General features: G+C 45.3%; 2 protein-coding genes across 2 annotated transcripts in view; both read left to right on the forward strand.

The window, feature by feature from the left end:
• Positions 1–20,123: 20,123 nt before the first annotated feature.
• On the forward strand, positions 20,124–51,016 carry zmp:0000001267 (b(0,+)-type amino acid transporter 1). The gene is made up of 6 exons (XM_057344039.1): positions 20,124–20,834; positions 21,059–21,192; positions 21,323–21,452; positions 35,536–35,660; positions 36,997–37,084; positions 50,786–51,016. The coding sequence occupies exons 1-6, from the start codon at positions 20,124–20,126 to the stop codon at positions 51,014–51,016; spliced, it is 1,419 nt and encodes a 472-aa protein (XP_057200022.1).
• A 14,502-nt stretch (positions 51,017–65,518) lies between these two features.
• LOC130559898 (syndecan-1-like) overlaps positions 65,519–72,089 on the forward strand; it is a 9,459-nt gene continuing 2,888 nt past the window's right edge. The window contains exons 1-4 of the mRNA XM_057343234.1: positions 65,519–65,705; positions 69,573–69,648; positions 69,773–70,221; positions 70,377–70,503. Coding sequence (XP_057199217.1) covers positions 65,640–65,705; positions 69,573–69,648; positions 69,773–70,221; positions 70,377–70,503 — 718 coding nt within the window. The 5' untranslated portion in view covers positions 65,519–65,639. The remainder of the gene's footprint in view (positions 65,706–69,572; positions 69,649–69,772; positions 70,222–70,376; positions 70,504–72,089) is intronic.

Below are 72,089 nucleotides of genomic sequence, written 5' to 3' on the forward strand. Positions count from 1 at the left end.
TTGATTGGCTGTTCGGCTTAGTGACCAGTGTTGGGAGCAATGCGTTACAAAAGTAATGCATTACAGTAACATATTACTTTTTGCTGTGCAGTAGTGTAAGGCATGACTAATCAATTTTCAGTAATATTTTACTCTGTACATTATCGAAGTAAAAAAGAGACAAATGTGTTTGAAGCAAAAAGACGTGCTGAATAGCACTAACTGAAAAGCCCTCTAGAGCCCTGGCTGTAGTTAATCACGTTGGCTTGGTGTGTACCGAGCTTTAAGTGACTGGTCGCATCATGCCATTAGCTTACGTTATGAAACGGAATTGGCTGTCCTGCTCCGATTGCGTCAGGGGGAGATCCCACCTTGCCCATGCTGCCTGGGGTTCCTAGCTCCACAACCTTTGCCTTCCTCCCCTCTTCATTAAGATTCCTTATTTCTGCCTGGACCATGGCTCTTCTCTCCACAGGGTTGGCTTTCCCCACCTTTTGAAGCGGGCCATTCCCAGGCCTTGCCTTCCCGTGCATGGTGCTCCAATAATGTCTTTGAGTTTTAAGTTCCATTCTGGTTATGGTCCCTTAAAGACTCGTCATACCACTTTCAGAGATATTTGATGGGATTATGCTTGATTGAAGGGATGATCTTGCCTTGTATGACCAGATTGTAATTGAAGGAGATGTTACTCTTCCTAATGACCAAGCTTGGGAGGCCACGGAGGTGCAGGCAGTTCGGGTGGCCATGGGGGTGCTGCCCGCACCGGGAGCGGCCGCCGTGGCCGTGATGCTGGGGCAAGGAGCCGGGAGCTGTGACGTTTAGGCGAGGAGCCAGGAGCCGTGACGCTGGGGCGAGGAGCCGTGGGGGCCATGACGCTGGAGCCGGGATCACTGGGGGTGATGGCCGCCGCTGTCATGGCGAGGAGGATGGTGAGTGTTAACACGACCGCGGCATACTGAGGCCGCTTTCGGTTGCCGGTCCTCCAGGCCGTGTTGGGGGAAGCCGGGACGGCCACCTTGTCCCGACACTTACTTTCCCCAAATAAATTTTGGGGGGGCAAAGGATGTGGTGGCCACCCAGGCGGTAGGAGGAGGAGCCAGGTGAAGCCTCGGAGGAGGAGCCGGGGGAAGTCTCGCAGGCAGAGCCGGGGGAAACCTTGCAGGCGGAGTCAGGGGATGGCTCTGGAAAAGGCTCAGGGAGCGCTGGAGAGGGCTTGGGGTCTGTGGCCACCTGATGTTGGCCGAATGGATTTAAGTCTACTAACAGCCAGTCCACCAGGGGGAGTTCGGGTGCGGAGAAGCCGATGAGCTCGTAAACGGAGGGGCTGTGAAGCTTGGGGTCGAAGAAATCCATGAGCTCGTGGGAGCAGCGAAGGGCTGGCTTGGGAGAATGGCGAAGTGCTGGCTCGGGACTGGAGCGTCAGGTTGTGGAGGAATCTGGCATGGATTTGAGATGAGCCGGAGCTGAGGTGCCAACGGATTGCAAGATGGGACCGGATGGATTTTATCAATTTCGTCCTCAATGGCCTCATCCACATACTGACTAGAGCCATTCTGATCGAGGACAAATTTAATTAAGTCCTCCAAGGGCACGGGACAGGGTTCAGGAGACAGAATAACTAATCATCCAGTCCCGTCCTAAAACACATGTTGAGCATTCTATCACTCCAACTCACCTGATGAGCAAAGCGCAGAAATTCCTCCACATTCCTCTCCAGAGGACGGTCGTCTTGCTGCCATAATTAAATTGTTTAAAGAGCTTACAAAATGACATTCTACAAGGCAAAACAAATAGATTGTTTTAAGGTGTCATATTATGACCTTTTACAAAGTCCTGATTCTTTATTTTGGGTGTACTATAACAGGTTTTCATCCTCGATTGTTAAAAAAAACACAATTTTTCACATATTCTTTTATTATTGCAGCATCTGTCTTTACTGTTTCTACTTGATTTAGTTCAAGTCTCTTTTCATTCTAAAAGCTGCTTTGATCTTTTGGGGCCAGTTGTTCAGTAATCTGGTTAGATTTTGGCTACCGGATTGGTTCAAATCTTAAAAATGGGTTGTTCAAAAGCAAAAAGGATTGTGAATTTGGATTGGATCACAAAATCTAGTCTATGTTTTGACCTGGATCAAATAGTCAGTTTGTGTTGTTCAAACCAGTCAAAAGTAGTTCTTTGTGGCCGACCGCAAAGTTTCTCAGACTTCAACTGTACTGTAACAAACTGTGCATAAATATATAAACACAAACAGTACTTCTTGGTGCTTCATCTTCAGTAAACTATGTTTGTGTTGTTCAAAACGTTTTAGTAAGACGTTTGAGCCAAAAAACGTCTTGGTTACGGATGTAACCTCAGTTCCCTGATGGAGGGAACGAGACGTTGTGTCGAGCCGACAGATGGGGTTTGCTCTTGAGAACCTATCAACTTCTGACTGCGGCGAGTGGCCAGCGTTGTGGCAAGAAGGACACAACGTCTCATTCCCTCCATCAGGGATTGTAGGCTGCCGGTCCTACATCTCAACTCAACTTTATTTATATAGCGCTTTTACAATTTTCATTGTTACAAAGCAGCTGTACATGAGACACATTGACTACAAGCAAAACAATCAAAGTTGTACCTGCAAAAACAAGAAAAGGTTGAAAACACAGAAGACAGACACACCCACACACAAAACACTCCACACACACAACACGCACACGCACCAACACACACAGACACAGAGACACACACACACACACGTACGTACACAGACAAGTACGCACACACACACACGCTCAGTGAGAGCACACATTTAGGATAAAGGAGAGAGAAGCACAGGTCAAATATAACAGATAATAAATTCCTATATGCAATATTAATTAAGTAAAACTTTAAGATTCTAAAGCAGCCCCCCCGGTCAGGCAGATAGTGCAAAAACAGTATGCAAACGGTGGCGAGGAACCCAAAACTCTAATCGAGAAAAAAAACCTCAGGAGAACCCAGGCCCAACCAGGGGATTCCAGTTCCCCTCTGGCAAAAGCTGCTGCCTCTGCACAAGCTCCAGAGAACTTGCACAACAAGGCTAAATAAAATAAATAAACTTAATAATAAAATAAATTGTAGTTTAAGATTATCATTAATAATCTAATAGCATGTTGCCCTGCAGGACGCGGGCTGATACCTGTTCCACGCGGAGGTTGTAGAACCTCGCGAAGGTGTTGGGCATAGCCCAACCCGCAGCTCTGCAGATGTCTGCCAGAGAGGTGCCCTGAGCCAGTGCCTATGAGGAGGCTACACCCCAAGTGGAGTGTGCCCTTCCTCCTAACGGGCAGGGGCGATGTTGAGATCGGTATGCCGTAGCGACGGCATCCACGATCCAGTGCACCAGCCTCTGTTTCGAGACAGCCCTCCCCTTCTGCTGACCTCCAAAACAGACAAAGAGCTGCTCAGAGCTTCTGAAGCTCTCCGTGTGGTCCAAGTAGAGGCGCAGTGCGCGTACTGGACACAACACTGATGGGGTTGGGTCTTCCTCCCCAGTAAGGAGTGCCTGCAGGTTTACCACCTGGTCTCTAGGGGGAGTGGTGGGAACTTTGGGCACGTAGCCGGGCCGGGGTCTCGGGATAATGTGAGAATCATCGGGCCCTAGTTCTAGGCAATCTGTAGACATGAAGAATGCTTGTAGGTCCCCTACGCTCTTGGAGGTGAGCGCCATCAGGAGAGCCGTCTTTATTGTGAGGTGAGAAAGAGCGGCATCTCCAAGGGGCTCGAAGGGAGGGCCTCTTGAGGACCGCCACCTAGGTCGCAATAGGGTACGGAGCGCGGATGAGGCGGTAGACTACTCGCGCTCCTTAGGAACATAATGACCAGGTCGTGCTGTCCCAGAGGCTTCCCAGCAACTGGGTCGTGATGAACTTGAGTGGGCGTCTGGCGAGTTGGATCGCGTAGCCGAGACAGATCGTATCCCGTAGCCACCGTGACGGTTTGGGGGCTCTAGTCAGGCTCCCAGGGACCGAGACAGGGGCTAGGGGTACGATCTGCTTCATCGACGTCCCAGGGGGTGGTTCGATGGCGAGCAGTGCGGATCCCTTGCCGTGGGGAGCCCCCGGGGAGGAGATCGGGTCTGCTGCTTACCTGCCTGGCAATGATGTAGCACAACGCACTGTCTGAGTGCTGAGGGCTGCTGATTATCCTTGACATTGGGTCTCTCTGTGACGCAACGTTGAGTTGCCGACCACCATCGTGTAGAGGGTGAGAGCGGCTGTGATAAACACCCAGAGAGAGAGGAAACTCTTAAGAGAGTGGGCTGTTGGGACTGGGCAGGAACCGTCCCGGATCGACCACCCAGCGATGGAATGGCTGGGGTCGGGCCCGATGGTATTCTCGATCTCCCTGGGGTCTTCCCATGAGGGCCGCTTCTGCTTTCGTCGCGGCTGCTGACAGGGCGATGGTCTCCTCTTCGATGTCTCTTCCGGGGGGCCACCTGAGTGGGGGGCGCCAGAGCCGGAGGGCGTCGAAGAGGACCAGGGCTGCTGGGAAGTAGACGGTGCACGGCACTCGACGGCCGAGGGCGGCCGAGTCGCGATGGGGGAGGATATGCTTGATATCCTCTGTCTGCTTCTGTACTGCTGAGAACTGCGGCTCGACAGTATCACCAAACAGCCCCCCCCCATACGAGATGGGTGCGTCAAGAAAGCGGACCTTCTCGCCGTTACTCATCTGTGCAAGTTTCGGCCAGAGGTGTCTCTCATGGACCACAAGTGTGGACATCGCCCGACCCAGGGCCTGCGCGGTCACCTTGGTCACCCGTAGAGTGAGGTCGGTGGCAGCGCAGAGTTCCTGCATAAGCGCTGGGTCAGTCTTACCCTCGTGGAGCTCTCTCAGATGGGGTTCGTCCCTGAGAACCAATCGCTTCCGACTTCTTAGAAAGGCCAATGAAATTGGCGAATAAAATTTGCATGCCGGACTCCGCCCCCAGATATCCGGGTATAAAAGGGAGACGGCGTGAATTTAACTCATTCACCTTAGTTCTGAGGAGCCTGAGACCTCTCACGACTGCTGCAGTGGGCAGCACGTGTTGTGACAAGAAGGACACAATATCTCGTTCCCTCCATCAGGGAACTGTGGTTACATCCGTAACCAAGACGTTTCCTTTCTGTCGGTCTCTGGACGTTGTGTCGAGCCGGCAGATGGGGTTCCTATGGAAAATGCCACAACACTGTGCCCTGTCACAATCTCTAGCGAAGCGATGGTGACTGGCCTGGGCGTGTCAGCCGTGAGCGCTACCGCAAAATTGTAACCTACCAGTGTGTAGGTAGGGGGTCCCAGAGCTTTACTTGAAAGGTGGGAAGGCCCCTGCCTTCAGCCTCACAGTACCGTACCATAAGGCCACTGGGTAAGCGCTACTTCCTCAAGCGGGGGATGCGCTACAGAGACCACTTCCTACCAGAGGGAGGAGTTTAGTGGAGATACCAACATGGTCTCACCGATGGGGGAGAACTCATGGGAAGAATGTGTGGACTGAAGGAGTTAACAGCGAGGTGGAGGTCCACCTAAGGAAGGTCATGGGTTACCAAGGTGGGAACCAATCATGAGGATAAATCAGACGGAACCGCCCTGCTGGGGGGTTACAACGTCCGGTAGCACTAGGTCCGGTTAGAGCTATGTTGTGGATAACTCAGTTGGTACCCGGCCTAAGGGGCAGGGCTGCTCTGCCCAGCCCGCCCCCAGGAGGTGCTTGCTTAGTGAAGGATGGAGTGCCTGTTCTTCACCCAGTGGGGGAAGAAGGGAGGCTAGTTTAGTATGCTGACCCCCTTAGGAGAAAGGGGGGGAAGGTACTGTCATAGGCGTACACCCTACCGACCGCCAGTCTTGCCTGATGCCTGCAAGACTCGAGCTGATACCGGTTTTACGCGGAGGCAGTAGGACCTCGCGAAGGTGATGGGTGTAGCCCAACCCGCAGCTCTGCAGATGTCTGCCAGAGAGGCGCCTCGAGCCAGTGCCCACGAGGAGGCTGTACTCCGTGTGGAGAGAGCTCTCACCCAGTGGGCGAGGGCGATCTTAGGACAGGTACGCCATAGTGACGGCATCCATGATCCAGTGCGCCAGTCTCTGTTTGAGACAGCCCTCCCTGCTGATCTCCAAAACAGACAAAGAGCTGCTCAAAGCTCCTGTGGCACTACGTGCGGTCCAAGCAGAGGCGCAATGCGCGTACTGGACACAGCTCGGATGGGGTTGGGTTTTCCTCCCCGGTGGGGAGCGCCTGTAAGTTCACCACCTGGTGTAGGGGGAGTGGTGGGAACTTTGGGCACGTAGCCGGGCCGGGGTCTCTGTTTGAGACAGCCCTCCCTGCTGATCTCCAAAACAGACAAAGAGCTGCTCAGAGCTCCTGTGGCTCTGCGTGCGGTCCAAGCAGAGGCGCAATGCGCGTACTGGACACAACTCGGACGGGGTTGGGTCTTCCTCCCCAGTGGGGAGTGCCTGTAAGTTCACCACCTGGTGTAGGGGGAGTGGTGGGAACTTTGGGCACGTAGCCGGGCCGGGGTCTCCGGATAGCTTGAGAATCACCGGGCCCGAGGTCTAGGCAATCTGTGGACACAGAGAATGCTTTTAGGTCCGCTACCCCCTTGAGCACCATCCGGAGAGCCGTCTTCATCATGAGGTGAGAAAGAGCGGAATCTCCGAGGGGCTCCAGGATCGCATCAAGGTCGCAAGAGGGTACGGAGCGCGGGTGAGGCAGTGCCTTCCCGCACCCCTAGGAACCATTTGATCAGGTTGTGCTGTCCTAGAGACTTACCAGCAACTGGGTCGTGATGAGCGGCAATAGCGGCTACATACACGTTCAGTGTGGAAGGGGAGAGATTACTCTCGAGTCTCTGGAAGGACAGCACGCTCCCAATCGAGAAACTCCGCGGGTCTTCTCCTCGAGAAGAGCACCAGGATGAGAAGAGGCACCACTTACAGGCGTATAGCCGCCTAGTGGCCAGGGCCATAGCCTGAGTGATGGTCTTAACCGCCGCAGGGGGTAGGCCACTCAGGACCTCCTCATCTCATCCAGGGGCCAGACATGGAGGTTCCAGAGGTCTGGCCTGGGATGCCATAACGTTCCCTTCCCCTGGGAAAGCACGTCCTTCGTCAGGGGAATCGGCCGGGGGAAGCTGTCGTCAAGAGCATTAGCTCCGAGAACCAAGTCCGGTTGGGCCAGTATGGCGCAACTAGTACACTTGATGCTCCTCTTCCCTGACATTGCACAGAGTCTGTGCAATGAGGCTCACTGGGGGGAAGGCGTACTTCCACTTGTCCCACGGCCAGCTGTGCGCTAGAGCATCCGTGCCGGGGGGGGCTCGGACGGGAGTACCCTAGCGGGCAATGGGTGGTGTCCAGGGAGGCGAACAGGTCTACCTGAGCCCGCCCGAACTGTACCCAATGAGCTGGACTGCGCGGGGGTGGAGTTGCCACTCTCCGCGAGGCGTCAACTGATGAGAGAGCGCATCGGCTGTCTGGTTCAGGTCGCCTGGGATATGTGTGGCTCGCAGGGATCTGCTCACATGCAGACTCCACAGGAGGAGGCGTCGAGCTAGTCGTGTTAGCTGCCGTGAGCGAACGCGGGTGGCGTTGATATACGCTATGGCAGTTGTGCTGTCCGCCGGACCAGCAGGTGCTTGGCCTGCACAAGAGTTTGTAGCCCCTTCAGTGCAAGTAGCACATCCAACAACTCTAGGCAGTTGATATGCCTGCGCAAGCGGGGGCCCGTCCATCGCCCCGACACTGCGTGCCCGTTGCACACGGCACCCCAACCCTGCAGGGAGGCATCTGTCATCACCACGACGCACCTCATGACCTGCCCGAGAGGGACCCTCATCCGTAGAAAGGTCATTGAAGACCAGGGGTTAGGGTGCGTCGGCAGAGAGGCGTAATCACCATCCGCCTGCTGCCCGTGTGCCACTCTCTCCAGGGAACTCGACTTTGTAGCCAGTGTTGGAGCGGTCTCATGTGCATCAACCCGAGGGGGATCACCACCGCCAAGGATGCCATGTGCCCAGGAGCCTCTGAATTTCAGGGGGACCGCTGACTGCTTGAAATATTCCAGGCAGTTCAACACTGACTGAGCGCTTTCTGAGTCAGTCGCACTGTAATGGAATATTATTGTTTATATGCAAAAGATTTTCCTTCTAACATCTTATCACTTTAAACTTTTTTTTATTTTGGAGTGAGAGATACGAGGGGGGTGGCTTCACTGCATCAGATATATGTCACTTTCTCACAGCTGATTGGTCCAGTTTTGGTTTGCGATCTCTAACCCAGAATAAAACCTGCTCCAGAGCAGGTTAGCCGTGTAGCCTTAGTTACCATGGTGACGATACCCGCTCAAAACCAATCCACTTTCTTGAGGCCAAAAACTCTCGAGTACGCTCAAATTAAACGTGAACTTACCTGGGTGAAAACCGAAACCGTCTTCGTGACACAGGCCACTGCACTTTTAATTCTGAAGACCTTGAGGCAGATTTCTTTGACCCTGGCAGCACGTGCTAAAATATGATTGGATAAAAGCTGTAACATAAATATACACTTCTGGAAACAGAATAGAAAATCTATCAAATGAAGAGAATATACTATTGGGAATGTTTTAATACACATCCATGGAAAAAAAACATATTAAGAGGGTCAGTAAATCTGCAGAGAAGGCCTTGATGGCCCTGACAGCCCACCAATGGCAAAATAAATACAACAGAATAAAACTTTACCGTATCCCGTAGTCATGTGACGGTTTGGGAAGCTCTTTGCAGGCTCCCAGGGACCGAGACAGGGAGGCTAGGGGGTACGTTCTGCTTCATCGACCTCCCGGGGGGTGGTTCGATGGCTGGCAGTGTGGATCCCTCGCTGTGGGGGGGCCCCCGGAGAGGAGATCGGCTCTGCTGTTTTACCTGCCTGGCGATGATGTAGCACAACGCACCATCGTTTGAGAGTGCTTAGGCTGCTGATTATCCACAACATTGGGTCTCGCCGTGACGCAACGTCGAGTTGCCGAACACCGTAGTCTAGAGGGTGAGAGCGGCTGTGATAAACACCCAGAGATAGAGAAAACTCTTAGAAGTGGGCTGTTGGGACGGGGCAGGAACCGTCCCGGATCGACCAACCAGCGATGGAATGGCTGGGGTCGGGCCCGAAGGTATTCTCGATCTCCCTGGGGTCTTCCCATGAGGGCCGCTTCGGCTTTCGCCGCGGTTGCTGACGGGGTGGGGGTCTCCTCTTCGATGTCTTCTTCCGGGGGGACACCTGAGTGGGGGGCACCGGAGCCGGAGGGTGTCGAAGAGGACCAGGGCTGCTGGGAAGCAGACGGTGCACGGGATCTCGACGGCCAGAGGGCGGCCGAATCGCAGCGGGGGAGGATATGCTTGATATCCTCTGTCGTCTTCTTTACTGTCGAGAACTGCGGCTCGACAGTATCACCAAACAGCCCTCCCTTGCGAGATGGGTGCGTTGAGAAAGCGGACTTTCTCTGCATTACTCATCTGTGCAAGGTTCAGCAGAGGTGTCTCTCCTGGACGACAAGTGTGGACATTGCCCGACCCAGGGCCCATGCGGTCACCTTGGTTGCCCGTAGAGCGAGGTCGGTGGTGGCGCGGAGTTCCTGCATAAGCGCTGGGTTGGTCTTACCCTCGTGGAGCTCTCTCAATGCCTTGGCCTGATGGACCTGCAGGATGGCCATAGCGTGGAGAGAGGAGGCAGTTTGGCCCGCAGCAGTGTAAGTTCTCGACACCAAAGATGCCGAAAACCTACATGCTTTGGATGGGAGTCTAGGTCGAGCCCCCCAGGTGGCCGCCGTCTGCGGGCACAAGAGCACTGCGACGGCACACTCCACCTGGGGGACATCGACGTATCCTCTAGCTGCCCCACCATCGAGTGAAGAAAGGGCAATGGAACTAGTTTGACGTGCACATGCCGAAAGGGGGGCGTTCCAGGTCGTACTAAGTTCCTCATGTACTTCCGGGAAAACACAGCACTGGGGGCGAGCATGGCTTGGAGCCATGTATCCAGCCGCGAGCGTTGGGAGAGGCAGTGCGGTGCACTGCAACCCAATGCCGGCGGCCCGGGAGAGCATAGCTGACATTTCGACATCCACTTCTTCCTGGGCTCGACCCTCCAAGGGAGGGAGCTCCGAGGAATCGTCGGAGTCAGATGCCAGTAAGTCACCCTCCGATGCTGCAAGGGACATCTCATCATCACGCACCATTTCCGAATACGTGGTTGAGGAACAAGACGGTGGGACCGTCTCATGGGAAACGGTCAGACGAGCGAGACGAGGTGTGAACGGTCCACGAGCCGGTGGCTGATGGATTAGCGCTCACAGTAATCCTCATATCACCCTTGCTGCTCGCCGTAGCCACTGCCGCCCCCCTCCTCGATGAGTGTGTGGCACCCACGAGAACAGCGGGACATGCCACGCTGGAGAAATTAGCTCTTTTAGAGAAAAAAACTCAAACACTTCTGGAACTGCCGAGACGCCCAGGGGAAGTCGCTGCAGGAAGGGACAGTCCGCTGCACCACGTCGTAAGATTCCAGCAGTAATTCGGCGTAGAGTTTGAAGTCTCGAAGTCGATCATGTGTGAAGGATCCGAAGAACAAAAGGTGAATGAATGCAGCACGCCGTCTCCCTTTTATACCCGGATATCCGGGGGCGGAGTCCGGCATGAAAACTTCATTCGCCAATTTCATTGGCCTTTTCTAAACTAGTCAGAAGTTGATAGGATAACGTTGAGAGACCGACAGAAAGGGAACCGCGACTCTGGCAACACTGGCGCTAGGGGCTAATAGCCTCGGACCTCGAGCTCAGAGGCTGAAATCATGCCGCGTTACAATACAAAATACAAAGTTCCACCAGCCAGAGGGAGATGAATGACACCACTCGCGTCCATTCACAAACAGGAAATCGAACTTACTTGCGGGATTTTTGATTTGTTAATCTCTCGCGGACAAAAGGTTTGTTGTAACGCAAGTGTTACTGAACATGTACAGAGTAAAATATTACTGAAAAATGATTAGTAATGCCTTACACTACTGCGTTACAGCAAAAAGTAATACATTACTGTAATACATTTCTTTTGTAATGCATTACTCCCAACACTGCCTAGGAACATAAAAAAACGCTGCACGCTGCTCTTTTGGTTGACTTTTTGAGTAGCGCGCAGCATTTTTTCCCCATGTTTCTAGGTAACCACCAAAACAGTTGTCCTGTCAGTCAAGGATTATAGCGCGAGCGCTCTAGTTGCTGTTAACTGTCATAATGATGCCCCAGAATTATCAGTTGCTAACATTCTTTCAAATATCGTTCTTTGTGTTCAAACAAATAAATCAATTTATACAGATTTGGAACAACATGAGGATGAGTAATTCTTGACAGAATTTTCATTTTTGGATGAAGTATCCCTTTAAATAAGTTTTATTAGAACACTCAACTCTCTGGCACAAGACGGAGAACACAGGACTAAATAGGAGAGCTAACAAAGAGAAAGAACAAGGTGCAGGTGCAGAGAATTGAAACAATAACAGAAAAATAAGTAGCATAACAAGAGGGCAGGATCATACACCATGCTGACAAAAGAACACTTGGCCAGCTGTCAAAACAGCAGCCATGTGCTCAACACAAAACAAACACCAACGCTTGCACCTGAACATACGATTTACAGTGAATCAGACCCCATTGACAGGCTTTCTTTCTTCATTTGAACTGATTTTCAATTGTTTGTTTCTGCAAGAGCTAGCATCTAATAAAACGTAGAACAGGGGCCTGTACCATGAAGCTGGTTTAGGTGGCTAGCCAGGTAAGTTTAGGATTAGTTTGTGCCAACCCTGAGTTTTAAGTACCATGAAAATAACTCTGCTTTAATCTGTGTTCATCGCCATGGTAACTTACACTGCAGAGCTAACCTGCTCCAGAGCAGGTTATGATCTAGATTAGCGATATTACACCGAAACTGAACCAATCAGCTGCGAGCAAATGTACATGTATCACATTCATGTTTGTCACCTATTCAGTTTTCCTCGTTTTTACTCAAGGACTTGATTTTCTCCATGCTCCCTCACCTGTTGCTCGTTTATTTCAATCGCACCTGTTTGTCATCATGATCATCACGTGGACATTATTTATATCCTGCCTTTTCCTTTGGTCTTTGTCGTTTCTCACCTTGCTTTCTACATTGTGTTGTAACTGCTTTATCGTTTGTTTGCCTGTAGTCTGTTTCCTTTATTAAATTATATTTGCATTGTGGATACCTCCTCTCTTTCATCTACCGCAACCCTAACAGAAGAAACAACCTCCAGAAATGGAATATATCTGCTCTTCAGAGGCTTCCCTGCTGGATCTAAGGCAGGATGGCCGGCCGCTGGAGAGCTACGTGGAGGAGTTCGCGGATTTGTGCTATCGGGTGAGTTGGAGTGATTCATTTTTAAACCGCTTATTTCTGACTGGCCTGGATGATGATCTGCTTGTCCTTATTCTGCTTCCCGATGCAGATGACTTTCCGCTGGAGGACTTCATTAATCGAGTCCTCCAAGCCATGGGCTCTGCATTCTGCTTCGGGAGAGCTGATGAGGACTTGAGCGATCGTCATTCAGAACCAGTCAATAGCGGGGAATTAGCTCCGGCTCGCCCCATATCCATTCCGCACTCCTCCACAACGCCCCAGCCGCCAGAGCCCGCTGCCCAGCCACCAGAATCCACCACCCAACACTCCTCCACAACCCAACGCCCTCCCGGATATATGGAAGGCCAAACGGGACAAAATTTAATAGACTTTATGGACTATTCCACGCCCGGCTTACCCGGCCCACCAGTTCACGAGTCCTCCAGTGGCTCAAACCCCGAGCTCAGCCTGGTGTGGACCAGCTGCTGCTGCTGGACTTTTCCGAGCTTGTTGCCCAGCCGCCAGAGCCTGCTTTCCAGCCGGTCCCGTCCGGCCTTCCGATGTCCTTCCAGCCGGTCCCATCTGGCCTTCCGATGTCCTTCCAGCCGGACCCGTCCGACAAAGAAACTCCATGAGCTGCTTCATGGTACCAACAAAGCTTGATCACGTTGGTTTGGTTTTGTCAACCCAGAACTAATCCTGTAACCCTGAGTTTGTTCAGCTACATTCATGGTACAGGCCCCAGGTCACGTCTCACGTGGCGAATCTTCATAATCACTGGCAAACAAATTCGCCTCAGACAATTCTGTTCATACACTGATTCGCAAGCTAATTCAGAATTGTCAATTGTTCAATCAATGCTTAAAAAAATCGACTCCTTTTTACTGAATGCTCCAGTAAAAAGAGACAAGATACCTTGTAATAAACTACGCATTTCATGATGCATTTAAATAATGTAATGATAGAAATACTGCATAGTGTACCAAAGCAAAAGCACAGTTCCCTTTCTGTCGGTCTTTCGATGTTGTGTCGAACCGACAGAATGGGGTTTGGAGAACCTATCATCTCTGATTGTACTTTTAAAAGGCCACTGAACTTGGCGAATGGTATGGCATGCCAGTCTCCGCCCCTTACATACGGGTATAAAAAGGAAGATGGCGTGCCCATTCATTCACCTTTTGTTCTTTGGAACCTGCTAAGCTTAAATGCTGAGCACATTATCTCTTGTTTATCTACTGGATTCTACGATGCAGATCAGTGGATTCGTCCTGGTGTGTGCGATTTCCCCTGGGAGTTTCGATAGCGAGCCGAGGGTGTCTACTAAAGCAAATTTGCCTAAAAGAGCTAAAGTTCTCACAGCGTGCACTTGCCGCCAGGCATGTCTCGCCACTGTAATCTTGGATGTGGCCGGCTCATCCTCGAGCCTGACAGGCACGATACCTGCATCACATGTCTGGGTCTCCAACATGCTGAAGTAGCATTCGTGGATACGGCATGTCCGCACTGTGAGCACATGTCAATCAAGGTATTGCGATCACGGTTGGCTGTGTTCTTTTTGGACCCAGCCACAACATCGTCTGCTTCCCGTTCTGCGGCGGCTGCCAAGCCGTCTGCCACGGCGAGCGGCGGTGGTGATATGGGGGTTCCCATGGACATGCAGAAAATGCTACGGACCGTCCAGGCCCCGTCACGCTCACCTAACCTGTCTCTGATGGGCGGCAGTAGACCGTCCCATAGTGGATCAACGCATCAGCGTACAGAGGACGAGGTGTCTGTCATGGCATCGGATGGCAACTTTCTGGCATCAGACGCTGAGGATTCCCTGGAGCTCCTGGCTACGCCCGGTCCGCCTCGAGCCTTGGGTTGCAGTGCACTGCACTGCCTTCCCCGCAGCGCTCACGGTTGGATTCTTGGTACCTAGATACGGAGGGCGGTGGCAAGCCGCGTTCCGCCCCAGTTCCACTCTGGCGCAGCCCCAGCCACACCACCACTGTCGAGCTGCACTGGGACGGTCCCTGCCACGTCCCACCTCAAGCCGGGTTACGTCATGCCAATCCCGGAGCCCTCAGCACTCTCCACTCGATGGTGCGTCGTGCAGTGAAGACTTAAGGCAGGTAAATCAGCAGACCCGCTCGTCTCCCCAGGGCTCTGTCCCTGGCGAGACAGCCGTGCTGCAAGCCACAGAACCTCCCCTCACAGGGACGATGTTGCAGATCTCCCCACTAGTTCCTCTGTCACGATATCTGGGGGCCTGGTCACAGCTCCCCAACGCGTCACAGTGGCTAGTGAGGACGATCCGTCTTGGCTACACGATCCAGTTCGCCTGGCCCCCGCCCAAGTTTCGGGGCATTCTGTTTACCTCTGTGCAAAGCCAGAATGCTCCCGTGCTTCGGGCCGAGGTTGCCACCTGCTACCCTTCTGGCGAAGGGGGCAATCGAGCCTGTCCCTCTAGCCTAGATGTCTTCGGGGTTTTTCGGGGTCTGGCATTGGCTTCAGAGTCGAGTTTCTTGGAGAGCGTGACACACCGGCACAAGGTGTATTCCCATCACGTCTCACTGCCATCGCACCCTAGCCTCTTGGACAGACATGTCCTTTTCCAGGCTGGAGTCCCGATCGGGCAGGTCTCGAGGCGTGTCGTGGTGATGACAGACGCCTCCCTGCTCGGCTGGGCATGCAGTGTCGGGGCGCTGGACAGGACCCGTCTGCAGTGGCATATCAATTGCCAGGAGTTGCTTGGAAGGTGGCGGCTGCTCCATCCCCATGCCGTCCAGCTCATTTGGGAGCAGTTTGGGCTGGACATCTCCCATTGTCCGCTTTGGTACTCCCTGACCGAGGCCCCCCTCGGCACGGATGCCTTTGCGCACAGCTGGCCGCGGAACAAGCGTAAGTACGCCTTCCCTCCAGTGAGCCTCCTTGCACAGGTCAGGGAAGAGAAGCATCAAGTCCTGTTGGTTGCGCCCTACTGGCCCAACCAGACTTGGATCTCAGAGCTAATGCTTCTGACGACAACTCCCCCCTGGCCGATTCCCCTGATGAAGGACCTCCTTTCTCAGGGGAAGGGCACGGTCTGGCACCCGAGACCAGACCTCTGGAACCTCCACTTCTGGCTCCTGGATGGGACGAGGAGATCCTGATTGACCTGCCTCCCACAGTTGTGAGTACGATCACTCAGGCAAGAGCCCTAGCCACTAGGTGACTGTACACCTACAAGTGGCGCCTCTTCTTGTCTTGGTGTTCTTCCCATGGGGAACCTCTCTCCCTCCACGCTCAAGGTATATGTCACCGCCATTGTTGCACATCGCACTCTTGTGGCAGGTAAGTCTCTCGGGCAGCACGACCTGGTCATCAGATTCCTGAGGGGCGCGAGGAGGGTGAATCCTCCCCGACCGTGCTCCGTACCCTCTTGGAACCTTAATGTGGTTCTTGTGGGCCTGGGAAGGGCCCCGTTTGAGCCCCTAGGGGAAGCCACTCTACCTCATCTCATGATGAAGACGGTTCTCCTAGTGGCGCTCACTTCCGTCAAGAGGGTAGGGGATCTGCATGCACTCTCTGTGTCCAAGGAGTGCCTAGAGTTTGGGCCGGGCAACTCCCACGTGGTGCTGAGACCCCGGCCTGACTACGTGCCCAAAGTTCCCACCACTCCCTTCAGGGACCAGGTGGTGAACTTGCAGGCGCTCCCCTCTGGGAAGGAAGCCCCAACCCCTTCTGTGTTGTGCCCAGTACACGCCCTGCGCCTCTACTTGGACCGCAAGCAGAGCTTCAGAAGCTCTGAGCAGCTCTTTGTCTGTTTTGGAGGACAGCAGAAGGGGAGAGCTGTCTCCAAACAGAGATTGGCGCACTAGATCGTGGATGCCATCTCATTGACGTACCGATCCCAAGATCTCCCGTGCCCACTGGCAGTGAGAGCTCACTCCACCCAGGGTGTAGCCTCCTCGTGGGCACTGGCTCAGGGCGCCTCTCTGGCAGACATCTGCAGAGCTGTGGGTTGGGCTACGCCCAATACATTCGCAAGGTTCTACAAACTTTGTGTAGAACCGGTGTCTGCCCACGTCTTGCACACCAGGTAAGTACGTATGTAACCTTAGTTAACTGATGGAGGGAACGAGACGTTGTGGCATGGAGGACACAACGTCTGGTTCCCTCCATCAGGGAACTGTGGTTACATACGTACTTACCTGGTGTGCAAGACGGGGGGAAGTAAAAAACTGTGCATGTACTAAAGCGCTCTTTTGGCTCCCGCGGGGTATACTACTGGGCTATACTAAACACTCAAACTAGATTTTGAGGTAGCAGCTGGTTGTTAGCCATTCGCGCATAGCGTGCTAGCCACATAGCAGCTAACGTGCTAATGTTAGCTACATATTACATTTGCAGTCACCCAGAACACAACACATGGACGTGAATGTGTTTAGTAACCAACAAAAATAATTTTCTGTTATATATTCGGAAACACACTCGCATCCAGGCGTTGTGCTTTGTGTAATAGGTGCAATCACTAACTTACACTCAACTCGCTATGGGAATAATGCCTAGCATAGTAACTATAGATACCGATAACATTAGTCTACGTGCATGAACTGAGGAATCAGCAACTTTTGACCAAAAATATTTATTGTGGTTTGGTAGTCATCGTTTACAAGCATAACACTAAATTTGTGACGAGGCACAATCATGCTAGATAAGCTATTGAGACCTGGCAACATTACATTATCTCTAGGCTACCTTAGAGTTATAAATTGTGAGCCAGTAACGATAGTGCGCCAATAAACAACCTGAGCACAGCAGGAAGGCTAACGTTAGGTCTCCATCCATTTTGCAACACGTTGCCTCTTGCAGATCGCGCCACCGAGTGTAAGTCTGTCAGATATTGATTTGTTTTCAGGGTTGTGTCCAATCACTCACTCTCTCTCTTTTCCTCTTTGTTTTTTTTGCTGGCTCTGCCATGGTGATGGTTTGGAGACTTGCGTTGAACTAGATCGTTTCGTCTTATTGTTAGCTGTTGGCTAACTTCACACAGGCTACGAGTAAAACGTGATGTATGCCATAAAGCAGGTGATGGGCGCGGCTGGTAAACCTACCCGCACACCAAAGTTACAAGTGTGATTTCAGTCGATAGAGGGCTGCTTAGGTAGCAGAGGCAGTAAAATTTGTGCAGTTAAGAGCTGTCTTACCACTAAAATAATTTTAGAGAGATTATTTTAAGGTCGAAAAACTCTCTAGTGTTGCTTTAAGGTTTCAGGAAACACAGCCAAGGAGATGGGCTGGACTTTACCAAGGACTTAACTGTTCACAGAATCCACAAATTCTTGTGCAGCACTTTTCTATAAAACTAGCTTTCATCGCCAATTCTACTTATCTGTTTCTTCTAACCACAGTGTGTGGTCACAATGTGTTTGTGTTTTATTATAGAGAAATGTTTATTTGGAGTTCCTTAAACATATTTTTTTATTTCATTTGCTTAGTTGTTATTATTTGCTGTTCTATTAGTATCCATGATGCATTTTACAAAATCTAAACACCTTGTCAATATTTGTAAAAATATATATATTATGAAGAAACTGTACATCACCCACCCCCCCACCCCCTACTGAAACATGAATTTCAAGTCATGTGGTTTGTTATGTTTTGCCTCTTTCGCAAAGCTATGTGATTTTCTCACAGCAGAAGTTAGACACATTCCGTGATTACCAGTCTTTAGCTGGTAAAATGAGGTAGGGCACTTCATATTACCTTTTTTATTCAGATTTACAATGTAAATTATCATTGTGGATTTGTTTTTATTGAACTCATACCATTTCACTTGATTACCAGACCTTGGAAACTCATCATCATATAGAAACTTTGTCAGACTCACTCGTTTCCATCTTATCTGAGCAAAAGATCTTCATCTATTTCCAAAAAGTCTTTACATGTCTTCACATGTCACTTTGTAAGGAAATACTATGGACCTGCACCTAAAACAGTCCTGTAAGCCACCATTGTTGTTTTGAGTACACCCAAGCATGCCTAAATACTGTGATCACCTTGGTAGTGACGGCCCAGTCTTGTCTAGTCTTTGTCACGTCTCTTCCTTGCTCCCTTGACTGTCTCATTCCTGACATTAAATGGAAAATAAAAGATTACTTAGTCGTTTTCTTGATCTAACGTTAAAGTTTAATCCTAAATCAGTATACAATATTTAATGTGAGAGTCCAAAGATTCATCAAAAAGATTGACTTCTTGTCTAATGTGTGAAGCTCAGTGCAAATACATGCACGCACACAATCAAACCCATGACAATTGGTCACCACTACAGGTCATAAAAATAAACACATTAACAACAATGTAGTTTAAGTTGTATCAGACTTCAGCATCTGTATCAGATTTATGTATTGTATCACTTAAAAACTTGAAAACTACTGCAGAATGTGTTGCAATCATAGAGTAATGATTACAGAGACATGATACTCTGTGAATATTTTATAGACACAACTGTCCTACAATAAAATGTATCGTTATATGTTGTCTTGTTGTTAAGAGTATGTCTTGCTGATTAAAGAGGTTACACGTTACAATATTATTTATCACACCACATGTGCAAGAATATAATATTTTTTTTGTTAAAGGTATTGTTCAGCCATAGAAACGTCTATGTCAGGAGTCTTCAACTAAAATTGCTTGAGGTCCAGTAAACGAACCCTCCTTACCAGCCGAGGTCCGGACAATTAAATACCTAAAAATATGAATAGATGGTTTTTCATATCTGTACGATGGCATAACAATGTCTGACAACAATATAATGAAGGAAAATGTGCAAAATGCCCTAATCTCTAAACCTGCACTGAACATACATTAATTTCATCATTAACAACTTTAAAAGAAAACTAAAGTGTTGTTTTCTGCTAAACTGAGATTAACAAATAAATTAGCAGCATCAAGTTGTGACTGATCATCCTCTGATAACATTTCAGCTCTTCTTGTGGCTGCTGCAGCTGAAAGGGGGGGTTGTTTAATATTTTCTTTTAGTTCATGTCTTTATTTTCCTTTTAAAAGTGTTTCACACGAAGCCTCCATGCACTCTTTTACTATTTTCCCATCAGTAAAGGGCTTGTTCTGTTTTCCTAAGATCAACTGTATTCTTAGGGAACATTTATATGCTCGTTGTTGGGCGGTAAGTGAGGGAGGAAGGACCCGTGTAGATCGCTACTACTGAACTTTGAGCTAATATATTTTCCGTGTCCTTACCTCGGACTGCTGCGGGTAAGTTTCTTCAAAGTGTCTATGTCTAGTTTCATAATGCTGTTTAAGGTTTCCAATTTTGACAACCGCAACAGACTCCGAGCAAATGAGACAAACAGGTTTCGTGCATGTCGATGCAGGAAGAATAAATGCAAATCTCTCTACCCCATTCATCTCGGAAAACATGGTTTTCAGCGTCAACTTTTCTAACTTTTAAAAAGAACAGTGCGCTTATGTTAACTGTCCGTGGCGATGTAGGACCCAAACTGCTACTGAGCGGACCTTGATGTGTCTGGTATAAATTTGATTGCATTAGAATATAACGTTAGGCATTCATTTATTTATTATGTCAAAAGGCTTTGAGATCCGCATTCGGACCGGAGTCCGCTAGTTGGTGACCCCTGGTCTATGTCATAAGACCTTTTCTTGTGAGGAAAGTTAATATTAAACAAGAACTTTGAACTCAAAGAATTTCCGTTTCTTCATTTCATCTTCTTTTAAATGAAAGATCTCAGACACAACAGTTTTCTCCAACGCTTCGACACCATGAAATTAGCAGGAACTGAAAAGCTGAATCTGAGGCGTGAGCTGGGGCTTTTCAGCGCCGTATCTATGGTTGCAGGCATTATGATAGGTTCAGGAATTTTTATGTCTCCGCAGTTTGTACTGGTATACGTTGGGAGTTCTGGGGCAAGTTTGGTCATATGGGCAGTGTGTGGAATAGTGTGCCTGTGTGCTGCGTTCTCATATGCTGAGATGGGCACGATCATTAAAGAATCTGGAGGGAACTATGTATACATCCTGCGTATCTATGGACCTTGTCCTGCATTTTTTGTGGCATTTACAATCCTGTTTGTGACTAAGCCATTTGGGATTACAGCTATTGCCTTAAGCTTGGCCAAGTATGCTTTGGCACCATTTTACCCAGGCTGTACACCTCCCACTCTGGTAATAAAGTGTATAGCTGCATCGTGCATCTTGGTGGTTGCCACTGTCAACGTTCTAAATGTAAGATTTGCTCTGGTTATTCAGAGGTTTTTTTTGGTAGCCAAACTTGTAGGTCTAATGGTAATAGTCATTGGTGGGATAGTGACACTCGCACAAGGAAACTGTGTCAGCCTCAACAATGTGGAGAGTGCCTTTGCAGGCACAAAACTTAATATCAGTCCCGTTGGAATGGCATTGTATCAATGTCTATGGTCATATTCTGGATGGGTTAACTTAAACTGTGTAATTGAGGAGGTAAAAAGGCCGGAGGTAAGATAAAGTTCACATCTTCTACATCTGCAATGTTATGAATACTGTACTGTACATGCATGGTATGCTTGACATACTGGAAGTGAGGTTATGAAATCAAGGTGATATCATTATGCCATATGATTAAGGTGATTAATGCTAATATTTCACTAAATGAACAACTGCTGAATGTAATAGTTTACTACCACAATAATCTTATTCATAAAGTGACTGCTTTCTTTAAGGTTAACCTGCCAAGGGCACTAATGATTGCTATTCCCATGGTAACCATTCTCTACCTATTGGTCAACATCAGTTATCTCATTGTCATGACACCAACAGAGATGACATCCTCTAGTGCAGTGGCTGTTACTTGGGGGTAAGATATCAACTTTTTTGTAAAAAACATTGCTTGTTGGTACCATTCATAAATGCATTATTTCTGTTCAGATTTGAACAGACATTTGTTTTTATATTTTCATTGTGAATGTACTCTGTTTCTGTGAAAGGAATAAAGTATTAGGAGGATGGGGCTGGGTGATGTCTGTTGCTGCAGCACTTTCATCATTTGGATCGCTTAATGGATCATTTTTTAGTGGTGGACGTGTGTGTTATGTGACGGCAAGAGAGGGACACATGGTAAGAAAAAATGCATTACTAATAATAAAGGAGTCAGATAATTTTAGATTTCGTTAATATAAACACATAACAAACACTGAGAGAAATTAATTACATTTCATTAGAATAACAAAGGCCAACTGAAGGGAGCACAGAATCATTTGATGCATTGACATAGTTGTAGTTGAAAAGGAAAGGCTGTGTCCGAAATCGCTTCCTACACCCTCATTTAATATCCCCCCTTTCAAAATTACCAGTATTGTTTTGCTTGAGGCACAGCCCCCTTATGCTAGCCCCTGTTGAATACAAAAATGAAGTCGAGTAGATTTCAAAATAAATTTAACATAGACCTGTGGCCCTGGACTTCTTCGTCAGGAGCGGCCCACAACACCCAGCTGGCAACATAACACATCTGCGCACTGTTGCATAAACCAGTATATAGAACCACAAATGTGAAATGTTTTTCAGGACCTTTCATGACACTCAAGGACACCTTGCAAAGTCAATAAATCAATAAGCACAGTAAAGGCCAGTACAGTCTAAGCAACAAATAGAAATCAAAATTACATGAAAGCCTGCCTAAACATGTCAATGTAATATTGTAACAAGTTCACTAGAGTCAGGAAGGAAGAGGTCGGGGTCGGGTTGACTACTGCTGGAAGTTTCTTTATTTGCACACCAGGGCCGTACAGAGACCTTTTAAGGGGCAGGTGCTCAAAGTATAAAAGGGGCACATGGAACAAGGCTTTACATTTTTATATCGCGATGCATTCCTTGCTGATACGTAATCAATCAATCAATCATACGTATCAATACGGATGCTTCTGTAATTGATAACGCAGCAAATGCCATGATGCTATTTTGAAAAGAAACCGAACAGAAAAGACTATTCTAATGTTTAAAAGTTTTAAAATATTTTAGTTGCACCCATTAACAAGTCTGGGATTAGAAATTTAAGTGAATAAAGTTTACTGTAACCTTAAAGGGATATTTCACCCAAAAATGAAAATTCTGTCATCATTTACTCACCCTCAGATTATTCCAAACCTGTGTAAATGTTTTTGTTCTGTTGAACACAACAAAAGATATTTGGAAGAATGTCAGTAACCAAACCCTGATAGCACACGTACATCTGGCAGACATCTATTTGATGTCTGCATTTTAATCTGCAAGACATCTGGCAGATGCTGTTTGCTCATCTGCCCTACATCTCTGAAACGTCTGCTGTCAGATGTCATATAGAACTCTAGAAGATGTCTGTAAGATGTGTATGATTTAGAATGGATGTACAACAGCTCTTTCTAAGATGTTTAGCAGATGTGTTTACACAGCAGATGTTTTCCAGATCTCCAGATCTTTAGCAGACATTTTACAGATGTACCTGTGCTATCTTGGAACAGATCTCATCCCCTATTTACTGCCATGGTTGGGAAAATAAATACTATGGGAGTCAATGGGGGATGAGATCGGTCTAGTTACTGACATTCTTCCAAATATCTCAGAGCGTCTTTTGAGGTTGAAAAAAAGTTCAACTTTTCTGAAAAAAAAAACACAGCTTTTCACAGCAAACCAATGATAGAGACCTGTCGTTTCCATAACAACATGCGAGGAACGTGATTGGTCGAGAAGGCTCAAGCTCGAAAAAATAAAATAGCGGCCGAAATGCCCGTTGGAGGATAGTTTTGTATAAATGTAAGTTTAAATTTCACTTTCAGCAACTTCTGATTGCGATAAATAAGTATTGTACTTTTTAAATATGAGATTAGTTATTGCAAGACGTAGGCTACTCTGTTTCTAATTCAAATTTACTTCTGTTACGCTGTCTCTGTTTCTCTGGGCTGCCTTCGTGCCTCCGACGTCATGGCGGTCTGCTGAAATTTGTGTTTTTTTACTAAAAAGGCACCTTTGTCAACTTTTTCTTGTCTGAACATGGCCTAAGCCTGTTTTACCAGTGTTTTGAAGGTACTCTACTGTAAATACTGTAAAAATAATACTTCAAAGTGTTAATAGTTTTAGTCAAATAATATAAAAAGACCAGAACCCTCGACGCCCGTGAAACTTCTCCCCCAAACAGCAAACATTGATTCAAGAAGTGAACAAGCACCGTGTTTATTGTAGTAAGATCGAGACGTAACAGGAAGGAAGAGGCTGGAATCGGGGTATAGCTACCACTGACAGTCTTTATTTTGCTTCTCAAAAGTCCTTTATAGCGCTGTACACGCTCACATTCAAACACTATTAGTTAATATACACTTTCTCTTTCGGCTCCGAGATTCCTCCGTTTGGTTGACGGCTTCCTCGGCTCGGCGTGGTTCAAGCTGCCAGTCGTAGCTCAGGTCTCACTCAACTCTGAATGCTGCCTCGCTGGTATTTAAGCCTCCCAACGCCAATCGCTAGAACAAGACACAGGTGTTCGTCATTTGCGCTTGCCGCACTCATTCACCGCTCGTCTCTTCACTCTCTCTCCCGCTGCAGACTTCGCTGAACCACGCCCCTTCTGCTACATACCCCCACCACCCGACTCAGGCCGGGGAGCCATCCGGCCTGCAGCCCCCCCCCTTGCCGGGAGAGGAAGTTGGCCACAGCCATCTGTGCACCTGGCCTGTGGATCACCTTGAACATGAAAGGTTGTAGAGCGAGATACCAACGGGTGATCCGCGCGTTGGTGTCTTTCATGCGGTGGAGCCATTGGAGGGGAGCATGGTCCGAACAGAGGGTGAATTCCCGCACCAGGAGGTAATATCTGAGGGTGAGGACAGCCCACCTGATAGCCAAACACTCCTTTTCAATGGTACTGTACCTAGCTTCCCTCTTCGAGAGCTTGCGGCTCAGGTACATTACCGGCCATTCCTCACCCTCCACCACCTGGGACAGGACTGCACCCAGCCCTCTGTCCGAAGCGTCGGTCTGCAGTACAAAAGGGAGAGAAAAGTTAGGAGAGTGTAGGAGCGGTCCGCCGCACAAAGCAGCCTTCACTTGGGTAAAGGCCTGCTGGCACCGCTCCGTCCACTGGACCGTATATGGCGCTTCCTTTTTAGTGAGGTCAGTCAACGGGGTGGTGAGCTCCAAATATTTAGGTACAAACCTTCTATAATATCCCACCAGCCCCAGGAACTGCCTCACCTCCTTTTTGGTCTTAGGCCTCGGGCAGGCTGCAATCGCTGCAGTCTTATTAACCTGGGGACGCACCTGCCCATGACCAAAGTGGAAACCCAGATACCGGACCTCCACCCGTCCAATCGCACACTTCTTCGGATTGGCCGTGAGCCCAGCCTCCCTCAGCGACCTCAGGACCGCTCTCAGATGCTCCATATGTTGCTGCCAATCATTACTATGAATGATGATGTCATCCAGATAGGCCGCGGCATATGTTGCATGAGGCCTGAGGACACGGTCCATGAGACGCTGGAAGGTGGCCGGAGCTCCAAACAATCCGAATGGAAGGGTCATGAATTGGTGTAATCCGAACGGCGTGGTGAAGGCTGTTTTTTCTTTGGATACTGGTGATAGGGGGATCTGCCAGTACCCTTTCGTTAAGTCCAGTGTCGAATAAAAACGAGCAGAGCCCAGCCGGTCCAACAATTCGTCGACCCGCATTGGGTAAGCGTCGAATTTCGACACGGCATTGACTTTTTGGGTACCAAAACTATCGGGCTCGCCCAGTCGTTGCTGGACTCTTCTATTACCCCCAAATCTAACATGGTCTCTAATTCTTCCTGAACCACCTTTTTCTTGTGTTCAGGCAATCGGTAGGGTCTACTACGCACCACTACCCCAGGCTCGGTCTCGATATGGTGCTGTATGAGGTTCGTTCGGCCAGGGAGGGGAGAAAACATGTCGGCAAACTCCGCTTGCAGGCGGGCCAGGTCAGTGAGCTGCGAGGGTGAGAGGTGGTCTCCCCCCGGGGCCAGGGCAATAGATTGAGGTTTGACACTTGCCTCTGGCCCGAGATCCTCCTCTGCAGACACCACCGTCGCCAGCATCGCTGCCTCCTCCTCACTCCATTTTTTCAGGAGATTGAGGTGGTATATTTGACGTGCACCCCCCCATCTGTCCGGGCGACCTCATAATCAAGTTCCCCGACTTGCCGTGTGACCTCGAAGGGTCCTTGCCACTTTGCAAGCAATTTGGAGCTAGGTGTCGGGAGTAATACAAGCACTTTCTCTCCCGGTGTGAATTTTCTCAGGTTGGATCCCCAGTTATACAAACGGCTTTGTCTGTCCTGGGCCTGTAGCAAATTCTCCAGGGATAGCCGCCCCAGTGTCTGGAGTTTTGCTCTCAGGTCCAGGACATACTGAATTTCGTTCTCACTTTCCTATGGTCCGTCCTCCCAAGTCTCCTTTATGACGTCTAGAACCCCTCGGGGTTTACACCCATAAAGGAGCTCGAAGGGGGAAAACCCCGTGGAGGCTTGGGGGACCTCTCGCACCGCGAATAAGAGGGGCTCCAACCACTTGTCCCAATTCTTGGCGTCCTCGTGAACGAACTTACGAATCATGGTTTTTAAAGTGCGATTAAATCGTTCCACCTGGTGCGAATCGATTTAATGCCCAACAACTCTTAAAGTTCGCGTAGCGTACGTGACATGAACGCCGTGCCCTGGTCTGTGAGGATCTCACGGGGGATCCCCACCCGGGAGATGATACGAAACAGGGCCTCCGCAACACTCTTGGCGGAAATGTTGTGGAGCGGCACTGCTTCGGGGTACCGTGTTGCATAGTCCACCAAGACCAATGCAAAACAATGGCCCCGTGCGGATCGCTCTAATGGCCCGATGAGGTCCATGCCAATTCTCTCGAAGGGGACCTGCATCAATGGAAGCGGGCGCAAGGGCGCTTTTGGCGTGTCCGGTGGGTTTACCAACTGACATTCACGGCAAGACGCGCACCACCTGCGCACATTGTCGTGAATGCCTGGCCAAAAGAATCGGGCCATGATGTGACTTAGTGTATTGCCCTGACCTAAATGTCCTGCCATCGGATTATTATGAGCCGATTATTATGATTATGACTGAATGCTTTTCCAGGCGGTTCTTTGGAATCAACAACTGGGTTATATCTTCCTTTATTTGAGTGTCTTGACTCGATATAACCGATTATTCTTTATAGCGAAATATAGGTAGGAGAGGGGCCGTTCATCGTCGCATCCTGGGCCTGCTCCAGGGGGAAGTCATCGCGATCCGAGAGGATTAACCTCTCAATTTCACGTGGCCCCCTGAGTCCGGCCCCGCCGGTTCTGTACTGCCCACCTGCACTCAACCTCGCTTCTTTTCCCCCCAAGAGACATCCGCACATAGTACCCCCAGTAATTCAGAAAAGGCCGGCCAATTCGTCCCCAGAATTAGCCGATGTCTGAGGTGAGGACTAACCGCCACCTCTACACTATGCTTTTTCCCCCTAAATTTAATGGGCAGTACCATTAGCGGGTACTTCACGACATCCCCGTGCACACACCTCACCTTAACCTCGTGGCTTTTACCCAATGCCGCGGGCTGAACCAGATTTTGGTGGATGGAGGTCTGGTTACAACCTGAATCCACCAAAGCCTGGTAGGTACCCTCCCAATACTCACGGGTATCTGGTACAGGCCAGCCGGACCAGGGGCAGCCCGTGGCGCGTCGGGGACCCGGAGTAAGGTTCCCACTTCCATCATCGGGCACCGATTTATGAAGTGGTCCGGGTCCCCACAGCGCAAACAGGCCGGCCCAGGCCTTCCCGCCACCCTGGCAGCAGGGAGTGGGGCAGCGGCTTGGCGTGGGGAGGGTGAGGCAGCCGGGGAGTGTGTGGAGCCGGCCATCTCCGGTCCCATGGGTCTTCCGTGCATGGCTCCTTCTCCCTCGATCGGTCCGGCTCCGTAGCACCCTCGTCCGCGAAGAGGGTCTTTTGTTGGTATGGGTGGACGGGTCCGGGGAGCTGGAACTGGTCGGGTAGGTGGCGAGGAGAGAGATGCTGAAGGTAAGGGTTCCCCGATCCCAGTGCACGCGACCAAGTGGTCCTCCGCCAACTGGATGGCTGAGTCCAGCGACGTCGGTCGGTGGCACTAGACCCACCCCGCTGTCCTCTGGGGTAGGCATGTCGTGAACTGTTCCAGTACCACCTTGTCGATGATGGTTCCAACGTCACTTCCCTCAGCCAGTAGCCATTTGTGGCAGGAGTCTCGGAGCTGTTGAGCTAACAGGAAGGGCCGACCGGTTTCCGCCAACCCCAACGACCAAAATCGCTAGCGGTGTTGCTCTGGGCTCCGGCCGACCCGCTGCAGGATGGCTTTCTTGAGCTCAGCATACACCAGGAGATTCTCCGGGGGTAGTTGTTGCGCCGCCACCTGGGCTTCACCGGATAGAAGTGGTATCAGCCGCAGGGCCCACTGATCATTCGGACATCCGCTGGTCTCGGCTGTCTGCTCGTAAAGCTCCAGGAAGGCCTCGGGATCATCTTGCGGACCCATCTTTTGCAGCAGCAAGTGAGTCGGCGTGGTCCACTCGGCGTGGACCCCTGTCTGAATCTCCCGGTGCATCCAGCTCCGGAACATCTCGCGGTCCTCTTGCTGGGTCCGGAGGATAACCTGGAATCGGCTATCCTGATCCTCCCGCAGCTGTAAACGGGCCTGGTGTTGCTCTCGGTGGAGGACCGCGAGTGATGTAATCACTTCCGCAAACGGCGAGGTCTGCGGATTCACTCCACTGGCCGCGGCACTCCTGCTTCCTTCCATCTCCCGGGTTTCGGCACCACTGTAGTAAGATCGAGACGTGGCAGCTTGCCGCACTCACTCACCGCTCATCTCTTCACCCGCTGCAGACTTCGCTGAACCACGCCCCTTCTGCCACATTTATATATTGCTGTGTAGAAGTAACATTAGCTGCAGCTAACATCACATCAGTTAGGTTCAGAGCAGGCTACACACACAACAGCCGTGCATGCTCTTCACGCGTTCTAGTGAAATACTACTACTTATAATAATAATAATAAATACACTAATAAATAAACATGCACACCGCTCCCCTGAAAACACTACTTACCCGGCAGCCGCGAACAGAATGTAGGCTATCCTGGAAATGCGCTAATCTATTGAAGGCGTCTGAACGTGAGTCCTCCCAGATGAGGTCATCAGGTGAAAGGTCATCACGTGAGTCATTTATTTAGGGTTAAATTATTATTAATTAATTTTACTAATAGTTAGATTGAGCAGGCCTTCACAAAATTAAGGGCCAAAGAGGCAGGTGCTCAAGCACCCTCCTCCCCCCCCCCCCCCTGCACGTGCCTGTTGCACACGGTTCTTTCCGTAAGACATTGCGCCACACGCGCTTCCAAACATAGACAAAAATAACAAGCAGTCTCGTAACTTGAAGATTCTCGAACTCGTCTCAGCTTCTGTCTCTGCAGCTCCAGCAGTAGTCGCAGGTCTCTCTCTTCCTGGCTTCTGCTTCTACGCTGGCTTTATACTTCCCCACGCCAATTACTAGAATGGGACACAGGTGTTTGTCATTCGCACTCGCCCCGTTTACTCACCGCTCGTATCCCAGCTCTCTCTCCCGCTGAACCATGCCCCCCTTGCCACAAATATAAAGTAATGTATTTGAACTGTTTTTAAAAGACACTTCACTGACCATGACAAATTGTGGCTAGAGTTTACTAACAACTATTGTTTTACATCAGATATAAAGTCCAGAATCAATATGATACAAGTCTATTTATAAATCGAGAAGAGAAAACATTCACTCTTTGGGCTTAATAACTAAGTAGCTTTAATAAGCTTTTTAAAAATCAAGCGTATAGTGTTAGTTCAGGCAAGTCACGTGAGTCAAGCTCGCATCAGCTGATCCTCATCTACCTATAGAAATAATTAAGCTTCCGTTTAAAATTCCATTCAGCTATCAGCATCTTATTGCGTTGCTCAGAAGCAAATTACTCTCCTCCGTCCCGAACTCCACCTCATATTTAAAATCAGGACTTGATTTTCTGATATTACTTTTTATGAATCTCAGTAATTAAGAACTAATGACATCTGTTTGTTCTGTTCACTGTCATACCGCCAATCTAAACTGTACTGTATGCTGATTGTCAATCATTTTTTGACAAAAGTCATCCTGACAGAACTTTATTACATTAAATACACATTTTACAGAAAAGCACATAATAGGTAGCTCTTATGATAAAACTTAGCCTGTTTGTTTCCATACTCCACAGCTCACTCCAAGTGATTTTGCGCCATTAAATGCCTTCCCACCCCATCCAGCAGCCTTGCTGGGCTTGAGAGACCGCTCTGGGGCATCTACTTGCTTCCTCTTGACGCCGAACCTCATCCACCACCCGGTGACGCTGTTCCTTTGGTGTCGCTTTTCGCCACGTGGGTGTGGTTAATGCCAAACCAAGTCCCTCTATGCCATATTGAACTTGTCCCACGATGTCCCTATGTCTGACGGCTGCCTTCCCATCTGCTACCGCTGTTGCTGGGTTCCATTTCCTCCCTGTCGCTACTGTTGGAGCAGCATGTCTTACACAGGGATCACAGGATTCTTTGAGCGTCGTCTCCAGCCTTGTTTTGGTGCATTTATATTCCTCCACAAGGCTTGAAATGGGAAGGGAGAGAGATCCATTCCCGTAAAGCGCTATGTTGCTAAGGCATGTTTGTCATGGCTCTGCTTCCTTAGTCATGTTTTTCTTGGTCCTGTAGCAGAGCCATGACAAAGTCTTTGGTTATGTGTAGAGAGAAACATATTATTGTCCTTTTGACAATAATATACGTTCTCTCCAGTGTCTTGTCATTGGCTCCGCTCCTCTCGTTTCCTTGTGATCTTTCCCTGAGTGTTTGATTACCCACACCTGCCCCGTGTCGTTATCCCTCGTTTGTCTTCCCTATAAATGCCCTCATGTTTCTTTGTCCTGTGCTCGTGTATTGTATGTGTATCGTGCCTGTCAGTGTTCCTGTGATCCTGTTTTGCTGTTTAAAGAACCCAGTCCAGTATTAGTAAGTGTTTAGTTTAGTTTGTCAAGTTATGTTTAGTTAAGTGTTATGTTAGTTTAGTCCAGTCCAGTTTATTTTTTCCTGTCAAAGTTGGTGTATTATTTATTCTGTTACTGTCGGTTTTTCCCCCATTGTGGGGTTTTTGTTTTGTAAGAATAAAGATCGTGTTAACCCCTTCATCCACTGCCTGCCTGCGCTTGGGTTCTTCTCTCCACGCTCCATTCGTGACAATGTTGGTAGCCCAAGCCATTTCCTCACTTGTGTACTCACCAATCTCTCCAGGTTCTTGGCGTGAGACACCGTGAGCTCATACATTGAAATTGGCTACATCAGGCATGGCAACAAGCCAAATTGGAAGCACCAGAGTTTCAGCTTCCCAGGAAGAGCTTTATTATTGATTTTCTTATGTCCACTGACTGTCTCTTGTCTGAGTTGTTTCACCTGTTCGGCGTCTTTAAGGTCTGCAGTGTACCACCGTCCAAGGCTTTTGATGGGCTTGTCCGTGACCGCTGGTATGGGCTTGACCTTTATACAGAACTTGTCGTTGGTAAGCTGCCCCTTGACGATAGAAATGCTGCGGGATTTGCTGGGTTTGAACTCCATTTGTGCCCAACTAATGTTCTCCTGGAGCTTATCCAGCAGCCACTTTGTACATGCTTTGGTTGTTGTGATGGTTGTCATGTTATCCATGTATGCCCTGATTGGAGGTAGGCGCAACCCATTTTTCAAATGTTCTCCTCCAACCACCCAACGCGATGCCCGGATAATTATTTCCATTGCCATTGTGAAAGCCAGTGGTGAAATTGTGCAACCTGCCATTATGCCAACCACCAGCTGTTGCCAAGTGGTGGAACAATCCTGTGTGGTAATACAGAATTGGAGATCCTGAAAAAATGCCTAAATCAGCTTTGTTACCTGCTCTGGAATATGGAAGAAGTCAAAGGCTGTCCACAGCAGCTTATTTGGCACTGATCCAAAGGCATTGGAAAGATCTAGAATAAGCTGGATCGGGTTTAATGCCTTCTGGGGACAAAACATGGCCAAGGAACGTAACTGACATGGTATGGAACTCGCACTTCTCCGCCTTAACAAGGACCTGTCTGACGTGCCTGGTGTGTTCCTGGAGAGAGGGAGAAAATATTAATATACTGTATTGTCCAGATACACAAAGACAAAACGATTACGCATGTCACCCATCACGGCATTGACAAGGCTCTGGAAGACAGCGGGAGCATTGTTCAGCCCGAAAGGAAATACCAAATACTCATAGTGTCCCATGGGTGTGTTAAACACCGTCTTCCATTCATCCCCGCACGGATACGCTGGTGGCTAAGATGGTAGGTGTTGCGGAGGTCTAGTTTGGTAAATACCCGGTCTCCCTGCACGAATTCAAAGGCAGATAACATTAAAGGTAATGTTATTTACCTTAAATAATCTGTTTTTTGTCATTGAAATCTTGGTAATCAATACAGGGATGCAGAGACCCGTCATTCTTCTGTACAAAGAAGAATCCTGCGCCGACAGGTGAGGAGGAGTGGTGAATGAGCCCGGCTTGAAGCAATTCAAGAATGTATGTGTCCATTGCCTCACTTTCAGGAGCAGATAGGGAAAAGGTCGCCTGGTAGAAGGTCGATGGCGCAGTCGTAGCGGCGATGCGGAGGTAGAGCAATGGCTCATGACTTACTGAACACAGCTCGAAGGTAGTGATACTCCGCCGGCACCCCAGCCAGACCGGCAGACTCCACCTTCAAAACAGGAGACAGAGAGACAGGAGAGGGGGCAGGACCAAGACAAGACACATGACAGTACAGACTCCAAGCCAACACAGAATATTTAGTCCAGTCCACATGAGGATTGTGCTGTATCAACCAGGGATGCCCTAATAGGATGGGAGTATTTGGGGGACCTGAGGATGTACAGCTCAATTCGCTCACTGTGGTTACCGGAAAGAAAGTGGCTTACGTGAGAGGTGATATGGCTGATGTTGGTGAGAGGGCGACCTGCTAGCGTCCAGGCAGGGGTGGTCATGGAGAGCGGGATGGCAGGGATGGCCGACTTCCGAGCTGTGTCCTTGTCAATGAAGTTGCTTTCCACCCCGGAGTACACCAACACTGACTGAGTAACAAAAATATGAACACAACACAAGGGTTAAAAGGCTAACTTTAAAATGTGGATCTCAAGCGAACAGATAACAAACATTAACTGAATGTGCTCACTTCAATGTTTAAGGTAAGCCCTCATAGTTTTAAATATTTAGGAATAACTACAACTCGTAAATGCTTAGATCTATTCAAAGCTAACTTCTCCCCTCTCCTCCAATGAGTCCAGAATGATTTTGCTGACTGGTCGGCTCTCCCCATCTCCCTGGCTGGACGATTGAACTCAGTAAAGATGAACGTTCTTCCCAAATGTCTGTATCTGTTTCAGTGTGTTCCGATTTTTATTCCCAAATCTTTCTTTAAGACTTTAAATAAATAAAAAACTGGAATAAAAAAACAGCCAGAATATGGAGGGAAATACTTCAGAAACCAAAGGCTGAAGGCGGGCTTGCACTCCCTAATTTTCTTTATTATTACTGGGCGGCGAATATTCATTCTACTCTATTCTGGTTCCAGAGTCACTTTGGGCTCTGTGATTGGGTCCCAGCTTGGGTCAGTATTGAGGAAGGCTCTTGCTCCTCAGCATCACCGGCCGCACTCCTGTGTGGACCTCTTCCTGCTGTCTCATGTATTCCTTACGGTACTTCCGTTGTCCGGCAATCACTTCGAATTTGGTCCCAATTTCGGACCCATTTCGGTCTTCAACGTTTGCCATTGGTTTCACCTATTAACCGTAATCCTGTATCCCCCCCCCTCAATTACGGATAAGGCATTTAATATTTGGCAGAGAGCAGGTATCTCGGCTGTTAAAGATATTTAGATTGATAATATTTTTCCCAGCTTTGCTCAGCTAATTAAAAAATTCGCCCTTCCTAATGTTCATTTTTTAGATACTTGCAGTTTAGAAACTTCGTTAAAAACTCATTCCCCAACTTCCCGAATCCTCCACCTGAAACCCATCTAGACCATATTCTTGAAGTATCCCTAGATAAAAAGGGTGTATTGTCTACTTTATACAGGTTGATATCCTCTATTTCTACTTCCTCTCTCTCTTTTATTAAGCAACAGTGGGAATCAGGGCCCGTATTCATGAAAAATCTTTGCACAAAGAGTTGCTCCTAGTGACAAATTCTTAAAAAATTCTTAGAAATGTGGCCGTTTCCCCTTACAATTATAGAAAATATCCTAGTAAAGAAAAAATGTATTCATAAAGTGTCTTAACCCTTAAAAGAGCTCTTAAGGTCAAACATTTTAGGAGTAGCGAGGAGGACTTTTAATAGACTTAAGGGTTTCTTTAGCAGCAGAGAAAATGGACGAAACACGAAAAGTGAGAAGAAATGTGTTGCAATGCATGACAATTTCCATACTTTTAAGGTTTATCATATTTTTTATTTATATTGTTTTTTGTTTGTGTGTGTGTGTTCAACTTTTGATTATCTTGGTTTTGGTTTTCTTTTATAGCTGCTTTGATGCAATGCAAATTGTAAAAGCGCTATAAAATAAAATTACATTGAATTGAATGACAGTGAGTTAATAGGACACAACACATTAGACCGTGCAGGGTTCATGTTTGTGACCGATCATATTAGAGACACGCTAACATCTCCAAGACAGCGCAGAAATGCCATAGCGCCAGAAATAGAAGAAATACATTAACATATTTAGCAACTGGAGAAATGCAGCTATGCAGCAGAGATGATTTGGTTCTGTCACAACCAGTGATCACACAAACAATTACAGCACTTACAGAAACTTATTGTGTCACTGTTCCTTTTTTATCAAATACGTCGACATTAACAGCATGGTAAATAAAAAAAAAAGAATATATATATATATACTGTATATATAGTGCGTGCGTGCGTGCGTGCGTGTGTATGCGTGTGTGTGCATGCGTGTGTGTGCCTGTGCGTACGGTAAAACAGGAAAAAATACATGTGCAATTTCGAACTAATGACCCTATACTTAAAAGCGCTCTTTTTTCCTTCTTGGCCAACCAACCAATTACAGTCTTTAAAAGACTGTGTCATACATAGCAACGGGGTCAGCCCCGCCTCCTCACTAAGATAAAAGTTTTTGTCTTTTCCTTGTTCAGAGTTGCTCTCAGATTGCTCCTTAATTGATTTTAAGCCAAGACTCCTATGTAGAAGTTTTTAAGATAAATTAAGAGCTTTCTTAGAGGATTCTAAGAAGCTTTAAGAATATGGGCCCAGATCTCTGCCTCACAATTGAAAATGAGACCTGGATATTATCCCGTGTCCATACCTCCTCTATTTGTGCATGGCATAGTCTTATCCAATTAAAATTTATTCGTCGAATTTACTTGACAAGAGTGAGGTTTTGGGAGGACGTTGAATGTTGCCATCAAGCCCCTGCAGACTTAATACATATGTTTTGGTTATTCCCATCCATAACTAATTTTTGGATATCAGTTTTTAAATGTTTTTCTTCTGTGACAAGGAAACAGATTGAACCTTGTCCTTTGGTTGCATTTTTTGGATTTTCTCCAAAGGTCACAGGATTACCTGGATGTTATGCAAATGCGCTTGCTTTTTCAACATTATTGGCTAGACGGCGTATCTTCCTCCATCTTTTGATGAATGGCTACGTGATGTAATTGATCTCATTCACCTGGAGTGTTGTCTTTAGTCTAGTATAGTTCGTCGACGTTCCTGTTAAGTCTGTGATTATTATCCCTCTGTCTTTGTTGTTTTACCCCCCCACGCCACCCCCCCACCCCCGTGGGTTTTTTGCTTTGTGTTTTATAATTTAAGTCCTTGTTTTCTTCACATTTGTCTGCATCTGGGATCTCTGTCTGTGCTCCCCATGACAGTCAAATTGTATACAGGATGAAAATAATGGTTTAAATGTAACCCTGAATTATTTTAAACAAGGTCAAAAGGTTGGTGCAACAGACTGATGAAATAAATCTTGAATAAAATCTAGATTTAATCCTTGTTGGTGCAACCCACCCATAGTGTTGATGACAGTATTTATATCAGTTTAAATTTCAAACTCTGCAATCCCTTAATTGTTCTCTCTTACAGCCAGACATTCTGGCAATGGCTCACATGAAGCGGCTCACTCCTTCTCCAGCACTCATTTTCACCACAATCATATCTCTTATTGTGCTCATTCCCGGGGATTTTCAGGGCATAATCAACTTCTTCAGGTACAGTGACTACATTTTTTTTTTCTTTAATAATCAAATATTGAGTTATAACCTGAAATGTATTTCTGAATGTGTATCTGAGTAAACCAATAAACTACAAATTAGTAATTTAAAAAGATAATGGTAATATAGCTTCACTACTTATTATTTCATGGATACTTGATGAGGCATCTTAAATGCTTGTGTGTTAAATTAGAATTTAGATGAGTTCAACATTCAGGGGAAAAGATGTGTGGTGAACAATGTGTAGGTGCCTAGTGGTGCATATCTAGATTACTTTTTAATTCAAAAACAAAAACAAATTCACCTTTATCAGGTGTTTGACCACTAATGTCTCCGTATAGTGTGTGTAAAAACCAGCCTCACTGTAGCATTGGTATGATTGTACGATGTCTGTGAGAGGCATTACAAATGTTGTGTTTTGGGATGTACCAATGAGCAACAAATTTTACATAGACATCAACCATCTGACTCACTGAGGACATCCAGGTTACATTTTTTTTGCTGTGAAAGCTGTTCTGTGTAATACACTGATATACTGTGTGTTTACATACCTCTAAAAACACTTCTATGTCCTCTGAAGTCTTGCTTGCAAATGTCTCCTGGTCCATCTGCTGGTTTTATTATTCAACTCGGCTCTGAACTTATAAAGCATAACTAATGGAAATGATCGCGATCTCTATGACTCCGTTAAGACAGTTCTTAAATTTTTTCTCAAGGAATTTTTGTGTTGATACAATAACGATAAGGTCTAGCTCCCTTACTTTAGCTTTTTAAAAACTGATTGCTTTTGACATTTATTTTGGGACAAAGCGACTTGAGTGGGTCACAAATATTTTGACCCAATAACACAATTACGAGTATAGCAATAAATGTAATTTTGTAACGCTTGTAACATTTTAGCTAAAATGCAATCGTAAATGCCGTTTAACACATCACACGCTAATATAAGAATGTGAAGCGCTTGTTACACAAATGAAGTTTATTGTAAGGATGAATATAACAAAACAGTTACCACACGAGCAGGCAAGTGTGATCATTGACAAATCATATGTCATTTATTTTTACAAAAAAATAAAGATGATCTCAAAAAAATGTATGAGAACTTCTTAAGAAATGTTTGAGAATCCACCTGCTTCGAACATTAGGAACATTCTTACGAAGTTCCTATAATTTTTCTTTTGTGAATCCGCCCCCAGATTTGTAGGGGTTATTTAAAAAAATGTAAGAACTTCAGTAATAAATCACAAAAAAATACAAACACATCATTAATGTAATTTGGACTGAGACTTTTGTTAAATAGCTAATAATCTTGACATTTTTATTTGTGTTTTAGTTTCACTGCCTGGTTTTTCTATGGAGTTACATTATCGGGACTTCTGTATTTAAAAATCAAGAAACCTGAACTTCCTCGGGCAGTTACGGTAAGATGGTTATAATTCATCCAGAATTTATATATTTTTTCATTATTAACTCACCATTGTGGCATTAAACCCCCCATGGCTTTCTTTGATTAATGGGAATGTGATCACCTTCAAAAGGACTCAAATCATAAAAAATAAATAAATGCAACATGTGCTGTATATGTCAAGTTTTGTAGATGCATGCAGTAAGAACAGGTTTGGTGAAAAAATCTGTACAGAAATGTGAATTTAAGAGAAAATAGCAATTACTGGGTCAAGCCTTTCAGAAGTGCTAAGTGAAATATATATGGACAGGATCATGATTTTTAGTTTGTTTTCCTGAGTTCCTGTTTGTCATTTTGTAGTTCTTTGTAGTTTCTTTGATACTTGGTTGAGTGTTAATTATTGTCAGGTGTTCCTTGTTTGCCATCTTGTAATCCCATGTATATACAGTACATCCCTAGTGTTTAATTTGTCCTTTGTGTGTCATTATATTGGGTTAATCTGGTTCTTGTCCTGATAGATATTTTGTTGTATTTCTAGTTCACTTTCTGTCGGTCTCTCGACGCTGTGTCGAGACAGAATGGGGTTTCAACTTGAGAACCTATCATCTCTGATTGTACGTTTAAAAGGCCAATGATCTTGGCGAATGGCATGGTATGCCAGTCTCCGCCCCCTGAATATGGGTATAAAAGGAAGATGGCGTGCCCATTCATTCACCTTTTGTTCTTCGGAACCTGCGAGGCATTAAAAGCTGAGCTTTATCTCTCTGATCTCCCTACTGGACTTTCTACGACGCAGAGCAGCGGACTCGTCGTTTTGTGTGCAACTTCCCCTTGGTGTTTCGGTAGCAGACCTAGGTGTCTATTAGAGCAAATTTCCTAAAAGAGCTGAAATTTCCTACAGCGTGCACGTCGGCAGGCATGTCTTGCCACTGTAATCTTGGATGTGGCCGCCTCGTCATCAAAGCCGACGGGAACAATACCTGCATCACATGCTGGGCAGCATGCAGAAGTAGCGTTCATTGATACGACACGCCCGCACTGCGAGCATATGTCAATCAAGGTATTGTGGTCATGGGTGGCTGCGTTGTCTTTGGATGCAGCCATGACATCATCTGCCTCCCGTTCCGCAGCGGCTGCCAAGCCATACACAGCGACAGCCAAGCCATACACAGCGACAGCCAAGCCATACACAGCGACAAATGGCGATGGTGATCTGGGGACTCCCATGGACCTCAAACCAGCTTGCCCGCACCGCCTTCCCCACATCGCTTGCGGCTTGATTGCCGGAGGTGCATGAGGAGCTCACCAAGACCTGGAATGCCCCCTTCTCGGCATGTTCATGTCAAACGAGCTCCGTCGCCCTAACGTCCCTTGACATAAGGGCAGCTAAGAGATATGTCGACGTACCCCAGGTCGAGAGTGCCCTCGCGGTACATCTGTGCCAGCAGAGGGGTCAGGTAAGGCTCCCTTCCAAGGCATGTAAGTTCTTCGACACTCGTGTCAAAGGCTTACACGGCTGTGGTCAAGCTGCCTCTGCTCTTCACGCCATGGCTATCCTGCAAGCCAAGGCAGTGAAGCAATTGGACAAGGGAAGACATGACCCAGCTGTCATGCAGGAACTGCGCCGAGTCGTACGATGTCCACTCTGGTGGTCCAGGAGAAACACGAAGGTGTTGCTTTCTCGATGCGCCCATCGTGCAAGGCGAGCTGTTTAGTGACAACGTTGATGATTTTTTAACAACAGTTCTCAGCGGTGAAGAAACTCTCAACTATCTCGACGACTGGCTCATCTTGGCTCACTTGCGAGATCTGTTGTGTACGCACAGGAATCTCGTGCTCTGGCACCTCGACCGACTGGGCCTGCGGGTCAACTGGGACAAGAGCAAGCTCTCCCCAGCGCAGAGAATCTCTTATCTCGGTATAGAACTAGATTCTGTCACCATGTTGGCGTGCCTTACCAACGAGCTCGCCCAGTCAATGCTGCACTTCCTGACACTCTTCAGGCGGCAATCAGCGGTCCCACTGAAACTTTTTCAGAGGCTGCTGGGGCATATGGGATCCTCAACAGCAGTCGTGCCGCTCGAGTTGATGCATATGAGACCACTTCAGCATTGACTGCAGAGTCGCGTTCCCTGGCGAGCGTGGCCCACCAGCACGAGGCGTATCTCCATCACGCCTCACTGCCATCGCACCCTAGCCCCTTGGACAGACGTGTCCTTTCTCCAGGCTGGAGTCCCGATTGGGCAGGTCTCGAGGCGCGTTGTGCTGAGGACAGACGCCTCCCTGCCCCCGTGTGCAACAGGCATGCAGTGTCGGGTCGTTAGATGGGCCCCCGCCTTCAGTGGCATATCAACTGTTTAGAGTTGCTGGCCACTTGGCTTGCTCTGAATAGGTTCCTTCCCCTCATTCAGGGTAAGCACGTGCTGCTCCGCTTGGACAGCACGGCTGCCGTGCGGTACATCAACCGCCAGGGTGGCATTCTCTCACGGCAGATGTCACAACTCCTCAGATGTAGCGTCGGTTATTCACTCACCCTTTGGGCTGAGGAACCTGAGAGACATCTCCCGGTCACTGCAGCGGGTCGGCGAAGCATTGTGGCATGAAGACACAACGTCTCATTCCCTCCATCAGGGAACAGAGGTTACAGTCGTAAGCGAGACGTTCCCCTTCAGTCGGTCTCTCGATGTTGTTTGGAGAGACAGACTGGGGACCTACCTTTACACGCCACGGCGCTGAGCCGTATCACGACCTCAAGTGGAGCGACACTGACTAGACTAGCAGAGAGTGGGTGCCCGGCCCTAAAAAGGCTTGGATGGTGGACATGGCAGGCAGCATCCCGCTTCGATCCGCCGCCTCTTGCGAGATGGGCGCATCTAGAAGGCGTGCCTTCTGAGCATCACTACGCAAGGTTGAGCCACAGATGTCTCCCTTGGACCACTATCGTGGACGTCGTCCGACCCAGAGCACCCACCATGACCTTCATCGTGCGAGGGCGGTGCGCAGCTGGGTCAGTCTTCCCATTAACCAGATCTTAACGCTTTGACTTATGTCCCGATGGGTCGCCATAGCATTATGAAAGTGTCTGCGGTGCACCGCAACTGCACTTTCCACCTGGGGGATGTCGACATATCCCTTAGCTGCCCCATCGTCCAGGGAAGTAACAGCTCCTGAGCCCGTCAGACGGGAGCACGCCGCGAACAACATGTTCCCATCTTTGTGAACTCCTCATGCACATCCAGGTCCGGGCAAGCACGGCCGTCATCTCTGCGTCGCCACGTCTCGGGCTCAACCGCCCGGGGGCGGGAGCTCCATAGGGTCTCCGCATCCGATACCAGGAGGTAGCTGTCCGACGTTATGACAGAAAGTTCATCCCCATCACGTTGTCGAGTCTGTCCGCTATGGGACGGTACACCGCCGCCCATCGGGGACGAGCCAGGTGAGCGTGCTGGGACAAGGATGGTCCACGAGCCGAAACTGGCGGAGTGACATCCACGGGAATCAACCCCGCCGCTCGCCGAAGCGGCAGTCAAACTTGCTCGGGAATCAGATGGGGTTGCGGCTACATTCCGGAGAATGTAGCCGACCGTGACCACAACACCTTAATCGACGAGCCCTGCCACTGCATGCTGGAACCCCAACATGCAATACAGGTGTCGTGCCCGTCGGACTTGGAGATGAGTCTGTCATACCCAAGAACACAGCTGCGAGACATCCCCGAAGACATTTGCTCTTTTAGAAATATCTGCGGCTCACTGCCGAGACGCCAGGGGAAGTAGGCTACCGAGAGGGAGAAATCCGCTGCTTCGTGTCGTAAATCCAGCAGTCTGAAGGAGAATTCTCTGAGAGAAGAATCGCTTGACATGTACCTTTATGCAGGTTCTGAAGAACAAAGGATGAGTGAATGGCCGAACTCACCTCCCTTTTATACCCGTATGCACGGGGCGGGGACTGGCGTGCGTGTACCATTCGCCAAAGCCCATTGGCGTTTTAAGTTCCTCTTGGAGATGAGGAATTTTATTTAACACAGCGTTGAGAGACCCACTGAAGTGGAACCCAAAATTCCAGTGGAGAAAAAAAACTTGGGAGAACCCAGCCCCAGCCAGGGGAACCAGTTCTTCTCTAGCACTGCTGCTGCATCTCTACAAGCTCGACAGTGCTTGCCCAACTAGGCTAAGTAAACAAAAAATAATAATATAAACATAGCTAATTGCAGTTGCAATTTTGTTGTGTAGCGGGAATATGTCAGGTCGTCGCCTCCCTCTTTCAGCTCCACCATCTGGACTGGTTACGGACCTCACAACAATGAGAAAAGACAACTGAGAGCAGAATACAAGCGCATCAGTTGCTATAGGAAGTGTTCCTGGTTCCGGTTAATCTAAATAATATAGCGTAATAATCCCTTAGAGCATTGGTTCTCAAACTTTTTAGATCAAGTAACATCTTTTATAAAATTAGTTGTTCCATGTACCACCTATTGAATATAGAAAATGACATGAATAAACACTCAAATTAAGAGTAGAGCTGTGAATGTTTATCTTTACACCTCGTCCTCCAATTCTAATGTATTATTAATAATACAGACACTTTTTTAATTTACCAGCTGTTTTCAAACTAAAGAACGTGTTTTTTTCATGTTTTTTAAGTTAGTCAGCAGTAATAGTGGACACAAAACACTTTTCTATAGGGCACTGTAAACAGGGCTCTGTAAATGACTTATGGGGGATTTATTAACTTTGTGGGGACTTGCAGAAAGACTACAAATTATATTAAAGACAAACTATGTGGAAAGAATATTTAACACAGAAGATAAATACATACACGTATACTTAAACATCAAGAGAACAGCTGTATACAGTATATAACAAACAGAGACGTACACTTTACTGCAGCGGCTTTTGTCAAAACGGCGCATCAAAACTAAATCACAACGCGCTTCATTGATTTAACCTCGAGTGGATGCAGACACGTGTTGAATTAGAACTTTACACCAATAACAACAGCTCTAAACAGTGGTTCAAATGCGGGAATACATAAGAAACTTAATTTGCATGCAGCACGTCCGAAGAGGGAGAGGGACTCACAAGCGTCTGTCTGCTCCCGCTCTGTGTTGGAGCTGTCTGTCATGTGCCTTAGTTACATCAACCAATCATAAATAAAAGATAATTAATACAACTGTATAAAAATACACATTGGCTATATGAGATGTATTCCGTATTTATCAATCATTTTTTAAACATTTTAAATTGTATTTAAAACACAAAATGTAAATTAACATTTCAAGTTTTCTGTTGTGTCACGTACCACCGGGGTCTCTTCAAGTACCACTAGTGGTACGCATACCACAGTATGCAATATTTGCATATTGTATATTGCAATATATTACATATTTGCAATATTTGCATATTGTAGGTATGCAAGGTTGAAGAGATGCGTCTTTAATCTAGATTTAAAATAACAGAGCGTGTCTGCCTCCCGCACATTATTCAGAAGAATGTTCCAGAGTTTGGGTGCTATGTAGGAAAAGGATCTACCACCTGCACTTGAATTTGAAACTCCAGGTATTACCAACTGTCCAGAGCCCAAAGAGTGTAGTGAACGTGAGGCACTGTATATTAGCAGAAGCTCACTCGGGCCATAGAGCTAAAGCGTGTAGTGCCTTAAAGGTAGTCAGTAAGATTTTAAAATTAATATGTTGCTTAATAGGTAACCAATGCAATGTTGACAGGACAGGGGTAATATTCTCATACTTTTTTATTTGGGTTAAACACAGCTTTGCAGATGTCGGCAACATGGTTCTCAAATTACAGATTACTATCGAATAGAATGCCCGAATTCCTAGCTGATGATGAGGGTTTTATTGAGCATCCATCAATAGTTAAACAGTATTCTTTGTTGTTACTTATAGCAGTTTTCGGTCCAATAAGTAACACTTCTGTTTTGTCTGAGTTCAACAATAAAAAGTTGCTAGTCATCCAGTTTTTATATCAACTATACATTCCATTATTCTGGTGAACTGCTGTGTTTCGTGAGGCCTCAAGGAAATGTAGAGTTGAGTATCATCAGCATAGAAGTGAAAACTTACTCCTTGTCACCTAATTATACCTCCTAGAGATAGCATGTACAGTTCGAAGAGCAGAGACCCCAAGACTGAATCCTGTGGCACGCTGTACTGGAGTAGTGATTTGCACCTCATTGTTTATTGCTACAAACTGAAAACAGTTAGAAAGGTATGAACGAAACCCTTCTAATATTATTCCACTAACGCCAACATAATTTTCAAGTCTTTGTAAAAGTATGCTGTGGTCAATGGTGTCAAAAGCGGCACTAAGATCTAATAGCACAAGTAATGAGATGCAGCCACGATCAGATGCCAAAAGCAAATCATTTGTTACTCTGATCAGAGCAGTCTCTCTACTGTGATGTGCTCTAAATCCTGACCAGAATTCTTCACAGATGTATCACAGGTATAAACATACATGTAAATAACAGGTAAGTAATGCAACTGGGTCAAACTAACATGTACAACTGAAAACAACACCTACACCTGACAATGGTATGTGGGGTGAGGTGATGTGATTATATGAAGAGTCCATGTTGATGGGTGTGGCGAGTCGCCCATAGCGCAATCAACGTCGCTTTCATGCAGAGACAAGCGTCAGATGACTGGCAGACCCACCACGCTAAGACACGGAGCTACACTTATCCACACCACCCGGAGCACCCCACTGAAGAGGCACACCCAGGATATTTGAACTTTCCTCACTGGCTGTTGCACCCTTCACCATTGCACTTGTAAATAAAGCACCCTACAGGGTTGGTTATTGCAGTTCTGTGTACGTCTCGTTGCTTCTCACGCCACAGTTGATGGAGAATGCTGGCGCAGTAGAAGTGACGAGACATTACCAGAAGCTCATAATACCTTTCCTTGCGTTCCCAGGTTACCGTTCTCTCCCCCCGACGTTGCGATGGAGGAAATTATCCGGAGGTTGACGGAGATAACCACTTGCCAGCAGCAATTCACGGAGCAGCTGAGCCAGTTATGAACAGCGGTAACCTACCCCTCATCTGTCTGGATGCCTCGGTGGTCAATATGATACCCCAGGAACTGTACAGAATACTGGTGAAAACTGCATTTTTTGGCCTTGAGGAACAGCTGGTTTTTCCTTAGCCATTGAAGGACCTCTGTGATGCTGATGTTCTGCCAGGTCTCGGGAGTATATGAGGATGTCATTGATGTAGATGAAAACCAATCTGTGAAGAAGGTCACAGAGGACCTTGTGCATAAAGTCTTGGAATACGGAGGGGGCGTTGGCTAATCCATAGGGCATCACTAGAAACTAGTAGTAGCCGGTAGGTGTAGCGAAGGCCGTCTTACATTCATCCCCCTCACGTATCTGGATAATATTGTAAGCACTGCGGAGGTCCAACTTGGTAAAGAGGGTAGCACCTCTAAGTTGTTCTAATGCAGCTGGGGGGAGTGGATACCGAGAATGATTTTATTGAGTGCGCGGTAATCAATACAGTGTCTCAAGCCTTCATCCTACTTGGCCACAAAGTAACCTGGAAGCAGCAGGGGATCTGGTAGGACAAATGTAGCCCTGTTTGAGCACTTCTGTGATGGTTAGGTTTGGGTAATGGATAGGTTTTCCATGGGGCACAGGCTCACCCTCCTTGAGTTCGATCATACAGTCCCATGGCCGGTCAGACAGAAGACACTTTACTTCAGGAGACCCCACTTCAGGATCTCCCCGGTCTTCCAATTAATGTTTAGTGAGCCACAGGCTACCCAGGATGGGACCGACTTGATAACAGACTTTGCATTTACACACCAGAGTCGATAAGAGCTGCAAATGTGAAAGACTGATCAGCCACAGCTAATTGTACCAAAGTAGTGAGAGGAATTTGATCTACAGTGGAATTATAGATACAACTCACCAAAGGACAAGGTGGACGAATAGGACATGTAGTTAGAACATGTCCCGCAGCCCCACGGTAGAGACACAGACCCTGGGTCAGCCTCCTCTGCTGCTCAGCTGTTGGTAGACGTGTGTTGCCCAACTGCATGGGATCATCTTTGGGTTCTGGAGCAGGAGTGGAAGGATACTCTGGTTGGTTAGGATTGTACTGACTTAGTATGGATGTACATAGTATTGGATAGACCTCTGGATGAACATTTCTAACTCCATTTGGTCACTGCATATGGCAAGATGTAACCGGAGCTGTGGGTTGAGTCTTTGATGATACGTTGTCATGAGAGATTAGTCACTCCAACCACTGGCAGCAGCTAGGGTGCGAAATTTGAGAGAATACCCGTGAATAGACATCTTGCCTTGTTTTAGATGGCAATGTTGGTAACTTACAGCTTCATCATCTGCTGAGCAGCCAAAGACTTCACAGAAGAATTCATGAAATTGGTCACCGACTGCACAGGCGGTCCTGCTTGTGCCCAGATCGATTCAGTTATTTAGTTATTCAGATCAGTTATGAAGACAATTTTTGCATTGTCTGTAGGCAACTGGTGTGGTTGCATTTCTAATGCCAGGAAGCATTGAATAAGGAATCTGTTGCAATCCTCCACTAGACCAGAGTAAGGAGCTGGAGTTGCCATTGTACTGGCGATGAAAGGAGGTGAAGTAGCAATGTTGACGGTTGTGGGACTGTGAGAAGATGGTGTGGGGGTAAAGCCCTCTTGAGTGTGTGCACAATCCCCTGGAAGGTATCCAGCTTACTCATCTTGTTGTTGGTCTGGTCATCTGCAACAGAACAAGTCGGGAAACAGACAGAGAGTAAAACTTCTTTGTTTATTTATTTAGCTTTGTAATGCCAGTGCACTAGCATCGTATTTTTTAAGCTCCAAAAAGCACATCCATTCATCATTAGAATTATCCAAAGTACTCCAGGGAGTTAATACGTGTATTGTGAAGCCAAATTATAATCTTGTAAGTAGTAAGTAAAAAAATTCTGAGATTGTGCAACAATTGAAAACTTCTAGTTGTTTTACAGATGTTGTTCCAAAAAGACTGTTTAAAGAAGTGATTGGTGCTATTGGTCCTATTGTACGGTCTATAGGGAATAGTTCTCTTGTTTCTGGATGTGTTCCAGATGAACTAAAGATTGCTACAGTCCAACCACTCTTGAAGAAGCCTTCACTAGATCCTGCAGTTGTTAATAATTATAGACCTATTAATAAGATACCTTTTATTGCAAAAATAATAGAAAAGACAGTAGCAAAGCAATTGTTAAAAGTCATTAATGAGAATAATATTGGTTATTAAGAGCTGGTTATAGTATTGAAACTGCTCTTTTACAAGTGACTAATGATTTATTGATGGCGAAGCATGCAGGTGAATGCTCAGTTTTAGTATTATTAGATTTGACTGCAGCCTTTGATACAATTGACCACTCTGTTTTAAATAATACATTAAATACATGGGCCGGGGTTTCGGGGACAGCATTGGATTGGTTTGTGTCTTATTTGTTAAATAAGACATTTGTAGTGTCAGTTGGGGATGAAGTATTCCAATGTGCTGAAATTGTATGTTCACTGTTATGCAGATGACTTACAGTTGTACTTATCATCATTGAGCTCAAATAAGATACAGGTTGAGCTTGCTCTAAAGATGATTTTTACAAATAATAACGAGGTATTAAAAAGGTGGGTCTTTATTTTGATACTAATTTAAACTTTGAGTTTCATGTCAAGAAGTTGGTTCAGTCTTGTTTTTATCAGTTAAGAAATATTCCTAAAGTGAGACGGTTTTTGAGTTTTAAGGACACCAAGAAGATCATTCATGTTTTTATTTCTTCCCGTCTTGACTATTGTAATGTCATGTTTTCTTTTTTGAATCAACGTAATTTATCGCATTTACAATTAGTACAGAATGCTGCAGCCGGACTACTGACACAAACTGATTCGCTTAATAGGACTAGGTGTTATACCACTATTTCAGCACAGATGAATTGCCCAATAGGACATTTCCCACACATTATGCATGACAGGGGGGAAGCAGTCAAGAATATGAATAGAGGAAAGGAGGTCTGAGGTTTCACTGGTTCATCGGGTAGGCATCCTCTGTGTTTGGGGGATAAATGATTATAGAAATATATAGCATACTTAGCTTTCCTTGTGTGTCCCACAAGGACATTCATTTTCCTGGATGAAAGATGCATTTTGGTGAGGTGCTGCTGATAATGCCCTTTGTATGGTTCCCATCAATGCGACACATCGTCAGTTGTGCACTTCAGCCTCATTGGGTGTTTCGGCCCTTTATCACAAGACACCCACACAGCCAAGGGAGGCCCACCGCAGGTTGATCAGACCTGGGTGTGTGTCGCATTGTTACAAGGTCATCTGGCAGCCCATGCTGTGTCCATCCGCCTAAGCCAGTTTTTGATTATCCTCCACTGGACCTGTCCTCTGAGAGTGACCTATTTGTCAGCTATGGTGACCTCTGTATTTAACCCGTCCAGTGAGTAGTGAACTCATGCACTGCAAGTCGTGAACACATATACACCAGAAGCAGTGGGCAGCTATCACTGCAGCTCAAAGGCACCACAGTCGTTACCCACCGGCCCTGAGATTCGAACCGGCAACCTTCTGGTCACGAGTCTGACTCTCTTACCATTAGGCCACGACTACCCACACGTTAATTTGTGCTCAGTGCCCCCGGTCCCGTATGGCACAACATTACACATTACCAAAACTCTGCCGCTCTGCCGCATCTACTTGCTTCCTCTTGATGCCGAACCTCCTCCACTACCAGGTGACGCTGTTTTTTTGGGGTGTGGTTGATGCCAAACCAAGTCCCCCTCTGCCATGTTGCACTTGTCCCATGATATCCTTATGTCTGAGGCCTGCCTTTGCATCTCCTACCACTGTTATTGGGTTCCATTTCCTTCCTGTCGCTACTGTTGGAGCAGCATCTCTTACATAGGATCACAGGATTCTTTGAGTGTCATCTCTAACCTTGTTTTGGTGCATTTATATTCCTCCACAAGGCTTGAAATGGAAAGAGAGAGAGCTCCATTCCCATACAGCCCTATGTTGCTAAGGCATCTTGGTAGCAGAAGGTGGGGGGCTGCGCCCCATTCTGCATCTGTGCCTCCTGAACAAGCACCTACACAAGCTGCCGTATAGGATGCAGACGCAGAGGCGCATCTTCGGCTTAGTTCGTCACCAGGATTGGTTTGTGGCAATCGACCTGAAGGACGCGTACTTTCTCGTCTCCATCCTCCCTCGACACCGGCCATTCCTGGGCTAATCAGTACAAGGTCCTGCCCTGCGGTCTGGCCCTGTCTCCTCGGGTTTTTACCAAACTCGTAGAGACTGCCTTAGCGCCTCTCAGGGAGCAAGGTGTGCGGATACTCAACTATCTCGATGACTGGCTTTTCTTGGCACACTCGCGAGATATGTTGTGTACGCACAGGGACCTCGTGCTCCGGCACCTAGACTGTCTGGGTCAACCGAGAAAAGAGCAAGCTCTCCCCATCGCAGAGCTCCTCTTATCTCGGTATGGAGGTAGACTCTGTCCGTATGTCAGCGCATCTCAACGAGCGTGCGCAAGCGTGCTCAGTCGGTGCTGAACTGTCTGAAATTTGTCAGGCGCACTCCAGCGGTCCCGCTGAAACATTTTCAGAGGCTCCTGGGGCACATGGTGTCCTCGACAGGGGTAATCCCTCTCGGGTTGATGCACATGCGGCCGCTTCAGCACTGGCTTCCGAGTCGTGTTCCCTGGTCGGCATGGCACACTGGCACAAGGCGCATTACGGTAACACCTCAGTGCCGTCGCACCCTCAAGCCCTGGTCAGATCTGACCCTTCTCCGAGCAGGGGTTCCACTCGGGCAGGTTCGAGACACGTCGTGGTCACGACAGACGCCTCCCTGCAGTGTGCAATGGGCACACGCAGTATCGGGGCAGTGGACGGGTCCCCAGCTGCGGTGGCACATCAACTGTCTGGAGTTGCTGGCTGTCCTTTTGGAACTCAGGAGGCTCCGGCCCCTTGTGCAGGACAAACACGTGTTGGACCGGTCGGACAGCATGGCTGCCGTGGCGTACATCAACCAAGGCGGCATACGCTCACAGCAGATGTCACGACTTGCCCGACACCTCTTCCTCCGGAGTCAGCAGGTGACCAAGTCCCTGCGAGCCACCTTCATCCCGGGCAACCTGAACCAGACAGCCAATGCGCTCTCTCGCAAGGGGACGCCCCGCGGAGAATGGCCGGGGAGAACCCACGGAATTGGAATACTAGGACTGTTGCCCCCCATACTAGGATTGTTGCCCCCCTATACTAGGACTGTTGTCCCCATACTAGGACTGTTGCCCCCCATACTAGGACTGTTGCCCCCTATACTAGGACTGTTGCCCCCTATACTAGGACTGTTGCCCCATACGTAGTGACTCCCCTGCAGGGTCGTTCCGTATGTAGAATTCCTCACTCTTGGTTCCCCTGTCGGTGAACCTGTGATCTCCCCTCTGGTGGTTTACCCCACCTGGGTTCTGTCCCCCCATTCGGGCTGACACAAATTCTCACATGTTGTTCTCCCCACTGGTGAGACCATGTTGGTGTCTTCACATGTAACCTCCCCTTGTGGTAGGATGTGGCCTCCGTAACACACTCTTCAACGAGGAGAGCAGTGTTTTCCCAGTGTTCTTACGGCGCCGTGTGGTGTTTTGCTAATAGAGACAAACGCCACTGCCCGTGATGGCCATCGGTACAAGCCTCTCAGTATGCTACTAGTACTGATCCCACTGGAAGATTACGTCTCGCAGTAGTGCTCACTTGTGACTCGCTAGTCTAGTCAGTGTCGCTCTGCTGGAGGTCGTGATACGGCTCAGCGCCGTTGCGTGTAAAGGTAGGTCCCCAGTCTGTCTCTCAAAACAACATCGAGAGACCGACTGAAGGGGAACGTCTTGGTTACGACTGTAACCTCCGTTCCCTGATGGAGGGAACGAGACATTGTGTCTTCATGCCACAACACTTCGCCGACCCACTGCAGTGACCGGGAGATGTCTCTCAGGTTCCTCAGCCCAAAGGGTGAGTGAATGGCCGCCGCCACCTCCCTTTTATACCGTATGCACGGGGCAGGGACTGGTGTGCGTGTGCCATTCGCCAAAGCCCATTTGCGTTATAAATTCCTCTCGGAGATGATAGATTCTCAAGGTCAAACCCCCCAGTCTGTCTTTCAACACAACATCTCGTTCCCTCCATCAGGGAATGGAGGTTACAGTCGTAACCGAGACGTTTATGCATCTGGGTGTTAATTGCAATTTGGGGGGTAGTTCTACAGACACCCTGGTGCCTAGCTTGCTTGTGGATGAGGGTCTTATAGTTATATTCTAGAAATACGCAACAAGAGAGTGCGTGTCTGGTCTGTATCATGCACTACAACAGAAATGTTGACAAATGTGACTGTTTACATATGTGTAATATATTATGTATATTTTACAGACCACGTGTATGTATTTTACTTTGCTTAGATATATATTTTTCAAAATATCCATGTTGACCCAACTTTACAGTCTTTTATAAATAAATGAAAGGTGCATTTGGCAGGTGCTTTTATCCAAAGCGACTTAGAGTACATTCACACTGCACCAAATGCACCTTTCTTTATATATGAATACAGAGGCAAAATTTTCAAATTTTTAGATTGCAGTTTTAGGTTTAAAATAATATGTTGACAGAATTTTAACTTTCCATATTTTCTTTAAAGGTACCCATTATTATCCCTATCTTGGTGTTGTTGGCTGCTGTCTTCCTGGTTTTGGCACCCATTATTGATGATCCTCAGATTGAGTACCTCTATGTGACTCTCTTCATACTAAGTAGCATTGTGATTTACATACCCTTCATTCACTTCAAGCTGTTCCCAGGAGTTTTAAATAAACTTACAATCTTCCTCCAACTCTTCCTGGAAGTGGCACCGATTGACAAAAATCTGTGATTCTGAGACAAATTTTTTTTTTATGAATTCACAAGTAAGAAGGTTCTATCATAAATGGTTCTTCAAATCATATGTAATAATCAAAGGTCAGAAGAGATAGGAGTGTGATAATTTTATGATTTACAATTCAGTCACTGCAAATTATTAAACTTTTGCTCTAATTGTACTTTAAATGTTTTAATTGACTTAAGGTTTGCTTACATTGGCATGGTAAATGTTATAGAAAACTCAATGGGGAAAGTATTAGGATACTGTAGAAACATCAGCATTAGGGTACAGGTAGTCTGATAGGGTGAACTCTTTTTCATTATTTTTCACAATATCCTGTCTACAACATTAGTATAATACGTCCATATCTGGTCTGATCTCAAAATTTAAAGGGACAGTAAATCTTAAATTGAAACCGCCAGTGAAATTGTTTTATGCTACATAACATTTTATTTGTGCCTTAATTATATTGTAGTTGGAATGGACTAAATGACAAATTACTTTTACGAACTGAAAGGTAGGGAAAATATAAAAAAAACATATTCATGGTTTTCATTCCATTATTATATCACAGTTTCACACCACCTTTAAAATATGCCACACGTTGTCCCACACAAACATATTACCTGTCCCACATTTGGTTTGTTGAATGATGGTCTCCCTAAAAATACAGTCCGAAATTTTCATATACGTTTTTTTCGTATTTGCCATGCTAAAAATTAATTATGCACAGAAACCTTGCACGCAGAGTCTGATGCGTATTGATTAATCCGTTGCGGAAATAATTAGCAACAATACAGTCTGACACTGCTGTCGCTCTGCCTCTGTCCTTATCTCCTTTCATCCCTTGCTTAACTCCATTGACAGTACTTCGCTAGGTAGACTGTCCTCACTCTCTGCCTGCATTTTCTTGCATTCCTGTCAACACTCCCGTTTTGGCCAGGAGTCTCCCATTTTTCACACCCATCTGCCACCATCATAATTGTTTTGTTATTTCTCCCGTGAAACTCCAGCGTTTCAGTTTCTGCTAGAAAATCAGTTCATACTATCCTGTTATTATGCTGTTTCGCAATCATCTGCTTATCTGCCACACTCTCTCTTTATATTCTATGTCTTTGTAATTCGCACGTTGTTTCTCATACAGTACTTTGTGCTGTGAGACGAATTAGACTCAGACGCCATCCTGAATTTTGGCATTCGCTTGTACGGTGTCTCTGAATTGCCAAAACACCTCTCAAAATGCTTGCTACGGATGCAAAAAACACAGAAAATCTATCCCGGTCCGAATTTTTTTATGATGTATGAAAATATCGGAGGCAGTGTGTAAAAGTGATTGACACAACATGAGGTCATATTAATTTTTTTACGCAAATTCCGTACACAATGTGCAGTGACCTAAGTTGCCGGAGGCAGACCCTTAGACTGACACCGGAAGGCCTTTGTTTTCAGAGGATTGTTAATGATATCATGCTATCATAATTTGTCAAGACATGTAGAACCAAATAAATTTCTTATAACTCACATGCTGCCATGTTTGAGTTATTTATGGACAAATAATATTATGTATAAATAATAAGTATAAATCTATGCATAAATGTGCAAATTAAGTATTTAACTGATAGATCTGATAGATTAGAGAAAAAAAGTACTGCTTCACAAGGTCCTGTTCGTGACGTTATTATTATGAACTTTGAGGATGAGACCACTGCAAACTCATATCATATCAAACACAATACAAATGCATCATTCAACAGAATGTAGAATATAGCATTAAGAAAAGTAATACAGAATTTAATAACTAGATAGAAATGAATATAATCTATAATTAATCAAGTAAATACTTAGAAAATATTAAAATATATAAATAGTAAAGAATTATAATAAAGAATAATAAGGATAAGGAAATAAGAAATTAAATACACAATATATGTCGGTTCTCTCAAGTCAGAATTTCATCATCTTTAGAAAATAGAAAGCTTTTAAGAAATTCAGATCCTACGATCTATCATTCCCTCCTCTTAATTATATAAAAGAACATTTGATCACATATGATTAGAAATCAAAGTTGATTAAAAGCAAGCAAACTCACATAATCATTGAAAAATGATTCAGCACTGTGTTTTCTAAAGTCCACACTCAACGCAGCCATCTACCAGGAAATTTTAGGACACTTCATGCTTCCTTCTGCTGACAAGCTTTATGGAGATGCTGATTTAATTTTCCAGCATGACTTGGCACCTGCCCACACTGCCAAAGGTACCAAAATCTGGTTCAATGACCATTGTGGTACTGTGCTTGATTTGCCAGCAAACCCACCTGACCTGTATTGTCAAGAGGAAGATGAGAGACACCAGACCCAACAATGCAGATGACCTGAAGGCCGCTACCAAAGCAACCTGGGCTTCCATTACACCTGAGCAGTGCCACAGGCTGATTGCCTCCATGCCACGCCACATTGATGCAGTAATTCATGCAAAAGGAGGCCCAACCAAATATTGAGTGCATAGAAATGAACATACTTTTCAGAAACCTGACATTTCTGTTTAAAATATCCTTTTTTTATTGATCTTAAGTAATATTATACTGAGACACTAAATTTTGGGTTTTTGTTATCTGTAAGCCACAATCATCAAAATTTCAAGAAATAAAGGCTTGAAATATTTCACTCTATGTCTAATGAATCTATACAATATATGGGTTTTACTTCCTGAAATGAGTGACAAAAAATATTGACCTTTTTCATGGTATTGTAATTTTTTGAGATGTACCTGTATTAGCTTGTTATTTTCCCCAGTTTAGCCTGTTCAAATCCTCACATCTGTGTTGTATGATTTTTTACCTAAAGTCCATCACTTGTTACTGTTACTGCCAAACAGGAGAACAGGAAGAGGATCCTAGTGCAGTAAATCCTTTAATAAAGTCCACAAAGTCACATAATATCCACAGAGTAGTGATGGGTGCTTTTGAAACAGACTTCATAAATCCTGAAGTAGATCAAACAGACTGAGTCACGTGATTTTGAGAAAACAAGGCTTTGTTACATCATTACTATTTCGAAACGTTTCGAAACTCGATGACATTTTGCCACTAGGCGGGGTTGATCTATAAGGGCTTGGCCTGCATTTTCTGCCCCTCCCGAATAAAGGGTTGCCTTTTTAGCAACTTAGCCTGGGCGTTTTGGGGGATGGCATTTGCTGCCACTCTCTTAGTCTCTACTGCTGCAGCCAAGCACTTAAGTACTTGATTGTGGCGCCGAGTGTATCTCCCCTGTGTCAAGCTCTTCTTACAACCCACAAGAATATGTTTAAGGTTTGCTGGAGCTGCACATAGGTGGCAGGCAGGATCCTGTCCACACCAAACATGCAGATTTGTTGGTGAGGGCAGCACATCATACACTGAACAAAATTACAAATACAACACTTTTGTTTTTGCCCCCATTTATCATGAGCTGAACTCAAAGATCTAAGACTTTTTCTATGGCCACAAAAGGCCTATTTCTCTCAAATATTATTCACAAATCTGTCGAAATCTGTGTTAGTGAGCACTTCTCCTTTGCCAAGATAATCCATCCACCTCACAGGTGTGGCATATCAAGACGCTGATTAGACAGCATGATTATTGCTACAATAAAAGGCCACTCTAAAATGTGCAGTTTTATCACACAGCACAATGCCACAGATGTCGCAAGTTTTGAGGGAGCGTGCAATTGGCATGCTGACTGCAGGAATTCCCACCAGACCTGTTGCCTGTGAATTGAATGTTCATTTCTCTACCATAAGCAGTCTCCAAAGGCATTTCAGAGAATTTGGCAGTACATCCAACAAGCCTCACAACCGCAGACCATGTGTTACCACACCAGCCCAGGACCTCCACACCAGCCCAGGACCTCCACATCCAGCATCTTCACCTCCAAGATCGTCTGAGACCAGCCACACGGACGGCTGCTGCAACAATCAGTTTGCATAACCAAAGAATTTCTGCACAAACTGTCATAAACCGTCTCAGGGAAGCTTATCTGCATGCTTGTCGTCCTCATCGGGGTCTCGACCTGACTGCAGTTCATTGTCGTAACCGACTTGAGTGGGCAAATGCTCACATTCGATGCTGTCTGGCACTTTGAAGAGGTGTTCTCTTCACGGATGAATCCCGGTTTTCAATGTACAGGGCAGATGGCAAACAGTGTGTATGGCATCGTGTGGGTGAGCCATAACCCTAACCCAGCCATTGAAGAGGAGTGGACCAACATTCCACAGGCCACAATCAACAACCTGATCAACTCTATGCAAAGGAGATGTGTTGCACTGCGTGAGGCAATTGTTGGTCACACCAGAGACTGACTGGTATTCGGACCACCCAGGACACCCCCAATTCAGTAAAACAACACATTTTAGAGTGGCCTTTTATTGTGGCCAGCCTAAGGCACACTTGTGCAATAATCATGCTGTCTAATCAGCATCTGGATATGCCACACCTGTGAGGTGGATGGATTATCTCGGCAAAGGAGAAGTGCTCACTAACACAGATTCAGACAGATTTGTGAATAATATTTGAGAGAAATAGGCCTTTTGTGTACATAGGAAAAGTCTTAGATCTTTGAGTTCAGCTCATGAAAAATGGGGGCAAAAACAAAAGTGTTGCGTTTATCATTTAGTTCAGTGTACACTATGTAGCTCTTATGATAAAACTTGAAAACTTGTTTCCATACTCCACAGCTCACTCCAAGTGATTTTGCACCATTCAATGCCTTCCCTCCTCATCCAACGGCCTTGCTGGGCTTGAGAGACCGCTCTGGCGTATCTACTTGCTTCCTCTGTGTGTCTTGAGGTGTGTGGTGCAAAAAATCCTAAAACCTTCAGAGATGTGATTTTTCCGTATAAATATGGATTTCTGTATTTTTTGATCACGCTGGGTCACCCGCATAAATTGCATAAATTTAATTTATTTTCATTCGTGATGGGATTGGGGGTGGGGGCAGAGCCGATCCTTCCTATATGCAGACTAGGTTGCGTAGGGCCTCTGCACCACCAGGGGGCCCCCTTGAGTGCCGCATCAAAAACACTATAATGTAAGAAGACACTATTTTTATAACTTGCGGATACAACTGTACAGGAATCATTTGGAAATGTCCTTTTTAATACTTAATTTGTTAAATTACTTACTCGATCTGATGCGCGTGATGTAATGATGCGTCTTTACATATTGCCATGGCTTTAAAATGGAAATATCCGTCTGTATCTGAAAAAAACGCCAACATCACGAAGCAAAAGAACAAGAAGGCATGTGTTTTTGTACCGTTTTCAAAGTTTTATTTAATTTTGCCAAATTATGCATGTACAGATTTACAAATTCAGTATTTATCCACTGGCATAATGTAGTCTGAATTTAGGGATCGTCTCCAAAGTTACACATGAATATAGACGTTACTAACTTCAATAGCATTTACGTACATACAGTCACAAAACCATCTTTACAGCGTTCATGTGGGTGTGAGCTAGAATGCACACCTTTTAGATTTTTTATATTTATTACAATAAACTGTCAAATAATATCATATAATATAATAAAAGTAATCTTTATGTATCCAGACAGTCTGTGAAAAATAGATGCAAACACTTTGGTACTCAAAAAAGCGCGTGGTGTCATTTTTAATTAAGTGGGAAACTGAACAGCGTTTTTCAGGGGCGTAGCTACATGGTGGCTGAATGATGAATGGCCACCTATCTGGCCACCTCTGTTGTGCAAAGCAGTTTTAAGATGCGTGTCTAGTGTCTGCACTGAAAGTAACGCGAGAACATTACTCTCACGTTAATATGATGTCATACGCTGACGCACGGACGCAAACAGTCCGAGCACTATTAGCTGAACAGCTGCTAACCTCTTCGCTTCCTGACAGTGTACTGTCTGCGTACCATGGAAGTTCAGCGCGAGCAGAAGGATCAGGGTATGGTTGCACCAGCCATTCGTAAATTCTTTCTTTCTTAAACGTAAACTACTAGTTTGTAACTAAATCTGTAATCTGTATGTTATTCGGTTGCATAGTAGCTAGTTCATAGTAGCTAGTTCTTAAGGCAGAACGTAGCTAGTTCGTAAGCTCTCCGTAAAGTAATGCATAGTCGCATAATATGACGTTTACCTTCAACAGTCCAATAGCAGCCTTTAAATTTGTGAGAAAAAGTTGTGTTGAAATGTTGTGAATTTCAAAACATTCTTGATTTAAACTTATCTTACCTCACATAATAACAGTAAAAACGGTATATAGAATACTACCTTTCATGAATAACATATTTAAAAGTAGATTAATAAATAAATGCTGTTTAAAACAATACAGCCTACTTAATGCAATAATAAATGACATGCAATATGGGTGATTTCATTTTACTGCCAACAGCCAATTAAATAAAAAGAAGATTATTTCATTTTGACGTGCACAACACAGATCACATAATGTTCTCTATTTTAAAAGGAAAGTGACTGTAAATGTCAGCATTATCATGTGTGTAAATCGTTTAAGAATGTCGAGTGAAACAAGAGCTTATTCCGTTAGTTCAGAGAGTATGCTATTTTATTCCTACAGTTATTCCTGATAGGAGGCTTCCGAAAATATTTAGTTTATTAGTTGTAACTTGCCCGTTTAATATGGAGCCAGAAATATGACAAAACAATCTGAATTTGAATTTTGTAAATCTGAATTTTAGATAAGTGTAATTGCACAAAATTGAATATTTCCTGACATTCAATATAGTTCTGAATTTGAATTTTGTAAATCTGAATTTTAGATAAGTGTAATTGCACAAAATTTAATATTTCCTGACATTCAATATAGTTCTGAATTTGAATTTTGTAAATCTGAATTTTAGATAAGTGTAATTGCACAAAATTGAATATTTCCTGACATTCAATATAGTTCTGAATTTGAAATTTCTTAGATTTAATATAGAAAAATTAAAAACGCAGAAATTCAGATTCAAATTCAGATTCAAATTTAGATTCAAATTCAGATTCAGATTCAAATTCAGAAATGGTTCAGTGGGTAAGGTTAGCTTCCGGGTTCGACAGGGAAGAGTAGAAGATCTCGGAAAAATCAAACAGAGCGCTTTGGCCACAATGGCCAGTTATTTGTTCTTATTATCCAATCAAACTCCAAACATGCTGTTTTGGAGAGTGGAACTTCTTACATTGCAAATTTTGCATTGACAAAGTAGGCTATATTTAGCTTAAGATGGAGGTGTGTTTGTTTGCTAAAGGAAAATCTTTTTGTTTTAATTGTACCTCATTGCTACTTGTACTTCATATAAATAAATTAATAAAAGTACTTTAAAACTGCAGTCTTTGTCATTTAAAAATATCTACATAGAAATAACCCATCTCATTGTGAAAGTGAAAGAAAGTGACCTATTAGTCAGATATGGTGACCCATACCCGAAATGTGACCTCTGCTTTTAACCCATCCAGAGAGTAGTGAACTCTTGTTCAAAAAAATTGTTTAACTAGATTTCATTAATTAATTATATTTTCGCGTTTAAGTTTAAGTTGGGGTACTGCAATGTTTATTTTCTATAAAAAAATGCTAACTTACTGCAAATGATAGCCAGCAAATTATTTTAAAATAATGTTAGCACATGAAAGCATTGCAAATAAATTGTTTACTTTACGTTCTTTGTGTATGTTTTTGACCAGTAAACTATGTGTAATGAAGAATTGGTGTAAATTACAGTAGAAGTTAAAGAATTTCTGTCTGTAAGGATTTTTTGGTCACCCTAATAAAATCACTGGGTCTTACCTGGCCACCTCTAAAAAAAAGTTCTGGCTACGCCCCTGCCGTTTTGTAACGTATACAGAAAATCCCAAGTCTGGAAGTTGGGAAGTCTATATGATATGCTTTAACATTATAACATACCGAGACTAAACAGGCCTTTCCGCGATTTAATGGCTTGAAACTATACAAATGGCCGATCTAGTCACTGTGTAATATAAACGCGTTGAAGTCTCTACTAAAACCGCAACATATGAAGGGCCGTACAAGCCAAAATTCATTCTAGCACTCTCACACGCTCACATTCTCCTTTCGCACACATACATTTTTCCTCTCACACACTCACATTCTCCTTTCGCACACATACATTTTTCCTCTCACACACTCACATTTTCCTTTCGCGCACATACATATCTACTCTCACACTCACACATTTTAACGCTCACATTCATACATTTTTCCTCTTGTGCTCACATATTTTAACACGCACATTCTAACGTTTTTCTCTTATATTCATATATTTTTACGCACACATTTATACATTTTGCTCTTATGTAAACGTATTCAAAGTATACATTTATTATTAAAAATTAACCAGGCATTTTCCGTGTCCCATGGGTGCCTAGAATTCGGGCCAGGTAGTTCTCACATGCCCTTCCCCTGCGATAGAAGGTCCTTCATCAGGGGAATCGGCCAGGGGGGAACTGTCTTCAGAGCCACCAGGTCTGAGAGCCAAGTCTGGTTGGGCCAGTAAGGCACAACTAACAGTACTTGATGTCCCTCTTCCCTGACCTTGCACAGGATCTGAGCAAGGAGGCTCACTGGGGGGGAGGCGTACTTCCGCTTGTCCCGTGGCCAGCTGTGTGCTAAGGCATCCATGCCGAGGGGTCCCTCAGTCAGGGAGTACCAAAGCGGGGCAATGGGTGGAGTCTGGGGAGGCAAACAGGTCCACCTGCACCTGGCCGAACCGCTCCCATATGAGCCGGACTGCGCAGGGATGGAGTCGCCATTCTCCGCGGGGCGTCCCTTGACGAGAGAGCGCATCGGCTGTCTGGTTCTGGTCACTCGGGATAAAAGTGGCTGGTAGGGACTTAGTCACCTGCTGACTCCAGAGGAGGAGGCGTCGGGCGAGTCGTGACATCTGCCGTGAGCGTATGCCGCCTTGGTGATTGATGTACGCCATGGCAGCCGTGCTGTCCGACCGGACCAGCACGTATTTGTCCTGCACGAGGGGCCGGAGCCTCCTCAGTGCCAAAAGGACAGCCAGCAACTCTAGGCAGTTGATGTGCCACCGCAGCTGGGGACCCGTCCACTGCCCCGATATTGTGTGCCCGTTGCACACGGCACCCCACCCCTGCATGGAGGCATCTGTCGTGACCACGACATGCCTCGAAACCTGCCCAAGTGGAACCCCCGTTCGGAGAAAGGTCAAATCTGACCAGGGGTTGAGGGTGCGAAGACACTGAGGCGTTACCGTAATGTGCCTGGTGCCGGTGTGCCACGCCGTCCAGGGAACACGACTCTGAAGCCAGTGCTGAAGCGGCCGCATGTACATCAACCCGGGAGGGATTTCCCCTGTCGAGGACGCCATGTGCCCAGGAGCCTCTGAAAATGTTTCAGCGGGACTGCTGGAGTCCGCCTGACAAATTTCAAACAGTTCAGCACTGACTGCGCACGCTCGTTGGTGAGACGCACTGACATACGGACAGAGACTACAGTAGTTCCATACCGAGATAAGAGGAGCTCTGCGCTGGTGAGAGATTGCTCTTTTCTCGGTTGACCCGTAGGCCCAGGCGGTCTAGGTGCCGGAGCACGAGGTCCCTGTGCGTACACAACACATCTCACGAGTGTTTCAAGATAAGCCAGTCGTCGAGATAGTTGAGTATCCGCACGCCTTTCTCACTGAGGGGCGCTAAGGTGGCCTCTACGAGTTTGGTAAAAACCAGAGGAGACAGGGCCAGGACCTTGTACTGATACGCTCTTCCCTCGAACGCGAACCGCAGAAACGGTCGGTGTCGAGGGAGGATGGAGACGTGAAAGTATGCGTCCTTCAGTCGATTTCCACGAACCAATCTTGGTGACGAACTGAGCCCAAGATGTGCTTCTGCGTCAGCATCCTGAATGGCAGCTTGCAAGCTTACAAGCTTTGGACGGAAGTCTAGGTTGACCCCTCCAGGTGGCAGCTGTCTGCGGGCACAGGTGCACCGCGACTGACGCTCCACCTGAGGGATGTCGACATAGCCTTTGGTTGCCCCGCCATCCAGGGAAGTAACAGCCACCGAGCCCGCTAGCCTGGAACGCGCCGAGAACGGTGCCAGGAGGTAGCATCTGATGCCAGGAGGTAGCTGTCCGATGCAATGACAGAGAGTTCGTGGGTGGTCAGAGAGGGCTTCCGCATCTGATGCCAGGAGGTAGCTGTCCGATGCAATGACAGAGAGTTCACCCTCATCTCTCTGTGGAGTCTGCCCGCTATGGTACAGTCTCCCGCCGCCCATCGGGGACGAGCCAGGTGAGCGTGCTGGGGTATTGGTGGTCCGTGAAGCCGAAGCTGATGGAGCGACATCCATAAGTACCCCCAAATCACCCCCGCTGCTCGCCGAAGCGGTCGACCTCGCCGAAGCAGCAGTCGAACTCGCTTGGGAAGCAGACGGGGTGGTGGCAGCGCTCACAAAGAATGTAGCCAGCCGTGACCGCAACACCTTAATCGCCATGTTCTCACAGACAGAAAATGCCGGATCGACAAACCCTGCCTCAGCATGCTTGACCCCCAAGCATGTGACACAGGTGTCGTGCCCGTCTGACTCAGGGATGAGTCTGTCACACCCAAGGGCACAGCTGCGAGACATGCTCGCAACTGTGAGAAATTTGCTCCTTTAGGTCTGTAGCTCGCTGCCGAGACGCCCAGGGGAAGTCCGCTCTCAGGAGGGAGAAGTCCAGAGCTCTGTGTTGTAAGTCCAGCAGTATGAAGAGTCTCAAAGAGATAATGCTTGACAATCATGTGCCACGTAGGTTCCAAAGAACAAAGGATGAATGAATGACCGTCGCCATCTTCCTCTTATACCCGTATGCACGGGGCGGGGACTGGCGTGTGTGTGCCATTCGCCAAGCCCATTGGCATTTTAAAATTCCTCTCGGAGATGATAGGTTCTCAAGATCAAACCACAGTCTGTTTTTCAACACAACGTCGAGAGACCGACTGAAGGGAAACCGCCTTTTCATTAGTGTTGCTTCATGTTTTTTTGAGCTTTTGAGAGGCAGTCTTTCAAAATAATGCTTCTTTAACATCGGCTTCTTTAACATAAAAGGGAGAGCAGGCTGTACCCCAACACTGACAAAACCAGTAACTAAATCATCTGTAAATGCACACAATGCAAAGGCACTTTCAGCACTTTCATGGCGATACCTTGCACAAGAATGCTGGTTGGAGAATGGCAAAACATCTCCAGAGATAAAAGACTGTGCCGCTCCAGTTTCACGCAGTAACACTTCTCTTCCCTGTTATGGTTGTCTTTGTCAACTGTCATGATTTCACATTTCCTAAATTTAGACAAGGTAACAAAAGAAAAGTAAAATGAAATAAAAGAAACCAGCCTGATGTAATTTTATTCCTGATGTCATTAGGATCTTTCAGCTGTTTGATCTTAATTTACGAAACTATTACTGCCTCCGTTTGTCTTGATTTTAAAGCCTTCAGATAGTTTATCTGACAATTCCCCAGGTTTTTTATGTAGCTTAATCACTGCATCACCCTTAGTTTCGAACAACTTGTCAGTCATTTGTAACCATGAAATTATCATGACATACTGAACAATTGGAATCAATAAAACACACACAGTGTTTAACCATGAGCAAAATGAGGTATCATTTAACTTTTGATTCCATGTACAGAGATGACAAACAACCAACTCACACTGCACTTTTTTTAGGCCCCTTGTTACAGCGCCTCGATGAGGAGAAGACCTGCAGTATTTCCGTTTGCACCTCACGTCTGGGGACAATTTGAGTCCCATTGTCTTAGCAATCAATTTACACTGCTTCGTAGCCCCCTTAGTTACAGCCGACAACGCCATATGATAGATCTGATACCATACCATACCATACCATACCATACTGTTATTGATCAAATTATAACGTAGTGTTGTTACATCTTGTTCATATGACAGAACTGATAGATCTAGCTATTTTGCAGACTTTGATGTCAGAGGGGAAAAACAGCAGGCAGGAAACGAAGTGATTTTATAACAAAATGAGCAAAGTTTATTGTAGAGAGAAAATCAAAGTTGTGTTCAGATGCCCATTCTTACTCTGCCTAGAACTCTGTCTAGAGTTCACTCTATCTCCGTCTAACTTCGTCTGACTAAAAACACACAGCAGGTGTTATTATACCAACATAGACAGTGGGAAATTACTGCTTCACAACATCCTGTTTGTTATGTTATTATAAACCTTGAGAATGAGACCACCGCAAACTCATATCTACTTGTGAAGACAATACTGTACAAATGCAGCATCCAACAGAATGTAGAATACAGCATTAAGAAAAGTCAAATTAACAGTTTCCAGTCTAGACAATGATTAAAAGTTTAACAAATGTAGTCCAAGTTTGGCAAGATATCATAGACCATATTCAGCCTGCTGCCATTATGATTTCAAAACAAGTCTGGGAGGGATTGAAGACAAGAGGTTAGAAAACGCAAGGAAAACATTTTACGAATTTACGCAACATAAGGTGTAGTAGATATTATGTAGGGAACACTATTATTGTATGATTCAACAAAAACAACTTACCGGAGTCTGACATGAAATGGCTAGGGCACATCCACGTTTTAGTATTGTTTTTGTTTCAGCAAATTGCAGCGATTCATTTACTTCTTTTTATCTTTCGGCAGTCTTTAAAAATAAGTATCTGATTTTGTGCTCAATCTGTTTGAACAATCAATTGTACTGTACAGCATCCCCATTCCAAGTTCTAAATAGAGTACAGGTAGCGGTAAACACGGCTGCATCCAGCACCATGCTTCACTGTAGAGATGGTATTGGCAAAGTCATGAGCAGTGCCTGGTTTCCTCCAGACACGACGCTTGCTATTCAGGCTAAAGAGTTCAATTAAGTTTAAATTTGTTTAACCAGACCAGAGAATTTTGTTTCTCATGGTCTGAGAGTCCTTCGGGTGTCTTTTGGCAAACTCCAGATGGGCCGTAATGTGCCTTTTACTGAGGAGTGGCTTCTGTCTGGCCACTCTACCATACAGGCGAGATAAGATGAGATGAGTGTGCCTTTCCAAATCATGTCCAATAAACTCAATTTACCACAGGTGGACTCCAATCAAGTTATAGCAAGCAACATTTCAAGTATGATCAGTGGAAACAGGATGTACCTGAGCTCTATTTTGAATGTCATGGCAAAGAATACTTATGCACTTGTAGTTGCACCCATGAGAACAGCGGGACATGCCACGCTGGAGAAATTTGCTATTTTAGAGAAAAAAATTCAAACACTTCTGGAACTGCCGAGACGCCCAGGGGAAGTCGCTGCAGGAAGGGACAGTCCGCTGCACCACGTCATAAGATTCCAGCAGTAATTCGGCATAGAGATTAAAGTCTCGAAGTCGATCAGTGTGAAGGCTCCGGAGAACAAAAGGTGAATGAATGCAGCACCCCGTCTCCCTTTTATACCCGGATATCCAGGGGCGGAGTCCGGCATGCAAATTTAATTTGCCAATTTCATTGGCCTTTTCTAAACTAGTCAGAAGTTGATAGGTTCTCAAGAGCGAACCCCATCTGTCGGCTCGACACAACGTCGAGAGACCGACAGAAAGGGAACCCTTAAGTCCCTTAAAAGTCCTCCTCGCTACTCCTAAAAATTTGGACCTTAAGAGCTCTTTTAAGGGTTAAGATGCTTTATTTCTTTTTTCTTTACTAGGATCTTTTCTGTAATTTTAAGGGGAAATGCTCACATTTCTAAGAATTTTCTTAGAATTTTGTCACTAGGAACAACTGTTTGCGCTAAGATTTTTCATGAATACAGGCCCAGGTTTGTGTAAATTGGCATGGTAAATGTTATACAACAACTTAAAGGGATATTTCACCCACAAAAAATAAGATGTCTGGAAGATTGTCAAATACCATCCCCCATTGACTTCAGCAAAACAAAGAAATGTATACAGGTTTGGAACAATCTAAGGGTGAGTAAATGATGATTTTTTAATTTTTGGGTGAAGTATCCCTTTAAACTGGGGGTACACTGTGTGATTTTGGCTTCCGAGACAAATTTTGAGTATCCTAATAGATTCCTATGATCCTAGGCTAAAATCTGTGGTTATTTATGTCTACAGATGATTAATGACTGCTTCGATCAGAATTAACGAATTGAAAATCAATATTGAAATCTCATTCCAAAATGACATTCTGGATTGGCATCTAAAGAAATTTAACACTGATAAATTTTCAGCTTCACAATCTGGTTGAATGTCCATACATTTAAATAATTTACAGCCCAGGTTTAAAAATTGTGGACGATTTTTATAAGTATATGAAAATATTTTGCATGAATTATTTTTTATACTAGTTTGCCTCCATAGTTACATTGCATATATACATTGCATATTGCACATAAACGTGCTTACGTGTTGACTCAAGTGAATCATTTTAATCGACTCGTCAAAAGAATCAGTTTGGTAAAATGATTTGGACAGTAATTCCGGATGTAACCAAATATGGTCTGTAGGTGGTCAAAGTGAACTCACCTTACTTCTAAGGATGGAAGGTGTGGTTTCCTTTGTATTAAAACCTGACGTTTGTGCTGTTTGGAAAGCTGTGTAAAACACGTTTGTAGTAGAAGCCTTTTTTTTCATCTTAAACAACATATTTAAAGTAATTTAAAATGAAGATTTTCTGGATTAGTTCACTGCTCCTGAGTCTGTTCGTGTGGATACCTGTTACGTTTTCGGTAAGTTTTATTTTAAGGCAACAGAAAATCTTTACAACTACACCCACTCTGTCAGTTTGTCTGTTAAAACTAATTAACTTTCTACCTAGTAACACGTGGTAAACTGTTTCGCGTAAACTGTCTCTCTTAATCGATACACCAGCACGTGTGGATCTAAAGTGAAAGTAATGATATATGGATCAACTGGGGATCATGTTAACTTGGGACGCGCGCTTGTACGCGCATAACTTTACCAGATTTCCTAGCAGAGGTTAGACGGCGACAGATTTCCCAAGCAGTATTGAACAAAAAAAACATAAATGTAATCGCTATTATCATTATATTGCTTTGATCCTTTGGTTTATGTTCCTGTTTGTTAAAAGCAGTTTAAAGGAAGTTTACTATTTAGGTCGTATTCTTTCCTGGTCTGGAGGACTGCACAAACCACGCCTACATGTCCTTTAATGGAAAGTGTTTATCAGTCCATTTACGAAAAATGTAAGGTTTTTTATACGTCTATTATACTGCAGTGCATAGTTTGTACAAACGTATACAACTCACAACAATTGAAACAAGAAAAAAAAAGACAGAAGAACATAAAAACATAGACTGGGGTGGGGAATATAAACGGGAAAAGAATAGCAATTTATGTCAGGGGTGCAGTTACAAAATTAAGTAAGTATACATAAATTAAAATAACATAGCGCTTCAATCATGCTTCATAAGTATTTTTGCATTTTTATATTTTAATATGGCTTAAAGTAATTGTCAAACTGTTTAATTTCTTTTTTAATTGTTTAAAATTGGGCTTAGCTTTAGTCAATTTCTTCACATATATATGAAAGTTACCAATTAAAATAAAAAGCTGTACCAGAAAAGAGATTGCTCTTTTGGAATATTATCTTGTATAAAAATAAAAATGACTTCATAAAGTTCAAATGAATTAAAGTTGAAAATGATCTAAAACAGAAATTAGAGACGTCAATCCAAAACATTTTTGAATAGCCTACATACAATCAAAGAAAAATATGATTCTTTAGTTACACCACAAAAGTCGCAAGTGTTATCCATATCTTATTTAAAATGTATGAATAATGCTGTAACGGTAAATTCTGTGTAATATATTGAAGGAATACTCTCGAACTTTATTATTTATAAAAAACGTATTCCTTATTGCCCATTCTTTTTTCCACTTTATATTATCATATTTTGGATGACCAATACACTGTTGAAGATGGGATAATATTTCTCCTTAAAGGGTTAAAAAAATGAATATTAATATTCTGTCATAAATTACTCACCCTCAAGTTGTTGGACAACTATATGACCTCAGTTTATCTTTAGAACGCAAAACAAGATAGTTTTGTTGAGGTCTGGGGGCTTTCTGAGTCCCCTATAGACTGCAACACAACCAACCTTCAAAGCACAGAAAGTGAGTAAAGACATTGTTGAAATAGTCCATGTCACTCCACTGGTTCAGCTTTAATTATATAAAGTGATGAGGATACTTTTTGTGCACAAACAAATAAGTAAAGACTCATAAGTAAATGTAAGTATTTTCTTTTCAGCACTAGCGTATGACAGGCAAATATGCATCTGCAGTGTACTGGCATGTGTCTTTTGACAAGATTTTCAGATATTAGCGAACTAAAGCAAACATGGATTGAAACATAATTTACCTTTATATGCTGAAATAATAGTACTTTACTGCAGCAGAACAGAACTGTAACAAACTAAGCATTTCTAAAAACTAAATTATTAGAATCTTTGCCAATTACATTAGAATATTTTAAATATAAATGAATAACATTTTAGTACTCATCTGTGATATATTGATTGTATGAAGAATACATTGTCTTCAGTAAACACTCTTAATACATAACTCCAGGTCCCATATGTATAATGCATCTTAGAGTAAAAATTTACTCTTTAAGTGTGTCAAAATTCTAAGAATGATTTAATTTTACTCTTATCGCTAGACTTACGAATAAATGTGATTTATTAAGGTTTCTAATTGTTAAGACTAGGTCTCAGCTCCTAAATGATTTAGGAGTGATGAGTTATCGAGTATTCAGATAAGAAGTGCTTTTCTTTATTAAAAAACATAAATATACAAGATCAAATAAGACAGGTCTCTTGAAATGAATTTGTTTCCTTTTTAGAAAAATTAACATTTTTATTGTTGAAATTGCATACATTACTATCTGTGAAAGCTAAACCCATTTAGTGCATTTCATTTCCAAATTACATTCAAAATGCAATATAATACAAATATATCAATTACAAAACAAAGAACTGTTTCAAATTACTTTATAAAAGGTACATAACTAACTTCAGCAAACTTCATAACATTTGGGTAATGTCCATGTTAAAACACAACAAAAGAGATTTACTCAGGTTGTTCTTAATACTACAATAGAATGCATATTGGAGCAACGTATCTACGTGAGAGACATCAACCAATAGGCAGAATACAGACAAAATAATGCAGCAGTTTACAGTCAAGCATTTTTCTGTTACAAAAAGAACATTCCATTGGCATAATCATTCTTCACAATGGGAAGTGTGGATGGGCCTGTTATTGCCGAAATTAAACTAAACGCATCGCAAAATCACAAAGCTGTTGTATTACGTTTAATTGTTTACTTTTATCAAAAGCATATAGCCCTACAAGGTAAAAATGAAAATAAATGAAAATAAAAAGCTCTGAATGTGCTGTACTTGAAGAAAATTGAAAGCTTTGTTTCATGTGTTGTTTACTTGTACAAAACCCACGTTACGTTGTTAATGCAACCTGTCTCTCATAACTTAAGTTGTTGCGCTTGTCATTACATCACATGGCAAATCTCTGGCCCACTCCAGTACAGTAGGTGGCGGATATGCTCCTCAAACGTAAGTTGTCAGCCACCCGCCATTGAAAAGGAACAGAAGAAGAATTACGTCACATGATCACGTCAATAGGGCATACCACGGCCGATCGCAATCATACTACACCCATTCAGGCAAAACAGTACATACCCAATTAACCCTCGTTAAGTAGGTACTTACTGAAATTGAGTACCTACTCATTGAGTATGCCATTTCGGATTCAGCCTGTGTCTCGTATTTAAAAAACAAAACAGTCTTTTCTATAAGCGAACAGACTCCTAACAAATACATCGTGTTTTCTATAGTTAGATTAGTTGGAAATTAGTTTCCAGTGAAAATAAAATAAATCCATTGCTCTCTTGTCTCCTCTGAGGCTGGGACTTCTAAATAGTGTTCAGTGCTGGTCTGTGCAGCAAATGATAGAACAGTTAGCATGCTTTGCTCTAACTTTTGCCATGGTGTTGGAACTGATATATGTATGTTGCTTGCGAAAACTAAAATGCCGGCAGCGCCATGGGTGGAAATGTTCAGATTAAGGGGCGTTAATGTTATAATAATAATTATTTGTTACATTTATATAGTGCTTTTCTGGGCACTCAAAGCGCTTTACATGGAAGGGGGGAATCTCCTCAACCACCACCAATGTGCAGCATCCACCTGGATGATGCGACGGAAGCCATATTGCGCCAGAACGCCCACCACACACCAGCTTATTGGTGGAGACGAGACAGAGTTGCGAAGCCAATTAGTACATATGGAGGAAGATTAGGATGCCATCTGATCCAATCTGATCAGCTCGTTTTTTCACATGCTTGCAGAGAAAGGCTCACCAAAACAGTTGACAAAAAAGTTACTTTGTTATTTTTCACCTTTTTTGGTTGGCAGATGCACCGGAGACCCGATTATAGCACTTAAACATAGAAAAAGTCAGATTTTCATGAAATCTCCCTTTTGAATTGAAATTTCCTTTTTATTGTTTATTTTAGAAATATGGTTAAGGGTTACTCTTTCTCTTTACAGTCTTCTTCAGAAGGTCCTGAGGATCAGGACACATCAGGAGATGACGAATCCTCAGGATCAGGATTGGCAGAATATGGTATTTTTTTTATCAAAAATCAATTGTTTTCATTGTCTTCCTTAATACTGTTTACATACTGTAGCCACTGTTATCCCATTTACACCTTTAATTTAATTTACCTTATGTAAATCCAAAACCACAGAACCTGCCTGGGTTACAGATGCCCCTGTGATGCCCACAGAACAAACTACCAGAATACCAGTCACAATAGCCTCATATTCACTCTATACATCAGTTTCTGAAAGCATACAGAGGGAAGCCACAGCTGTTAGTCTTATGGACCCAGAAGAGACAACCACTGTTTACAAGAAAGGGTTTGCTTCTACTGTAGTAGAGGACTACACTAAAAACATAAGTGTTAAAGAAGACAACAGACCTACAACAGACCTAAAACTCAATGATGTAAATACAAGTGTTCCTCGTATGAAGACCATGCCTGTGCAGACAACAGGAACAACAGATGTGAAAAATCTTACAACTGAAGCTGCTGCAAAAACCACCACTATTCTTACGACTACAGAAGACAAAAATGTAATTCTTGAAAATACTATTATTTCAGAAGACAGGGCTAATGTTGGGAATTCAGATACGGTGAGTAAAACTGGTTTAATCATTAATTAAACCACTTGCACAAAATTAGTTTAATTTTGATCATCTCCCCTAAGATACAGACTACAAATACAAAATTCAGACAAATTTCAGATAAATCAGTTATCTCACAAAAAAACTACATTCTCTCTTTTCAGGATTCTGACTTTCACTTTGTCAATGAAATGAAACCCAGAAAAGTCGAGCCTGTTCATGATCCTGAAACAGCAGCAGGTCACTCATCAGGAAATAACACCCTACTGGAGAGGAAGGAAGTTCTTGCAGGTGTGTAGTAATGTAGTGCACGGGCACTTTTTCCCATTAAGTAATGGGTTTGTCTTAGTGTTGCTTATGTACAGTATCTCACAGAAGTGAGTACACTCCTCACATTTTAGTAAATATTTTATTATATCTTTTCATGTGACAACACTGAAGAAATGACACTTTGCTACAATGTAAAGTAGTGAGTGCACAGCTTGTATAACAGTGTAAATTTGCTGTCCCCTCAAAATAACTCAACACACAGCCATTAATGTCTAAAGTGCTGGCAACAAAAGTGAGTACACCCCTAAGTGAAAATGTCCAAATTGGGCCCAAAGTGTCAATATTTTGTGTGGCCACCATTATTTGCCTTAACCCTCTTGGGCATGGAGTTCACCAGAGCTTCACAGGTTGCCACTGGAGTCCTCTTCGACATCACGGAGCTGGTGGATGTTAGAGACCTTGCGCTCCTCCACCTTCCGTTTGAGGATGCTCCACAGATGCTCAATAGGGTTAAGGTCTTCACCTTTACCCTTAGCTTCTTTAGCAAGGCAGTGGTCATCTTGGAGGTGTGTTTGGGGTCGTTATCATGTTGGAATACTGCCCTGCGGCACAGTCTCCGAAGGGAGGGGTTCATGCTCTGCTTCAGTATGTCACAGTACATGTTGGCATTCATGGTTCCCTCAATGAACCTTAGCTCCCCAGTGCCGGCAGCACTCATGCAGCCCCAGACCATGACACTCCCACCACCATACTTGACTGTAGGCAAGACACACTTGTCTTTGTACTCCTCACCTGGTTGCAGCCACACACGTTTGTCACTATCTGGACCAAATAAGTTTATCTTGGTCTCATCAGACCACAGGACATGGTTCCAGTAATCCATGTCTTTAGTCTGCTTGTCTTCAGCAAACTGTTTGCGGGCTTTCCTGTGCATCATCTTTAGAAGAGGCTTCATTCTGGGACGACAGCCATGCAGACCAATTTGATGCAGTGTGCGGCGTATGGTCTGAGCACTGACAGGCTGACCCCCCACCCCTTCAACCTCTGCAGCAATGCTGGTAGCACTCATACATCTATTTCCCAAAGACAACTTCTGGATATGACGCTGAGCACGTGCACTCAATTTCTTTGGTCGACCATGGCAAGGCCTGTTCTGAGTGGAACCTGTCCTGTTAAACCGCTGTATGGTCTTGGTCACCGTGCTGCAGCTCAGTTTCAGGGTCTTGGCAATCTTCTTATAGCTTAGGCCAGGGGTCTTCAACTACCTTTCTTTGAGGGCCAGATTCCAAGAGTCTAAATAAGATGCGGGCCAGTTTTTTTACCATATCCTCATTATTTAATGCGTTTTCTTCCTTTTATACAATTTTTTTGCTGTTGATTATAGGTCATATATTAGAACATGCACACAAATATGGCATTCAGTATTTGTGCCTTTTCATGATATTAAATTAAAAGAGATATTGTCTTTTTAATCGTATTTTATATTCCTTAATGCATTACTTTACCCAAAAAATTGCTGCTAATTTTCTCACCCACAGTCCCCCAGTATATCCAAGTGGGTGGCATTGTTTTTTCAAGATGTTATTTATGAAGATATTTGGTTGAAT

This window comes from Triplophysa rosa, linkage group LG10 (genome assembly GCF_024868665.1).
Source record: "Triplophysa rosa linkage group LG10, Trosa_1v2, whole genome shotgun sequence".
Lineage (NCBI taxonomy): Eukaryota > Metazoa > Chordata > Actinopteri > Cypriniformes > Nemacheilidae > Triplophysa > Triplophysa rosa.

Bases quoted from the DNA above. Each gene is read 5' to 3' on its own strand.
- zmp:0000001267 (XM_057344039.1), top strand. From the start codon at position 20,124: ATGAAATTAGCAGGAACTGAAAAGCTGAATCTGAGGCGTGAGCTGGGG. The intron at 21,193-21,322 runs GTAAGATATCAA...TTTCTGTGAAAG, and splicing joins GCAGTGGCTGTTACTTGGGG to GAATAAAGTATTAGGAGGAT. The intron at 37,085-50,785 runs GTAAGATGGTTA...TTTTCTTTAAAG, and splicing joins AACTTCCTCGGGCAGTTACG to GTACCCATTATTATCCCTAT.